This window comes from Chionomys nivalis, chromosome 6 (assembly GCF_950005125.1).
Source record: "Chionomys nivalis chromosome 6, mChiNiv1.1, whole genome shotgun sequence".
In the NCBI taxonomy this organism is placed as follows: domain Eukaryota; kingdom Metazoa; phylum Chordata; class Mammalia; order Rodentia; family Cricetidae; genus Chionomys; species Chionomys nivalis.
Window position 1 is genome coordinate 67,352,871 of NC_080091.1, and position 55,870 is coordinate 67,408,740.

General features: G+C 43.8%; 2 protein-coding genes across 2 annotated transcripts; one reads left to right on the forward strand and one right to left on the reverse strand.

Moving 5' to 3' along the window:
- Positions 1-201: 201 nt before the first annotated feature.
- On the reverse strand, positions 202-42,094 carry Smim14 (small integral membrane protein 14). The gene is made up of 5 exons (XM_057772758.1): positions 41,907-42,094; positions 18,726-18,835; positions 8,179-8,227; positions 5,708-5,850; positions 202-3,354 (listed from the first exon to the last, which is right to left on the reverse strand). Exons 2-5 carry the CDS (start codon positions 18,798-18,800, stop codon positions 3,322-3,324), a joined length of 300 nt encoding a protein of 99 aa, XP_057628741.1. The 5' UTR covers positions 18,801-18,835; positions 41,907-42,094; the 3' UTR covers positions 202-3,321.
- LOC130876350 (transcription and mRNA export factor ENY2-like) lies at positions 37,451-39,732 on the forward strand. Its single transcript, XM_057772870.1, has 2 exons — positions 37,451-37,465; positions 39,313-39,732. The coding sequence occupies exons 1-2, from the start codon at positions 37,451-37,453 to the stop codon at positions 39,631-39,633; spliced, it is 336 nt and encodes a 111-aa protein (XP_057628853.1). The 3' UTR covers positions 39,634-39,732.
- Positions 42,095-55,870: the final 13,776 nt, after the last annotated feature.

Genomic DNA, 55,870 nt, shown 5'->3' on the forward strand with positions numbered 1-55,870 from the left:
TGTGGGCGAAAAGACCCAGAGCTTCAGGCATGAAGGCTCTGACAATTGGGTTTCATACCAAGCTATTATGTAGATACTTTTTTTATTTCTTAGGAATATCTTGAGTTGAAAAGTTGTACCTAGAAATGCTAACCCAGGATGTTAACCCTTTACTAAGCAGAAGAGGCATTGTTTCCCACAGAAGCCAAACAGAAAACAAAATGTTACTAATATTGTCTATTTATTCATTAATAAAAAGTGCATAGTACAGCCCTTTACCCCAATCCAAGTACTCAGTAAAAGATTAACAGCAAATGCTAGATGGCACGAACTGATTTGTTTGGCATAATTTAAACATTTAGAAACAGCAAATTACATTTAGTACATCGCATGACCACTTTTGCTTTTAACAAATAATCATTGGACATGTAACGAATACTCAGGATTCCTCACTGAGAAATAGAAGACTGTCCCTAGTTTCTATTGCAACAACAACATTTAATCATTTGCTATTAAGCCTCCTCATGTTTCCTTCTTCAAGTTGCTGTTTTGTGATTTAAACTGAGTTGGTCAAATTTGAGCATAAAATCACTTTCAGGTAGAGTGACAGACTGGCGCAGTCTAAGGTATCAGTGAGTCTATAAACACTGTCACAGATACTAAATAGAGCCACGGGACAGCGGTACTCACGGACACTCTGGAGAACCGCTGCGCCTTGTGAAACATGCCTTCCTAAGCATGGGATAGTGTTTAGATACATGATAGAATCTTTCGCTGCAAACAGTCCTAGTGTTAACCTGTCCCATGTGGAAGAGGAGAAACCAAAACTACTAGATTTCGTATAACACAGTATGAAATGACTCAAGCTCTGGACAGCACACGGCCCAGACTGACAGGAATGTAAGATTTCTCCTTTACTTTCTCTGTTTTAAGAGAACTGCAGCTACAGAGCAAGCGAAGGTTTGCAAGCCAAATAAATAACGATATTAGGAGTGAGCTCGATTAAGACATGGAGAAGCTTCAAGAAGAGCAATTTAAATTATTAGTGAGGTTAATAATAACAATATTCTATACAGGATACCACCATTTTAGGAATACAGAAAAATTTCCACAGCAAACAAAATAACAAAGAATAAAAAATAAAAACCCAAGATCAAGTACTTCTCAAAGAAACTCAACCGTTCACAGGCATTGAAATGTCTGGATTGGATTTTTTCTATACAATTGTGCTCATATATCTGGTGAACATGTAACTAAGCTTTTTCTGTGTTGGAAAGCAAAACCTCTGAAGGGCTAAAAACCAGGGCTGTGTCACCAACTCAAGGGAGGGCTCATGTAGGGAAAGGCTCGGCTGTTTACACAGAGTGTGCATGTGACGGAAATGAGCATCTAGAATAAGAATCCACACTTCTAACACTTGTGTTCTCTATCTACAGTTAGTCCATTCTTTTTTAACCAAGGTCAAGTCTCAACTACTCGTGGAGACTGAGTGAACACACCAGCTCTCCACTGGGTCTCGCTTCAGTGGGTCAGAAAACAGACTGTTGGAACATATGTGCAGGTCTCCAAAGGGCGAGGACAGGAAAGGAAATTCTACAGGGAGTTAGTTCCCTTTGATGCCATTCCAATCTTGTTCAGCTTTAAGTCTCTCACCCCATTTTCCCTTCTGAGGCAACGTGTTCCTACGCAGCCCAACCCGACCTGAAATTTACTACTTAGTCCAGTTTGGCCTCAAGACTGTCGCCATATCTGGCTTTTGGTAACAGTGGGCCACGGCAAGAGAGAAACCCTTCTTTCACCCTGTGGTCTTCTTTTGTTCAGGATTTAACTTACCTGAGTTAAGTCACCCTTTATAAGCACAAGTACCTAAAAGATGGTTCTATTACTTCAAGTGTTGAGTCAGGAGGAATGTCGGCAGCCAAGACCACAGCACAGGCCACAGTGATGCCCTGAGTCATGCTTCTGGGTCAGAGCATACCCACCACACGGGGGAATGAGCAGTGACATGGAGCCGGGCCAGAGTCTGTCAGTGGCACAATGACAGACAAGTTTATTTAGTTTACACAAACAGTTTCTCGGATCTGCACAGTGACAGCCCAGACTGACCTCAGGGAGGAAGTCTTTACATTGATAGCAAAGTATGTTCTGGCCCCAACAGATCATCTGCAGCTACTGCCTACACAAAAACCCCAGGCCGTTCACATATGTCCAGATGTCATTTGTATTCACTGCTTTTCGAGCTGAGGAGAAAAATGCAACCTCTTACTTTTTAAATACATTCTAAAATTTCAGTTTCTGATACTCCTTTCCACTCCAATACATCCACTTCCCAGTACTAAACAGAATCCATCGAGCCGAGAGGTGAGAAATATTCTTGTTTGAGAATGAAAACATTTTCCCCCTTTTCCTGGGAACAAACCAATTTTTCTTCATGTCAGAAGGGCAATAAAAGACTAAAAATTTTTTTCTTCAAATAGAAAGGTGTGAAAATAAATGTCAACCCCACACACAGATGTAGGACGATTCCATTCTAACAGGTAAGTGTTGGAATGGGAGAGAGGCTTGCTGAGAGGCATTCGCTTCAAGAGACAGACAAACAGAGCCCATGTGAGCCTGGGGTAGAGTATCTGGCAAAGGCAGAACCGACTCCACCTTTCATGAGCCGTGTAAGGCTAGTGTACAGTGGCTTCCAACGACATGCAACGGATTCTAAACCAACCGCTGTATTAATCAATCATGTTTATTTAAAGTATTTTTAACATCAGAAATTTTTAATGTGAATTTAAAAAAAAAATCATTAAACAACCAGGTCACTTTTCCTATTCTAGCCACATGAGCCATCTGTAGCCACCGGATCGCAGCTGGAGGCTCTAAGGAAAATAGACTAAAAGCTTCACTGTCCCGAGAACTGCAGAAAACTGCCAAGGTAAAGTAAATACAGTGTGGCTCCATCATTCACACCAGATAACCCCAAATAAATACCTTATGGAAAAAATTAAAATCTATTAAAACCACTTAAAATACTTAAATGAAGAAATCTCAATTTTCCTTCAGTTGGGCAAGAAACCACCAAAGACATTATGATCACGGTTCCAGGGACAACGAGTGGAATGTTTAAGCTTAGGCCAACCAACAAAGCCCTGTGAACGTTCCAATAGATCCATTTACTCAGGTATACCGTAAATAAGAACTGAGCAACACAAGAAGCAAAAGTCAGTTTGCATGTGAAATTTCTATAAGCTCATGAAAACAATACCATCCCAATCGCAGATGGAAAAGGAAAAACAGCTAAGAGTACTCTGGTCATCTTCAGTCATTTGGTCGTGCACAGCATTGACAACATTAGTCCACAGGTGGAGCAGGCGGGTCCTGTCCCTGCCATTAAAAAAGAATGGGTTAAGAGACTTTTAACACATCTAAGAAGTAAAAAAGGGGCAGCACACCTGTCCCCAACCCCATCGTGCTAAATTCGTACTTGGAATCCTCAAGTTCTTATACAGGGAACATAAGGTTTTATACAGGGAACTGTGGTCTGGCAGTGTCTGCCCCATGCTTGCTTATGTGTGGTGAAAGGGAAGCAGCCACCATGAGGTAGTGTCAGTCTTCTCCCTGATGTGATAGACTGAGTGCAGACACTCCCAACTGGAGACTCTGACTTCTCACAGTGGGATGTGTACCAGAATGTAGCTTGGGTGCTTGTGGCAACCATCTTACCACTAGAAGGGAAGTCCACCTTGCAGTGAAGCCTGTAGTAAGAGAACAGAAACTGACCACGTATACACGAGTGCATGTATGTATATATGTGTCTAGAACAGGTCTTGCACGCTGTCTCGGGTACCTCAAATGTTGGCTTCACGCACATTGGCCAAGCACTCCCCGTTAAGCTATCCCCTCAGACCATATGAGAGCACTGCCAATTTTTGTCTCTTTTGAGACAAGGGGATTTGTTAGGATGTGCTGTGATCACAGCTGGGTAGAGCATGTTCTGCTTCAGATCGTCAAAACTTCCTCAACACTAAACTAACTGGATTTTTGGTTTGTTAACCAATAAGTCTACCTATTTACTCACCTTTATATTGGTTTTTGCTACTTGCATTAGAAAGCGTCTGAGCTAAAAGACGATGAAAGCTATGCCAAACTACATGAGCTGAGGTACAAGGATCCCAAATTTGAGGCAGCTTGAGCTATAAAGTGAGTTCAAGGCTATCTGGGTCATACAGGGAGACTTTTATCTCAGAGAGAGAGAGAGAGAGAGAGAGAGAGAGAGAGAGAGAGAGAGAAAATAACCAAATTTTAGGACTGCTGGGAAGGCATTATTTCCTTCCCTTGGCATGCTGTAAAGGGGAGCAGCATTGCGACTGCAGTTTGGTTTTTCTGTTCCTTGATGAAGACACAGAAACTACTGTTCCTAGGACCAATAAGGTCCAGGGGTGTACCATCTGTGATGACTTCTAAGTCAGTTTAAGTTGGATTGCTTTATCTCTAAACATTGGAGATATTGCTCCCTGACATAAAAAATAATAAAGGTGTGTACACACAGTGTAAGAAAAAAGGCTAAGAAAAAAATATTCCACACAGGCAAGTTCTTTATGCACATTCCCCTTTAAAAGAAAAGCCTAAAGTATGTCAAAGCTTTCTTTTCTACTTCCTTCCCTCCTTGACCTGCACCAACTCTCGCTGCCTCCCAGGTGTCAGAGTTAAAGGGTACACCATCACAGCCTGCACACAAAACCTGTGTGTGCCACTGGCGCCATTCCTAGCTGACTCAGCATGGGCATGTCTACTGCTCTACCAAAGCTCCACTGCGCAGCCCGATTCTCACTGTATGCTTGGTTTCCTTATAAGTTCTAACATTAACAACATAAGGCTGCAAAAATGCAGCAATTAAGAACCGCACTTTGTGAAGGCTGAATAACAGAATTAAGAGTAATTTGGGCCAGGCGGTGGTGGCGCACGCCTTTAATCCCAGCACTTGGGAGGCAGAGGCAGGCGGATCTCTGTGAGTTCGAGACCAGCCTGGTCTACAAGAGCTAGTTGCAGGACAGGCTCCAAAACCACAGAGAAACCCTGTCTCGAAAAAACCAAAAAAAAAAAAAAAAGAGTAATTTGGTTCCAACATGTGGCTTCAACATGAAAAAAAAAGCTATTTTGTTTGTTTTTTTGAGACGGGGTTTCCAAACTAGGCTCTAACTAGGCTCTACCTTGCTAACTAGCTCTAGCTAACTGGCTCTAACTAGCAAAGGATGACCTTGAACCTCTGAGTGCCCTACCTCCACCTCCCCAGTGCAGGGATCACAGGTGTGCCACCGTTGTGTGAGGTGCTGAGGAGCCAATGCAGGGCTTCATGCACGCTAGGGAAGCAGTCTACGAACTGAGTCATATCCCTAGCCTGAACACTTTTTTTTTTCTGGATGCTGTGTCATTTTATAGATACTATCACCTTCCTAAAATAGAACAAGGCGTCGAACAAGGTGGCCTAGAACTCACGAGGTAGTGTAGGCTAGCCTTGGGTTTGTGGGAACTCTCCTGATCTACCCTCCCAAGTGCAGGGATTACAGATGTAATCTGTTATTTTTTTATGTCCACAAAACACAACCGGGGACTGAAAATTTTATTATGACTACAATGAAAGAATTCAGTCCAAGAATTAAGTCTCCCCTGGATAATTTAGATACTTCAGTCAAAACGAACACCCCCACGCTAACCCGAAAGGATGTCTAATTCTTACACTGTGAGGACTGGAGGGCTTTCCGGGGAGGCTGGAGCCTCTCAAATGAGGAGGCCTCAGTAAGAACAGGAGCACTGCAATCACCATCCAGGCCATCAGGATCACAGTGATGCTGACACTGTTGTCACTGGAGGGTCCTGGCACTAAAGACAAACAAGAGGAACAGCTGGAGCGATACTGGAAAACTGTGAGATAAAGGTAAAATAGATTCTAATGCTAAAAATCACAGTAAGAAAAACACTAATAATTTAGAGTAAAGCTGTAAACTAAACCCCCTTTTTGAAAACAGCAGCAACAACAAAATGTTTATCCTTTTATTTTTTTCTTTCTCTTTTCTTTCCTTTCTTTCTTTATTTTTTTTGGTTTTTCGAGACAGGGTTTCTCTGTGGTTTTGGAGCCTGTCCTGGAACTAGCTCTTGTAGACCAGGCTGGTCTCGAACTCACAGAGATCCGCCTGCCTCTGCCTCCCAAGTGCTGGGATTAAAGGCGTGCGCCACCACCGCCCAGCTCTTTTTTTTTTTTTTTTTTTTTTTTTTTTGGGTTTTTTTGAGACAAGGTTTCTCTGTAGCTTTGGAGCCTGTCCTGGAACTAGCTCTTGTAGACCAGGCTGGCCTATAACTCACAGAGATCTGCCTGCCTCTGCCTCCCGAGTGCTGGGATTAAAGGCACCACCACCGCCCAGCTTTATCTTTTTCTATTTGTGTGTGGGTCAGGGGGTAACTTTTAAGATCTGGTTCTTTCTTTTCCCCATGTGAGTCCCAGGCACTGAATTCAGGATATAAGCCTTGGTGCTAAGAGTTTTTATCAGCTGAGCCATCTGACCTGACTTCACTGGAGCCTGTTCTTCTTACACAGGTCTATCCATCATTCGTTATCATCGGGTCTCCAGGGTAACCTAGGCTGGCCTCACATTCCTGATTTTCCTTTCCCTAACTCCCAAACAAGTGTGTCATCCAAAACTCCAGTAACATGAACCTCTCTGCTGACCAGCCCAGTGAGTAAACCACTGCTGATCCACTCGACTCTGAGCACACTGGTTTGACCTTTGCTGGTGTGATTTGGCCCTACTTATCTAATCTTCCCTTCTTCCAACATTATCTCTTCTAGTTACTCCACATTCTTGATCCAATGTTTCCCTCACCTGGCTGTACACCAATAAGGCCTGTGACCCACATCATAGACCATCTGATTCAGGAGCAGCATATGGGTGTGGTCTAATACTTTTTTAAACCTTCCCAAGTGAATATGATGTAATAATAGTTCAATACTACTCATAAAAACTCAGTCCTTCCAAGCACCCCATATCCTCCACCCTGTCTAGCATGTGTTCGCAACCAACTTCCATTAACTCTTTACCTCCCTTTTCTATAACAATCCCATTCCTTTAGCTACTGTCCTGCTGCCTTCCCCAAAGTATCATGGCATTTCTCAGTTGAAGAAATGGCTTCCCAGCTTCCTTAATTAGATGATCAGAGTGTTGCTGCTGATTTCCAAGGCTGGGGAATCAAACCCAGGGCCTTGGATGTGCTGAACAGCTAGACCTCTGTGAGTTCAAGGCTAGCCTGGTCCACACAAAGAAACTCTGCCTCAAAAAAAGAAGAGGAAGAAGAGGAAGAAGAAGAAAGAAGAAGAAAAAATTGCCTGAAGCGGTCACGGAGAGGTAGGTGACAAGTAATGCTTTCAAAAAATATTTTTAAGGGCTGGAGAGATGGCTCAGTGGTTAAGAGCATTCATTGCCTGCCCTTCCAAAGGTCCTGAGTTCAATTCCAGCAACCACATGGTGGCTCACAACCATCTGTAATGAGGTCTGGTGCCCTCTTCTGGCCTGCAGAGATACACACAGACAGAATATTGTATACTTAATAAATAAATAAATAAATATTTTAAAAAAATATTTTTAAGTGGTGTGTCTGCATCTGCCCGGCTCTCCAGATCTTTTTATAGATGGCTGTGAACCACCATGTGTTTGCTGGAACTTGAAATCAGGACCTCTGGAAGAGTAGCCAGTACTCTTAACTGAGTCATCTCTCTCCATGAAACTGTTTTTTAAAAAATAAAAATAAGCCGGGCGGTGGTGGTGCACGCCTTTAATCCCAGCACTCGGGAGGCAGAGGCAGGCGGATCTCTGTGAGTTCGAGACCAGCCTGGTCTACAAGAGCTAGTTCCAGGACAGGCTCCAAAACCACAGAAAAACCCTGTCTCGAAAAAACAAAATAAATAAATAAATAAATAAATAAATAAATAAAAATAAAAAATAAATATATCGGGTGATGGTATGGCATGCCTTCAATCCCAGCACTCAGAAGGTAGAGGCAGGAGGATTAGTGAGTTTGAGGCCAGCCTGGTCTAAAGAGTGAGTTCCAGAACAGCTAGGGTTGTTACACGTAGAAATTCTGTCTTGAAAAAAGAAGGGAGAATACTGTCTGCTGACTCTGGTCCCTCCCGCCCTCCAGTTTCCCACTGGTACTCACACTCCCGGAGGCACTCTGTGTCTGTGCAGTAGGACTGGGACTGCCGAAGCTGCGGTGAGAGGAAAGGACAGTTAGCTGCTGAGTCACCAGCACAGGTTTGGGGCAGGGGGAGGGGCAGAACTCAGTGTTGGCGCTAGCTCAGCCTGCATGCAGCCCTGCATGTAATTCCTAGCACCACACAATTTCAGCTTTTTGAAAGTTTAGACATATTTATTTTATGTGGGTATCCTGCCTGCATGTTTGTCTGGGCACCACGTGCATTCCTGGTGCCCAAACAAGGTCAGCACTGGGTATCAGGCTGGAGGAGGGGAGGCACAGAGGATTTAAGCTACCCTGTGAGTGCTGGGTGGGAAGTGAACCCAGGACTGACCTCTGGGAGAGGAGCTAGTTCACTTAACCTGCTGAGCCATCTCTTCAGGACCTTAACTTTCTTTGAGACAGGGTCTCATGGAGACGAGGCTAGCCTCAAACTCACCACACCGCAGAGGAACATCATAAACTCCTGATCCTCCCTGACTCTACCTCCCAAAGACTAGGATAGTCACCACATCCAAATATAACATTTGGACAAATAAAACCTTTGGTTTTGGAATTTAAAATATTTTAAAATCCATCAGTCAATTACACAAGTCAAATTATGAAGGAATTTATGCTACTGTCTTTTAGGTGGTTGAGAAATGAAAATCTCACTAGAGATGACTGGATGGGAGAGAGTGAAGAACAAGCAGCTTTTCAATTCAGTCTCATGAACGACACTCTTAGAGATTCAGTACCACCACATCTGCCGCCAGCCCAGTGTAAAGAGTCTTTTTCTATCCCACCAGGCAGCTCCCAAATAGTGACACGGAGACTTCTTATTAATTATGAAAGCTTGGTCTATAGCTTAGGCTTGTTCCTAACTAGCTCTTATAACTTAAATTAACCCATTTGTATTAATCTGCATTCTATCATGTGGCATTATCTCCCTTCCATCTTATACCCATTTTCTCTCCATGGCTCCTGGCATCTCCTGTATGCCTAGATTCCTTCTCTTTCTTTCTCTCTCCCTGGAAATCCCACCTATACCTCCTGCCTCGCTATTAGCCGGTCAGCTTTTTATTACACCAATCATATCTTCACACAGTGTACGAGGAGCCCACAACACCAAGAGTGCAACTATTTGTGTAGCAACCACCAGAACCACCGCTCCGCTGGCTAAGTATGGACTCTGCAGAATGACAGGCATTGTCTTCAAGTCAGGCTAGGCAACTTTCTAGTGTTTCAAGACTTTGGGAAGTCCTTGACATCTCTAAACATTAGTTTGTTCATATACTAAAATGGGGACAAGAAAAGTGCCCACTTATCAGGGTACCATTAGGGATTAGCACAGATGACGCCTGTGAAGTAAGTACAGTAACAACCCACTAAACCCTATTGTGATCGTGCTGCAATTAACAACAGGTCATTCTGTAGATGATCTGTCTTGCTGAGTCCAAATGGATGCAAAAGATCCTAACTAATGTAAAATTATGCTCTGTATCTTATAACCCACTCTATCTGAAATGGATCATCTAAACACACTAAGATTATTGCAAAGGAAAACAAGATTCTTTTTTTGCTGCTATTTTGTTTTTGAAACAATGTTTCTTTGTGTAACAATCCTGGCTGTCTTGGAACTCAATTTGTAGATCAGGCTGGCCTGGCCTGGAACTCACTAAAACACCCTGTCTCCCAAGTGCTGGGATTAAAAGGCATGCACCACCACCTCATAGCGACTACAAGCCTTTCAGATGACAAAACAGACTCAACAAACTTTTCCATGTGTGTGTTTTATTTCTTCTAACAAGCAATATTTACATTTACTAAAAATTTAAAAGTACAATGTAAATCTCCCAGTCTCTCAATAGCCTCCCCAAGCACTCAACTTTTTTCTTTACTCTTAGAGGTGAACATGCTCTTTCGAACATTGGGCAGGGGAGATAGCCTAGTGGGTCAAACAACTACCACATCAACAGGAAGGTCTTAGTTTAAATTCTCAGAGATCACAGGCAGGTGTAGTGTGCATCTGTAATCCTAGCACTCCTACAAGAGGATGTCTGTCTGTCTGTCTGTCTGTCTGTCTGTCTGTCTGCCTATCTGGGTTCAGACAAGAGAGTCTCTGGAAGCTCGAAAGTCAACTAGTCTTAGGTACACAGTGGGGAACAAAGAAATCCTTTTGAAATGTAGACCAGGCTGGCCTCAAACCCATTGAGATCCACCTGACTTTGCCTGCCAGGTTCTGGGATTAAAGGTGTATGTGCCACCAGGTCACTTTTATAAATATGTCTTTAGGTAATCATGCATCTTCCTAACCCTAATTTCAATCATATTTTACATTTGCTATAAATCTTTTAATGGCATGATTTATGTTTAAATTGATAAAACCAGCTGGGAAATTTCAGTTGTTCTTTGTTGGTAGCAATTTTTTTTTTTAAGTTTTTGGGCTCAATCTCAAATCTCTCAATCTCTCCAGTGTTGGGATTTCAGGCCAGTTTCACCATGCCTGGAGTAGTCAATTTCCTTCACATCATACGCGAGGACCTACAAATGTGAGCCTGTTCCACCTTGACTGGAAGTCAGAGACTATGAGCTTATTTTTTCTCTTTCAAAGTTGTTGAAAACAGGGTAGCTACACACCCTGACCTAGGGTGTGCTTACTTGGTGTTTTGGCATAAGATGGATCCACCACTCCACCCTGAGCAAAAGTTAGAGAATTCAAGTATACTCCTGTGCTCCTTCATTTAAAATGGGAGGCTTGACATAGGGAGTGGCTGCCTATAGAATAGTTGGTCTAGGGTGTATTCACTGTGTGTCCTGCCCAAGACGTCATACTTTAATCAGGAAATAATGGCTTCATGTCTCAAGTACTGAAGCAAGTAACTGTTCTGGTTATCCTTTGTGTCTTGTTAAAGCAGTCTTCTGCTTTCTTATGCCCCTTTTGTATTGGGGTATAAAAGTGTATGAAAATAAGCGTGGGTGGATTCACTATTCACCGAATGTCCCTCCTGATGCTGTTCTGTGTTTCTCTTATTTCTCTTACATCTCTGTTCCTTTTGCTTAGTAACTCTAATCCTCATGCTCCTACCCTGTTGAAGCTGGTCTTAATATTCTTCAACAGCATCACTTAGACATTGGAACAGTGGATAGCTGATGCCAGGCATGGTGGCACATGCCCTTAATTCCAGCACTTGGAAGGCAGAGGCAGGTGGATCTCTGAGTTTGAGGCCAGCCTGCTTTATAAAGTGAATTTCAGGACAGCTAGGACTACACAGAAAGACTCTGCCAAAAAAAAAAAAGTAAATAGTCCATAATTATACCCTATCTAACCACTAGAGGTTGAGACAGGATTTCTGTGAGTTCAGGTCATCTGTTTTTGTGTGAAAAAGCTAGTTAAATCCAATTTATGGGGCAAGCAAAGAGCATCCCAGATACTAGGTCTGAGATGGCAACTGTCCTCTCAGCAGACCTTACAGCATGTTGGCTACAACTTATCTAGGAAAAGAAACACCTCCTAAATTAAAGATGACCAGCAGCAGTGTGAGGTGCTCCGTGAGGCCACACTGTTTCTTCTGAGTGCTGACATCCTAGTTTGGCAATCAAGTCGTTTTCTACTGTTACTTATCAGCTGTGAGTCTTGTACTCTCCCTGGACAGGAGCTTCTGGGGGGCAAGGGAGAAGCCCTTCTTGTCTTGTTATGGGGGCTCCTGATATTGCAGGTCTAGAGGCTGGCCTGGCCAAACCAGCAGCTCAGGGTACCAAGACTCAAGACCTTCTTCTGGCTTCTGACACTAGACCTCTGCTGCAGCCACTTAGGTTGCAGCCTCTGCTCTGGGCTTTAACCACAGTTGCCCTGGTGCTTGGAAGGTACTGTAGGATTCTGGCAGCAATGAGCTGAAATGGTGAAGCAGCAAGAGGCAGCGGGCAGTGCCTCAAGTGTGACAGCTATCAACACTGGGTGCTGGGACCCCAGACCTCACAGTGTCTAGTACTGGGGCTTTCGGGCACTCTTTCCTCCTCCTCAGCTCTTCACAGTACTCTTTCCTCAGCTCAGCTCTTTGCCCTCTTCTGGCTCTCCATTCTCTCTCTTCCTGCCTCAGATACCTCTGCTCCCCATTATTTCTGCCCAGCAGGTCTTCGGACCACTTCAGCTGCGTCTCATCGCTGCTGCTCCTTCGGTCTCCCCCTGTAACATCTCATCTGCTGCTGTGTCTGCCATCCTGTCTCCCTTACCAGCTCAGCCCACTCCACTAATGATAAGGATCAAAAGAAGGCAAGAAAAATCTAGACAAGTCTTTCATGGTGCCGGGGCAAGGAGAATGTCAATCCTGGCATCACCCCTCATGTGGGTAAAGGACCACATCTGTACTAACCTGGTAAGAGTTAAGGACACTGCATGACCAGCAAGGAGTGCTCTCCCTCTGGTCTGTAGGGTGATAGCTACAGGGTTGTTAAGTTCCCAGAGGCTTGTGATGGCAAAGAAGAGTGTAGTGAGTAAAAGTGGCTGTTGCTGAGCCTGACAACCTGAGTTCAATCTGTGGAGCCACATGGTGTCGGGAGAAAACCAACTTCTCCGGGCTCTCCTCTGAGTTCACACTGTAGTATGTGTATACCTGAGCGTGCAGGAGGGAACTTGTGAAGCAAGTTTACGGTCTACAGTAGACCCCCATCTTCAGCAAAGATTTATATTTTGTCATTAGAGGGGAAAACGTGTTGATGGGGGTCTTTCTCGACAGGGTTTCTTTGTGAAGCCTTGAGTGTCCTGGAACTTGCTCTATATATCAGGCTGGCCTTGAACTCACAGAGGTCTGCCTGCCTCTGCCTCCAGAGTGCTGGAATTAAAGACATGCGGCACACACATACAATTCTCTCTCTCTCAATCTTATGTTTGAAAATATTTTTTAATCTTTAAAAAAAGATAAAGAGAATGAAGAAACATATCAAACTCCAGCCTCCACACGTGTGTGTACTCTCACACACATACACAGCTGAAATACAGACCTAAATAATTTAAAAGAATAAGGGTTTCTCTGTGTAGCCCTGGCTGATCGGAAACTCGCTTTGTAGATCAGGCTGGTTTATCTACAGCGTCAGATCTGCCTGACTCTGCCTCCCATGTGCTGGAATTAAAGGCAAGCACCATCAGTGCCCGGTTCAGCCTTCTTTTTCTTCTTTTTTTTTTTTTTTTTTGGTTTTTTCGAGACAGGGTTTCTCTGTAGCTTTGGTACCTGTCCCAGAACTAGCTCTTGTAGACCAGGCTGGCCTCGAACTCCCAGAGATCCGCCTGCCTCTGCTTCCCGAGTGCTGGGATTAAAGGCGTGCGCCACCACCACCCGGCCAGCGCCACCACCGCCCGGCCAGCCTTCTTTTTCTAAAGAATACTCTTAACAGCTTAACAGGCTGTTATGTCTAGACTGAACTTTGGTCTGGCCTCTTTCCATTTATATAGTAAATAACACTATATGTGATACAATGAAGACATACTTCAGTTGAAAGGGACTCACTATCTATTCTCATCTACTTCTTTTTAGAATTCATTTGTCATGCCATGGAGATAGCTTACACCTTTATGCAGAGCATTGACACCAGCCTGTTCTATACAACAAACTCCAGGCCTGCCAGGGCCACATAGTAAAACCCTGTCTCAAAACAAAAAGAAAAGAAAGAATTTAATAAGTGAAGCCTAAAGGACTAGCCTAGGAAAGGGAACGGGCAAACAAAGTCTACGCTCTGATGTGGTAGCTCCATTGTGAGCATCAGTATGGTGTATGGGGTTGCACGTGTTTGCCTGCCTATGCCTTTTACAACTGGGGACCAGAGGATAACACTGGTGTTTTTATTGTTCTCCAATTCATTTGGGGGGGCGGGGTCAAAACAGCGTTTTTCTGTGTAGCTTTGGAGTCTGTCCTGAAACTCACTCTGTAGACCAGGCTGGCTTCGAACTCACAGAGATCCGCCTGCCTCTGCCTCCAGAGTGCTGGGATTATAAGCGTGCACCACCACCGCCCGGCTCCCTTACTGAACTTGGAACTCTCTTTTCACTAGATTAGCTCACAGTGATGCTTCAGGGTTGGTAACGCTCTGTTCCCACAGCACAGGTGGGTGGGGGCACGGGTATGCTCCAGCACACATGATGGATACCTGGTATCTGAACACAGGTCACTCTGCTTGCCTAACTCACTGAGACAGCTCCAGCTACCATTTTAAAAAATGTTTCTACCAAAAAAAAAAAAAAATCACACACAAAAAGTTTCTAAACATTCCCCCAACTCAGAGATCCAAAAGCATGTGCCTGGTATAAAAATAAAATCTTTTTTTTTTTTTTTTAAAGATTTATTTATTATGTACACAGTGTTCAGACTCCATGTATGACTGCAGGCCAGAAGAGGGCACCAGATCTCATTACAGATGGTTGTGAGCCACCATGTGGTTGCTGGGAATTGAACTCAGGACCTCTGGAAGAGCAGCCAGTGCTCTTAACCTCTGAGCCATCTCTCCAGCCCCAAAAATAAAATCTTAAAAAGTTTAAAAGCAAAGGACTAGGGCTCAGATGCAGAACACTTGATTGGAAGGCATGGGTCCCTGGATTCAATTCCTAGCATTGCCGAAAAATTGTTGTTGAAAGGCAGAAAGTAACAGGTGAGCTAGCTCAGGCTGTAACCCAGCGTTTAGGAGTGACGGGTGAGCTAGCTCAGGCTGTAACCCAGCGTTTAGGAGTGACGGGTGAGCTAGCTCAGGCTGCAACCGGGCACTTAGGAGGCTGAGCCCCATGGTTAACAAAGGGAGTTTCAGGCCAGCACACACTACAAAGTGAGGCCTTCTCTCAGCAAAATAAAACAAAAAAGCTAAACATTGTGGGACGTTATTTCTCCTCTCAAATCTCACAACTGCATGTGAGAACACTCTTCAATGGGAATGACCTGAGACTGGTACTCAGAACCCACACGGTGAGAGAGAACTACTCCTCAAGATGTCCTCTGACCTTCACAAGTATATCACAGCACACATGTCTAAAAACACCATAAATTAAATGAATAATAAATGTAAAAATTAATAAAAACATTTCACCCCACCTTCCAATATATCTATGGCTGAGTACACTGATCCTTTTGTTTAGATATGCACATTTTGGGTTCATATTTATTACTGAAGGATTAGGTTAGTGAGCAGTTAGGCCTGGGATATACACAGCTTCCCTCCCTAACCAAGCACACAAGCAGAGCGGAGTGGCTCTCAGCGCAGAGAAGAGTTAGTCTGAGTCTATCTCACTGAGCCAAGCAGTCTTTCTTTTCGTTACTTTACAGCCACTCCGGAGTTTTGCCATCACCTTGGCTTCCTTCCTGTTCCTTAACATCCCAAGGAGGAGCCTTCCCGGTGCCTTTTCTTAGAAAGAACTTTTAATTTTAGCCTGCTGGCAGAGGTCTACCGCAATCTTTATATCTCATGGAAGGGAAGAGAAACACACGCATCTTTGTATTCACTAAAATTACAAGTTTTGGTTGGGAATTTTAAGTCTTAGATTTATTGGTTGATTTTATGCGTGTATGTACCTGCTTGCATGTATGTTTGTATGTATGTATGTATGGTGTATGCATGCAGTGCCTATATTGGATCCGCTGGAACTGAAGTGAGCTGGCATCTGGACACTTGGAACTGGGCCAAATCCTCTGGACGAGAAGCCAGTACTCTTAACTGCTGAGTCACCCCCTTCCTCTTTAAAAAGTTTTTATTTCCTTGTGTGTCTGTATGCGAGTATGCTGTGTGTGGGTGAACTGAAGGCCAGAAGAGGGCACTGGGTCCCTGCAGCTGAATACTACGTGGTTGTGAGCTGCCTGATGGGTGAGCTGGAACCAAACTCTAGATGAGTAAGCCCTCCTAACCACTGGGCCATTTCTCCAGCCCACTTCTGACGTCAATCCTGAGGCTCTGGTTACACAGGGTCCAACAATGAGCCGAAAACACCATCCTTTAAAGGTTTCCCAACACACTCCCATTTTCTCTGCATTCTTTCTTTTTCTTCATTTATGTCTGGCACTGACTTTGAAAAGTCTCGTCTTCAACCTCTCTTATTTCTTCTTTCATCGACTTTGTTGCTGAAACTCTTGCTTTCTGACTTCACGAGCTGCTCATTCTCAAGGTTTCTGTTTGGGTCTCTAACAATCCCCCCTCTTCACTGTGTATGCAGACAAGATCTCTCTCGACTGCTGTATCGTCTCTGATGTTTCTGGAATCTGTTGTGAACTTCAGGAGTTGTCTGTTTATCCTTTTCTTATATTTCCATCCTGGAGTTATCTGCTGGATGGACATCTCTTACATTTCTCCGACTCTGTGTCCTAAGGTATGAGTCTGAGGCTTGGTCCAGAGAGGGTTTCTTCCCTCGTGGTAAAATCTCCATGACTACCCTCTTCCACCACACCTTCTCATGCACCCTGACCTAGAAACTGAGCTAAAGTTAGAAACCAGGTCACATGCATACACCCAGGCAAGGGAAAGGGTGGACACCTCCCAGTTTTAATTACTTTCAAAATGTAGCCAAGTTGGAAAAACAACATTAAAAAAATACCAAATTAGCCGGGCGGTGGTGGCGCACGCCTTTAATCCCAGCACTCGGGAGGCAGAGGCAGGCGGATCTCTGTGAGTTCGAGACCAGCCTGGTCTACAAGAGCTAGTTCCAGGACAGGCTCCAAAAACCACAGAGAAACCCTGTCTCGAAAAACCAAAAAAAAAAAAAAAAAAAAAAAAAAACCAAATTAAAATATAAATTTTAAAGAGAGACAGTAATTTTTAATTAAAAATGGGAACCCTGCTTCACCACAGTTAAATTTTAGGACTATTTTCTTGCTATTATTGTCAAAGTATTTTTAAAATTATGCCTTATATTGGACTAAATTTAAGACTCAAGGGGCTGGAGCAATTCCTTACTGGTTAAGAGCACTGCCTACTCTTCCAAATAGCACTAGTTTGATCCCTAACACCCACATTGAGACTTACAACCAGGATCTGAGACACTATTTCCAAGAATACCAGGCACACATTCAAGCAAAACGCCCATACACACAAAATAAAATGCTTTTTAACAGAATAAGACTTGAGAGAGGTTGAGGAAATAGCTTAGCAGCCCTGGGTATAATCCCTAATACTTAAAAAAGTACTTTATTATTAATAATGGTCAAATTTCTCTTTCTATACACTATAATATAAATAGTATCAATTTTAAGCTTATGAACTAAGAAAGCCTTTTTTCTTTCTTCTTTTTTTTTTCTTTTTGGTTCTTTGAGACAGAATTTCTTTGTGCAGCTCTAGCTATCCTAGAACTCGCTCTAACTAGTTCAAACTCACAGAGATCCGCCTGCCTCTGTCCCCGGAGTGCTGGGATTAAAGGTGTTTGCCACAACTGTTCAGCTCAACTTATTAGATAAAGAAATGCCTTTCTGAGGATTTGTTTGTTTGTTTCTTATGCAGTGTTTCTATCTGCATTCATTCCTTCAGGCCAGAAGAGAGCATCAGATCTTATTGCAGGTGGTTGTGAGCAACCACTGGTTGCTGGGAATTGAACTCAGGACCTCTGGAAGAACAGTCAGTTCTCTTAACCACTGAGCCATCTTTCCAGTTCTAGAAATGCTTTCTACAGAGACTCTTACTGTTGGAGAAGGACTGAACTGTGTATATCAGAAAGGATATAAGGTTTCATAGTAGCTTGGCATCAAACTCCACATAACAAAAAAACAATTATCTATTCCAACATGAATACAACAGCCTCAACATGACTGTGGTTAACTAACCAGAATGTCAAACATCCTTAAAACAAACCTACAGAAGTAAAGAAAATAAATCAGTTTTCATCTCTAATAAAACATGTACTGATGGGGCTGGAGAGATGGCTCAGCGGTTAAGAGCACTGACTGCTCTTTTAGAGGACCAGGGTTCAATTCCCAGCATCCATATGGCAGCTCACACTGTCTGTAACTCCAGGATCCAGCAACCTCACACATTTATACATACAAGCTAAAACACCAATAAAATAAATATTTTAGAAAAAAAGTACTGACGTGTTTTATCATTATGTTTTAATTCACCATGAAGTTTCCATTATCAAATATTTTTAGTGACTATCCTGAGACAATCCTCTATTAACCTCTGCGCTTGTTGATGTTTTGTCTGTCACACACAAATTAGTGTACTCTGGGAGGAGGGAACCTCAACTGGGAATCCGTCTCTACCACATCAGCCTGTGGGCAAGCCTGCAGGCATATTTTCTTGATTAATGATAGATGTGGGAGGCCTTGCCCACCATGGGCGCTGCCACCCCAGGGTTGCTGATACTGTGTTGTTCAGAAAACAAGCTAAGCAAGTCAGGGGGCACAGCGATTAAGCAATGTTCCTTGTGGCCTCTCCTTCAGTTACTGCCTCCAGCCTTGAGCTCCTGGGTCATGATTCATGGCTGCAACAGAAAGGTAGCGGAGAGGAACCCTAATCCCACAGCCCAGGAAGGACACAGATCAGCTCTGAGCAGGACGCTCTGTCCATCTCACCAGGTTGATCAGTCTTCTCATCGCGTGTTCATGAGAGCAAACACATTCACAGGGATCAAATCCACCTTCAGCCATGGTCACCCAGCTTGATCTTACTCAACTATTTAAACCTAGGAAGAAAGAAAATAATAGTTAAGAGTATTGCTGAGCTTCTCTCCAGCTATGAAAAACTCATACACTGCACGATTTACAATATTTACTTAAGCTATGTATAATTCATATTTATTTGTAGTGGCATTTCATTTGTATTTTAATACATAAAGCTCGCCTGAGGATCAGAAAAGTAAAACAGCCACACTGGTCAGCCTTATAGATCTGGCAGCAATGACACACACCTTTAACCCTTAACCCCAGTAGCCACACTAGCTTGCCATAGAAACCAGGCAGTAGTGGTGGACGTACTTAATCCCAGAAGTAGAGATTATAAAATGGGAGGAGACAACTCTCAGTCTCATTCTGAGATTCCTGGAAGCAGGATCACCATTTTTGTTTGAGGTAGAGATAAGAGCCGGTGGCTGTTGTGCTTTTCTTATCTTCAAGTTGAACCCCAATTTCTGTCTCTGAGTTTTTATTAATCATGCTTCATTTACCAATGGCATATACCTTATGAAACTATTTCTCCTATATAGTAATTACAATTTTATCATATAAATTATGAACCTGCACAAGCTACTGGTCCTTCTGCCAGCAGAACAACTTCCTATAAGTATCGTTGGGTGCTCTAACTGGACTTGTCCCTGATACTATGGCCTATTTACTTAATTCCTAAACTTTATTTGCTACTAAAATAAAAATTCAAATTTTAAAGCAATCTTTATGCTAGATTTTGAGTATGGTGATGCATACCTGTAATTCCAGAACTTAGGAGGCTGCAGAAAATTCAAAACAAGCCTTAACTACACAAGTCTAAAGCTACATAGTTAGAAAAAAGGGGGTAGGGGTACAGAGAGATTGCTCAGTAGTTAGGAGTACTTGCAACTCTTCTAGAGGACCAAGCACCCACACTGAACAGCTCAGAACTGTCTGTAATTCCAGTTCCAGGGCATCCAACAGCCTCTTCTGGCCTCTGTAGGCTACTGCAGGCATGTGGTACATGTAAACTCATGCAGATACACATATACATATATAAAAAATTTAAAAACATTCTGAAAAAAAACAAGGTATCTGAAATAATATCAATGTTTATGGAATTAAAATTGAAGACAACAGGGATAGGAGAGAAGGCTCAGCACTCGCTGTTCTTGCAGAGGATCAGGGTTTGATTCTCTGCACCAACACAGTGGTCAACAAGCATCTGCAACCACAGTTCTTGGGGAGCTAATGCATGTGGTACACACGCATACACACATATGTACATACAGGCAAAACATTCATACATATAAAGAAATATATTATAATTTTTTTATTAATGACAAGTTATAGATTAACTGTTACATTCTGAAAAAACTAAAGAGATGAGATTCTGGGATGGAGTACTAGCAACCAGATTTATTTTTCTGTCTAAAACAAGTTTTAGAAATTGGACAAAATGCATAAAACAGGGGCTAGAAAGATGACTGCATGTGCAGAAGAGGTCGGTTCTAAGTACCCATTCTATTTATTCATTCATTCATTTATTTTGGTTTTTTGAGACAGGGTTTCTCTGTGTAGCTTTGGAGCCTATCATGGAACTCACTCTGTAAACCAGGCTGGCCTTGAACTCACAGAGATCCACCTGCTTCTGCCTCCCAAGGGCTAGGATTAAAGGCATAAGCACCCATTCTAGACACCTTAAACAGCCTGCCTGTCACTCCAGTTCCAGAAGGTTCTGATGCCTCTGGTTTCCACAGGCACCTGCACTCAAGTGTACATATTCACACACACTCAAGTGCACATATTCAACACAAAACAAACGCACACACTCAGGGCGTGCACACACACACACTCTTAAAATAAATCTCCTTAAAATGAATATAACAGTGGGTTTCGCCGGGCGGTGGTGGCGCACGCCTTTAATCCTTTAATCACTTGGGAGGCAGAGGCAGGCGGATCTCTGTGAGTTCGAGACCAGCCTGGTCTACAAAACCACAGAGAAACCCTGTCTCGAAAAAGCAAAAAAACAAAAACAAAAACAAAAAAACAAAACAGTGGGTTTCTACCTAAGGCATAACAGACAATTTTTTTTTTTTTTTTTTTGTTTTTTGAGACAGGGTTTCTCTGTGGTTTTGGAGCCTGTCCTGGAACTAGCTCTTGTAGACCAGGCTGGTCTCGAACTCACAGAGATATGCCTGCCTCTGCCTCCCGAGTGCTGGGATTAAAGGCGTGCGCCACCACCGCCCGGCTGACAATTTTTTTTTTTTTTTGGTTTTTTCGAGACAGGGTTTCTCTGTGGTTTTGGAGCCTGTCCTGGAACTAGCTCTTGTAGACCAGGCTGGTCTCGAACTCACAGAGATCCGCCTGCCTCTGCCTCCCAAGTGCTGGGATTAAAGGCGTGCGCCACCACCGCCCGGCACAGACAATTTTTTTAAAAACATCCCAGAGCAGTGGGAAATCAAGTGAGATTGACTCATTTTGCTACCTAGGAGCCTTAATTCAAAATCCCTGCAGGAAGGATGATTTCAAATGAAATTGTGAACAGGGAGAGGAGGGACAAAAGGAGTCAGGATGGAGGTCTTTTGGTCACATGGAGGATCAGGTCTTTACCCAAAGACCAAAAAGGTAGATTTCTCCTAATTTAGAAAAAAAAAAATTCACCTCTCCTGTACTCTGAAAAACTGGGAGAAGGGAAACCAGAATACATAGAGGAAGTCTGGCCCAGCATAGTGATGTAAGCCTGAGATCCCAGCTACTTGGGATGCAAAGCTGGTGGAACAAAGCTCAAGGCCTGTGGGTAAGGGCACAGAGAAATTTTCAGTCAGTCAGGGCAACTTAGCAAGACCCAGGGTCAAAAGAAAGGGAGTTGGTAGCCGGGCGGTGGTGGTGCACGCCTTTAATCCCAGCACTCGGGAGGCAGAGGCAGGCGGATCTCTGTGAGTTTGAGGCCAGCCTGGTCTACAAAGGGAGTTCCAGGACAGGAACCAAAGCTACAGAGAAACCCTGTTCTCGAAAAACCAAAAAAAAAAAAAGAAAAAAAAAAGAAAGGGAGTTGGAATACAGGTCACTGACAGAGCATTCCTAGCGTGCAACAGGGCCTAGACTTAATCCCCAGTACAGGAAAGAGGGATGAGGCAGAGTAGGGAGGAGAAAGAGACACCCTGGAGATGTGGTGCTCTTTGAAAAGGTCAGGGCTAAAGATGCAGCATAGAAATATGGTGTCTAGATATGTAGCATATAAGATGGGTCGATGATGAATTATTTCATAAATGGTATTACGAGAGTGGCTTCCTATCCCCAACCCTCACGGCAAAATAAAACTCTAGATGCTCAAGTGATTTAAGGTTCAAAAATATCACAAGTGTCCACAAACTGACCCATGTGTAACTAAATACCTGGGAACAAGTAGAAAGATAGAAACCAAAGAAGCCATTAAAAAAGGGAAAAAGGATGGAAGAAGGCAGGCAGGCAGACAGACAAGCAGACCATCAACAGCTTAACTATTAACAACTAACTTAATTTAGTATGAAAATAGCACCCTTAGAGCTGGGTGGTGGCGCATGCCTTTAATCCCAGCACTTGGGAGGCAGAGGCAGGCGGATCTCTCTGAGTTCGAGACCAGCCTGGTCTACAAGAGCTAGTTCCAGGACAGGTTCCAAAGCTACAGAGAAACCATATATAGATATGGGGAAGGGGACTGTGCATGTGTGAATGTCAGAGAGGAATCTGTTTGGTTCTCTCCTTCCATCACGAGGGTTCTAGAGATGGAACTCCAGTCATTAGCCTTTACCCCAATGACCCATCTCCCTGGCTGATCTGAAGATATTTCTAAGCTGTTCTGAAATTAAGCTGTGGAACGGTCTGTGTAACCTGTTTCTCAAGTATCTTTCCATCTAAACCCTGTTTGTAGGAGCCCAAGAGGATAAGGAGGTGCTTGCAGGCAAGCAGTCCTCCAAAGTCCAGGAAGCACTGTGTATAGACTCTGGCTCATTCACACTGTCTGGAGTCACTCTGGATCCACACCTTAAAACAAACAAACAAACACATACATACATACATACATAAAGCGGAGGGGGGGGGAGAAGAGTCAGCCTTCTCCTTAGTGAACTGTGTACAATGGAAATAGAAAACTCAAAGTAAATATGATCTACTTTTATAGGCAGATTAAATTTGCCCTTCAGAGTGTGACTTAGTCCGCATCTTTCCTTCCTCCCAGATGAATCTTCCTCTGCTAACACAGTGTTGTTCCAAACCAGGCTTTATGTAGCCCAGATCCATCTCCAACCTTTCTGCTTCCACCTCCCAAATCCTGGGATTACAGGTGCATTTTATACCCAGCTTCACTAAAATGTTCTGAAAATAAAATTCAAATACCAAAATGTAATCCCAGTTCCCGGGAGGCAGAGACAGACATTCTCTGTGAGTTTGAAGCCAGCCTGGAACTAGCAGAATTGGAAGAGAGACTAGCTACCGTCCCGGACAATTCATCACAAGTGCAAACACAGCTCTCCTTTAACACAAGTCTGCCTTTAAATTATTAGCAGACTTCAACTTGACCTGTCTCTCCTCCCAAAGAATCCATATCAGTCACCACCAATCTCAACACTTCCCTTACTTCTTCAAGCCACAGCATTCACTGAAAATATATTTATAGAATTCTTTTTTGGTACACCCATATCTATCACCATGTATAAAACTCAAGTCCAAATGGATCAAAGACCTCAACATAAAGACAGCCACACTGAACCTTACAGAAGAGAAAGTGGGAAGTACACTTGAACGCATTGGCACAGGGAACCACTTCCTGAATATAACCCAGCAGCACAGACGCTGAGAGAAACAATAAATGGGACCTCCTGAAACTGAGAAGCTTCTGTAAAGCAAAGGACACGGTCAACAAGACAAAACAACAGCCTACAGAATGGGAAAAGATCTTCACCAACCCCACATCAGACAGAGGTCTGATCTCCAAAATATACAAAGAACTCAAGAAATTGGACACCAGAAGATCACATAATCCAGTAAAAAAATGGAGTACAGAGAACTCTCAACAGAGGAATCTAAAATGGCTGAAAGACACTTAAGGAAATGTTCAACATCCTTAGTCACCAGAGAAATGCAAATCAAAACAACTCTGAGATTCCATCTTACACCTGTAAGAATGGCTAAGATCTAAAACACTGATGACAACTTATGCTGGAGAGATTGTGGGGAAAAGGGAACACTTCTGCACTGCTGGTAGGAATGCAAGCTGTACAACCCCTTTGGATGTCAGTGTGGCAATTTTGCAGAAAATTAGGAAACAACCTTCCTCAAGACCCAATAGTACCACTTTTGGGTATATATCCAAAGGATGCTCAATCGTGCCACAAGGACATGTGCTCAACCATGTTCATAGCAGCTTTGTTTGTCATAGTCAGAACCTGGAAACAATCTAAATGCCCCTTGATCGAAGAATGGATAAGGAAAATGTGGTACATTTACACAATGGAGTACTACACAGCAGAAAAAAAACGACAGCTTGAATTTTGCAGAAAAATGGATGGAACTAGAAAACATTATTTTGAGTGAGGTAACCCAGACACAGAAAGACAATTATCACATGTACTCACTCATAGGTGGTTTTTAAACATAAAGCAAAGAAAGCCAGCCTACAAACCACAATCCCAGAGAACTTAGACAAAAATGAGAACACTAAGACTTACATAGATCTAATCAACATGGGAAGTAGAAAGTAGAAAAAGACAAGATCTCCTGAGTAAATTGGGAGCATGGGGACCTTGGAGGAGGGTTGAAGTGGGGAGGGGAGAGGCAGGGATTGGAGCAGAGAAAAATGTAGAACTCAATAAATAGAAAAATAAAAAAAAAAAAGAATTCTTTTTTGCTAAAATTTATTTAAGTATAAGTGCTCTATCAATTTTATGCCAGAAGAGGGCAACAGATCCCATTAAAGACGGTGTGAGCCACCATGTGGTGGCTGGGAATTGAACGCAGGACCTCTGGAAGAGCGGCTATAACTGCTGAGCCATCTTTCCAGTCCTATGGAATTCTTTTTTGGTTTGTTTTTCAAGACAGGGTTTCTCTGTAGCTTTGGAGCCTGTCCTGGAACTCGCTCTGTCTATCAGGCTGGTCTCGAACTCACAGAGATCCGTCTGTCTCTGTCTCCCAAGGGCTGGGTTTAAAGGGGTGCACCACCACCGCCCAGCTGGAATTCTTGATAATGTTTATACCTTTATGTACCAGGAATGTATAGGCAGACTGGGGTCTTCATTTATGCTCATCTTGATTGCTTCTATAGATGAGAATATTTTTAAGCTAGGACACTACTTAACAGTACTATGCCTCTACAGGACTTTCTATCGGGAAACAGCTATTATGAGTTCTATTCTATCTCCACTTTACAGCTCCCATCTTAAAATAACCTTTTCTGTGGGTGTGGTGGCTCAAGCTTTTATTTTAATCCCTGCACTTGGGAGGCAGAGGCAGGTGAATCTCTGAGCTCAAGACCAGCCCGGTCTACAGAGTGAGTTTCAGGACAGCCAGGGTTGTGACACAGAGAATCCCTGTCTGAAAACAAACAAACAACAAACAAAACAAGTACTTTTTTCCTTTCAATAGAAAGGACAGAGTTGGTTAGGAAACGAGAGTGTCAACTTGCAACTGAAGCTGAACACTGCAACCAATCTCACTTTAGAGACGTTCTGAAGCTGCACTGTGCTGGGCAAGACTTAACAAGGCCATGAGTCAGAATGCTGGGAATCAGCCTCAAAGAGGCCTTTGATGGAGGCATTTAAAAGTCTGCTTTCTCACCTTTCCTGCTGGGAAGGCTGCTTGCCTCTTTAGCAGACATCCTTGAAGTTAGGCAACAATACTGTCATCAAAGGAAAGGGCCCAATCCTTGGGGACACAACCAGCTTCAAGACTTGTTTCCTAAAAATGTGCAAGCAAGGACCTAGTGCTGCAGCGCTATTGACAGCGGGCTTGCCTGGCACACAGGGTTTGATTTCCAGAACCTCAGAAACAAGGAGGACATGGTGGCACATGCCTGTAAATGCTGGCACCTTGCAGACTGCCCAGATTAGTTCCCAGCACCCACATCTACTCATAATTCCAGTTCAATGCCCTCTGACCTCCATGGGTACCCGCAGTCACATGATACACATAAATCACAAAGGAGCTTACATGCACGCGCGCACACACACACACATCAATAAATAGTTTAAAAGTTAAAAAAACACTTAAAAATTTTCCAGATTATCTAGGGAAGTTGAAGGAATTACACAAGGGCATAAGTAAGAATGGCTCTGAGCACCATGAAATCAGGTAAGGGCCTCATTTCAAAGTCCCTACTTTGAAATTTGGAAATAACTCACACTAAACATTTATCTTACAACGTCAGTACTTTCCTAATGAAGTTACTATCTGTGACAACTCTATGTAGAATCTGATACACAGTTTATGTGGTACAAAGGAAAAATTTGGTTTACACAGCAAGCTCTCAAGCCCACCTACTTCTAAACAATTTATATTAAGGAAAAGCAGCAAAATGATGCTGGCTGGCTGGCAGGAAGCCACGGCAATTCCCAATGCTACGGAGCTGGTAGTCAGCCTCTCTCAACCAAGAGTTTTCCTAGTGACATCTGACAATAGTAAGTTGGTTGAATCATGCTGCTTCTATATCCAGTGAGGAAATTTTCCAGTGTCAGTTTATAATCTACCAAATACTCAGGCCTGGTATGTGGGTTCACCTTGCCTAATTTCACCTTGGGGGCAGAGTCAAATTTAATGGCCTGCTTACTGTGGAGGTCAGGAAAGAGACATGTGATTCTACTGCAGTGTGCTTTTGAGAATGCTGCTCACAGCCGATTTGATTCCTTAAAAAAATAAAACTGAAGAGTAGTTTGTGACTCGGCCAAATCAGTTAGCAATCAGTAGCAAGAGCAGAGCAGTCATGTTCCATACTGTCTTCAGATCAACTGATTCCAGTGGCCTCAGAAGTGCAGAAATGCACCCACTCTCTCACACACACATATACACCATAAAAGCAAGATAAACCTTTTTTTAAAAAAATACTGGGCTGATGAAATGGCTGGAAAGGTAATGGTGCCTGCTGCCAAACCTGGTAACCTAAATTCAGTTCACGAGAAGCATATGGTAGAGAAGAACTGATGCCTGCAAGCTGTCCTCTGACCTCCATGATATGTGCACACAATGCACGCACACACACAATTAATGTTTAAAGGATTTCAAACAAAAGGCCCCATATAGTAAGCCGCCCTGCTATATTTTTAATAATGGAAAGGATACTTGTAATGATGTTCTGTCTCTTTAAGAAACAAGCCAGGATGGAGAGATGGCGCAGTGGTTAAGAGCATTGCCTGCTCTTCCAAAGGTCCTGAGTTCAATTCCCAGCAACCACATGGTGGCTCACAACCATCTGTAATGAGGTCTGGTGCCCTCTTCTGGCCTGCAGGCATACACACAGGCAGAATATTGTATACATAATAAATAAATAAATATTAAAAAAATAAAAAAAAAAGAAACAAGCCACACCCACTCCCTCCCCCATCCACTGAGGCAGGCAGATCTTCCTGCTTGCAGCCTGAGTCTCTTCCTTTTCTATCTCCCTCTCGAAGAGACAGCTTTTGTCTCTCCTCTCTCTCTCCCTCCCTCTCTGTTCTTCTCTCTTCTCCTTTTCCCTTCACCGCTCAGGGACCTACAGCAGCAAAGTTTCTGCCACTGTAGCTCCTCGGGGATCCGCAACTTTTATTAAACCATTACAATACTTATCTATGAAAAGATAAATACAAACAGCCCTAAACCCCACGTATTTTTGTTTGTTTTTTCTTTCTGTATGTCTTTCTTTGCTTTGATCTGTGTTGCTCCAGCTGTCCTAGAACTCTGCAGACCAAGCTGGCTTGGAACTTACATAAATCCACCAGCCTCTGCCTTCTGAGTGCGAGAACTAAAGGTGTGTGTCACCACACCCAGACCATCTTGTTATTTAAACCCATTCCATACCCTATGGGCTATGTCCAATGGGGACAGAAATAATGAGACTCCTCACTGTACAGTTTAATTTCTTGTGACGTGAAGGAGAGAACGGCATGAGGCTATAGCCCCATTATTTGAGATGAGACAAGAACAACTTGAGCCCAGTTCTGGGCTAGTCTAGACAGAACAAGATCCTGTCTCTGAAGCCTGTGTCTTCTGAACTTAATGTGTATGCTCTAAAGATTTCCAAGTTTTACTTTTGTTTAAAAACTTTCTTGTGGGGGCTGGAGAGATGGCTCAGTGGTTAAGAGCATTGCCTGCTCTTCCGAAGGTCCTGAGTTCAATCCCGGCAACCACATGGTGGCTCACAACCATCTGTAATGAGGTCTGGTGTCCTCTTCTGACCTGCAGACATACACACAGACAGAATATTGTATGCATAATAAATAAATAAATATTTAAAAAAAAAAAAACTTTCTTGTGTAAGTGTGTGTATGTGTGTGCAGAGGACACAAGAGGGTACTGGGGATCCTCTTCTGGCATCTCTGCCTAATCCACTGGAGAATCAGAATCTGGGCTGTGCTTTCTCTGCCAGGCTGGAACCCAGCAAGGGACAGCCATGGTTTTGTCTCTGCCCTCCTCAGAGTCGGGATTACAGACACACACACACAGAGGTCAGGAGGCAGAGGCAGGCGGATCTCTGTGAGTTCGAGGTCAGCCTGGTCTACAAGAGCTAGTTCCAGGACAGGAACCAAAAAGCTTCCGAGAAACCCTGTCTCAAAAAAACAAAACAAAACAAACAAAAACAAAACAAAACAAAAAAACAAAATAAAAAAAACCAAGCAAACCCACCTTATATTCTTACTTTCTGTTTTTCAAGACAGGGTTTCTCTGTGTAGTCCTGGTTATCCTAGAACTCACGCTGATGACCAGGCTGGGCTCAAACTCAAGAGACCCAGCTGCTTCAGCCACTGGAATGCTGAGATTAAAGGCATGTGCCACCATGCCTAGTAGTATATCCTAACATTTTAAAAAGACCAAAAAAATGCAGGGCAGTGTGGCACACTCCTTTAAGTCGGCCTGGTCTACAGAGTGAGTACCAAGATAGCCTGGGCTACAGAGAAACCCTGTGTATGAGGGGGGACCCCAAACTTCAAAGGTATCCTTTTCAGAACACATATTACCGAAAAGGAAGAGAGCGGACGGAAAGGACAAGAAACATCTAGCTGTACAGAAGTTGAATGGAGACACAAACAGCGGGGCATGGCGGCTGGGAAGGCGCTAAGGGACACTGGAGCAAGGTTTGGGTATACAGGCAACAAATGGCACCTTACAAGTGGTCCATCACAGCATGTCTCTCCCACTTCTGTTTTTAAGACAGGGTCTCACTATGTAGCCTTGGCTGGCTTAGAACTCATTATGTAGGCCAGGCTGATCTCACACTTACAGAGTTCCACCTGCTTCTACCTCCTGAGTGCTGGAATAAGAGCACTTATTCTGGTCCTTTACCTCTACCTGCAAAGTGCTGGGATTATTGGGATTATAGTCATGGACTACAAGGCTGAGGTTGTATTAGTGCTGGGTATCGAATCTAAGGCTCATGCGGCTAGGCAGGTACTACTGAGTTACATTCCCAGGCCCTTACCTATTTAAAGAGAGCGCTAGCTGGGCATGGTGCCTCATACCTGTAAGGTGACCAATCTGGGCTGAGCAGTGAAGTTTCAGGTCAGCCAAGGCTACACAGAAGACACTGTCTTCAGTAAAATAAATAATGGCAGGGGGAGAAGTGTAAGAGAAAAAACACTGAAGTAAAGAGGAAGGAACTAAGGTCCGAGAGTTTCAGTGGCTTGCCCAAAACCACACGGCACACAGAAGCGGGCCTCAAGTCCTCTCATTTCTCCTTTCCTAAAAACAATTTTAGTAATAAATCCTTAGGGACCCTAACAACAGGCAGAAGAGTTTACAGGAAGAACCAACGGGCACCCCCACCTCTAAGAGTTGAATTACTAAAATTACTTAACACAATGTAATTTCATTCCAGCACACAAATATCTGCCCAAATAAATATTATAAATTATTTCATCGTCCAACCTCAGCAAAAAGCTCAAAATACACACAAACACACATATCTACTAGGCTAACTTATTAAAAACATGTATTTTTTCTTTATGTGCATGTTGTGTGTCTGTGTGTGTAGACCAGCTATGTGCAGGTAAATGGCAGACTGGTGTCTGGGGAGGGCCTGCTCTCTGGACATCAATGGGACGTTCTCACTGCATTACTGAGTGGCAAGGACGGTCAAGCTCAGGGCCTCTCTCACAAGGACGCTAGCCATCTTGTGGGGCTCTCTGCCCTCACCTCCCACTCCACTTGTGACTAGACTTGCAGTGTATGAAGTAGGCGCATTAGCACCATAGCAGTTCACCCCTGCCCACTCCCAAAACTCACAAAAGTCATGTCCTTCTCAAATATAAAACACCTCATTCCATTCTAATAGCCCCTCCATCAATATTTACTCCTGTGTCAGACCAAAGTCTAAAGTCCTGTCTCAGATGGCTCAGTGGGTAACGAGGCCTGTTGCCAAGACTAACTCTCTGAGTTTGATCCTCAGACCCACATAGTGGAAGAGAACAGACTTTCTCAAACTGTCCTCTGACCTCCACACAGGCCATCATTGCACTCATGCTCACCCCTAGAGTCCTGTCACAAATGTAAACAAGTCTAGGATCTGGAGAGACTGCGTAGTAGTTAAATACACATATCTAGTTAGATTCCTAACACCCACATCAGGTGGTTCATAACTTTACTTCCATGGGAACTGACATCCTGTTCTGGACTCTGTAAGCACCTGCATTCACGTGCGCACATCAATACAGCATACATAATATATATAAAACTCCCATATATTAAAGACATCTGAGCTGGGCCGGGTGCCATGGCACATGCCTTTAATCTCAGCACTCAGGAGGATGTCTTTGAGTTTGAAGCCAGTCTGGTCTACAGAGCAAGTTCCAAGACAGTCAGGGCTACACAGAGAAACTCTTGTCTCAAACAACCAAATAATAACAACAGTAATAAATAAATATAAATAAAAAGTAAATCTGAAACCCAAAAGCTTACCTAAGTACCATCAGGCTGGGAATGCAGGTCAGGGGTACAGTACCTGCCAAGCACGAGGCTGACTACCGACTGAATGGATGTCATCTAAACAAGAGCCACAATCAGTGTACGGCTCACCCTGGCACAGAATGTTCTACAGACAGGAACCTGTGTCAGTCAGCTATCTGTGAGGGGAAGGCTTCCATAGGAAGGCCGGCTTCCACAGAACATGCAGTTCCCTGGAGCCGGGGAGCACCGCAAAGCTCCTAGGCATTCTGCCCTTCAAACTTCTGAACTCTAGGCCAGCTGACAGGAGGGCCGTCTCAGAATTTTGAAAGTGCTTTTGGGGTCGCCTATCTATGAAAGGTACCTGATCATCTGTGTCCTTATCAAAAGGCAGCCTGAGATACAGTGCTCAGTACAAAACAAAACAGTCTGGCTGGCCCTGCCCTGCACTCTCCCAACACAGGCGAGTTTCTCAGTGCTCTCCCCCTGCACGCACTGAGCACAGGACGATTCAGGAAGCACTCTCTAAGACTAAGGCTTACCAGCAGCTCTCTCCTCGGCCCTCACCAAAATCATCCTGAAAGGATGCATTTCTCAACACACAAGCTTACTGCTGTGCACTTTACAAACGCCAGTGTCTATGCATTGGATAGGTGCACAACCGCTTCCCAGCTAGGTGTTTGCTGAAGAGGCAGCCTACTCTTGCTTCCAGTTCACTCTGAGTGTGTCTGAGCTACTACAGCAAACACTTGTTCACACTCCAGAAGCTAAGTCCCCTTCACAGTGGCTATGTCCGTAAGACAGAAGCAGCAAACTTCTAAGGCTCTGTTTGGAGAAGGTGTGGGGAAGAGGTGCTAAGACAGGGTCTCAGGCGGAAGCCTTGCCTGAGCTGCTGACCTCCTGCGTCCACAGTGAAGTGCTGGGGTTCAGGCTGTGTGCCACCACACCTGGTTCTGTCACAGGAGTTCCTCCTAATAGTACCATGTGGCCAGTTAAGGTTTCAAGACACTTTTTGAAGAAATACAGACATTCTGGATAATACAATGTTTTCAACATTGCCTTTTCTTTAGTTTCTTAGGTTTTGGGGGATTTGTTTTTGTTTTCGAGATACAGTTTCTCGGTGTAGCCCTGGCTGTCCTGGATAGAGCTTGTTCTGTAGACCAGCCTGCCCTGGAATTCTCAGAGATCTGCCTGTCTCTGCTGGGATTCAAGGTACATACCACCAGTGCCTGGCAAGCCTTTTCTAAATGACTTTTTAATATCTGTAATTGACTCGTTCCAGAAATCACTTTAGACAAATTACCAAGTCATCAAGGGGTTAGCACACAAAATGTCTTAAAGAATTCAAGTTATTAGCATTACTGAGAAGAATAAATCACTTAGCCTTAGGGCCTTTAGTTTGTCTATAAAGCAGAACTGATAACAACAGAAACTATTCACTTTAAAGGAGTGTGCAAGGATCAAGTGAGAATTCTTTTTTTTTTTTTTTTTTTGGTTTTTCGAGACAGGGTTTCTCTGTAGCTTTGGAGCCTGTCCTGGAACTAGCTCTTGTAGACCAGGCTGGCCTCGAACTCACAGAGATCCGCCTGCCTCTGCCTCCCGAGTGCTGGGATTAAAGGCGTGCGCCACCACCGCCTTAGGAGTCCTTTAGAAACTGAGAGTGGCCCGGGTCTTTAACCCTTAGCTGTGTGCTGCCTTATACTGCTGACATCCTCCAGGGACTGTGGATATTATTCTCCTGCACAGGAGGGAAGGGAAGAAGAAAGTGGGCTACCTATTCTGAAGTTCTACTGATTCGTCATTTCTCAGCTATACTTGACACATGGACATTTTCCAAGAGTCTCTCTACCTGGTCAAGGCACAGGAGAAAAAAAAATCACCATAAATGACCAAATAATGTTTCAATTAAATTAACTATTTATTTGTCTTCACTATCATTAAAGTTTCAAATTTTGAAAATAGTTCCTAAAATTTCTTCTCAAGGGTGTTTACTACTCCGGGGGGGGGGGCAAAGCTATAATAGTTCAGTCTTGCTCACTGTGTAAAAAAGGCTTAGGTCCAGTCCCCAACAATACACACATACAGGGGGAGTGGGGGCTAGAAAAGCGTCATATTACAAGAAAAAAAAAATCCACACTAATGGGGTGGTGGGGTTGTACCCAGGAGGCAAAGGCAGGTGGATCTTTGTGAGTTCAAGGCCAGCTTGGTCTACAAGAGCTAGTTCCAGGACAGACTCCAAAGCCATAAAGAAATCCTGTCTCGAAAAACCACCAAAAAAAAAAAAAAAAAAAAAAGCTGGACGGTGGTGGTGCATGCCTTTAATCCCAGCACTTGGGAGGCAGGGACAGGTGGTTCTCCATGAGTTCGAGGCCAGCCTGTTCTATCAAGTGAGTTCCAGGACAGGCTCAAAAGCTACAGAGAAACCCTGTCTCAAAAACAAAAACAAATCAAAAAAAAAAAAAAAATCCGCACTAGACATCTGTAATTACTTTGGATATGTTGCATACAAAGGCTAATAAAGTAGCATTCAAGAGTTGTGTTAGAATTAGTGAGCTCTATCAAATATAATGACAGCTGATTGTGATGGTGGCAGGCACTGACAGATCTCTAAGACTTTGAGGCCAGCCTGGTCTACATAGTGAGTTCCAGACTAGCCAGGGCTGCATAGAGAGACCCTATCTAAAACAAATGAACCAAATCAATCAATCAATCAAACAAAAACCCAAATGTCATGGATGACAAAGGGCACTAGCCCTGAAGCACTGACCTCTGGAGTTCTGGAGTATACGTGGTAAAGATGCTTGCTGCACCCATACCCGGCTGAGGAGCACCCTTAGGTGGGAAAGCCCAGGAGCTCTGCCCCACAGCGAGCGCAGGCAAGCAGAAAGCAGCTCCGCTCTGCCCTAGCGCAACCCATCTGTGTTTTCAGCGCAATTGAAAAAAAGCAAAAAGGGAAATGAAAATCCAGTATGAAAATAAGTAACAGGGGAAAACTTTCTCCAAAATAAAAGCACTGTCATTAAAAATATTATTAAATACATGTGTATAAGCTCCACTATACAACTAAATGTTGGTTTAGAAAAATATGCATGTTTTCAGAGCCGATTATTTTAAAACAATACATATTTCAAATTAAAAACTTTCAAATAAGTCATCCTGCAACTCCAGGAAAAAAAACAAATGGAAAGAGCTCTCTTCAGAGGCAGTTTCTAACACAAGCTTTCTTGTGGATTTTCTAAGCACATCCCAGTATATGCATACTGCTTAGATTTTCTGAATTACAATTAATCTCATTCTGAGTCACTAAAATGTTCTAAATATGGTTTGTTTTATACTTATTTATTATTACTTTTTAAAGGATTTATTTATCTACTATGTCTAGCGCTCTGCCTGTATATGCCTGCAGGTCATAAAAGGGCACCAGATCTCATGACAGATGGTTGTGAGCCACCATGTGGGTGCCGAGAACTGAACTCAGAACCTCTGGAAGAAAAGCCAGTGCTCTTAATCTCTAAGCCATCTCTCCAACTCTCTTATCCCCCCCCGCCCCCAGCTTTACTGTGTAGCTGCCTGGGATGAAACTCACCAGGTACATCAAACTGGTTTCAAAATCAAGAGATCTGCCTTCCTCTGGCACCTGAGTGCCGAGATCAAAGGATGTGCCACCACACCCGGTGTGGTATGGCTTGTTTTATAATTAAACTGCTTGCTGCAATTCTTCAAAGTTTGAGTTAACATGGTTGCTCGTGGTATTATTTATAAGCATGGAAATTACTTTCATTCCCAGAATGAACTAAAAACTTCAAGTGATTTTATTTAAAACATTTTATGACATAAAGTCAGTTGAAACCATGTTTAGTGGATCTAACATGGAGCTTAAGGACAGTCTTTGCATAGCTTATAAGAGGCCTTCCGTTCAATTTCTAGCACTGACAGAAGAGAGAAGGAAGGAAGTTAAGAGGCTACCATGGGCTATATTGAGATTTTCTCAAAAAACAAAACAAAGCAATAAAACAAACAGAAAGTGCTGGAGAGATGGCTCAGCAGTTAAGAGCATTGGCTACTCTTCTAGAGGACCCAGTTTCAATTCCCAGCACCTACATGGTGCCTCACAGTCATCAGTAACTCCAGTTCCAGGGGATCGAATGCTTCTTTTCACCTCCTCAGGCACCAGGCACTTACACAGTGCACAGACAGACACAGCAAAACATCCATACTCATAAAATAAAAATAACAATTAAAAAACAAGAGACAAGAACTGCAGTTGGTTTTAAATGTTATTGCCCATTGTAACTTTGCAGTAACATGTGCATGAGGTAGACGGAGAAATACACAGCTACTAATAGAAGCCCAAGGTCCCTAAGTGAGGCTAGAGCTGGCCAACGGCATGTGTGACCTAAGCCTCCATGGAAAGGGCGAGGCTAACAAGACAGAAGACTTAGAACACCAGTCTCATTTGCAAAAGGTCTTGTCCTGAGAACTCTGGAGTTTATGCTTGTCCTAGGCAGCCCAAAGAGTAAGACATTCACATCAACAGATGTAGAAATAAATGACCTCATCAAGGATATCTTTTTGATGGGAAGAAGATAAAGAAATGCACAAGGAAGAAGAAAACACTCCAACCGATTTCGAGCTACCTGTACACTCGCAGAGCAAAGCAAGAGGACCTGGGAGGTTTCAGGGTCTTCTGTTGTTGTTGCTGCTGCTCCATTAGAAACAATGCCTCACTATGCTGCCCATGCTAGTCTCAAATAGTCCTCCTACCTCAGCATCCTGAGTAGCCAGAAATAGAGTTATGCTTAGAGTATTTCTCAAAATCATCTCCTAACTGCAACTTCAGGCAAATACAGCAGCAACAAAAACTTCTCAAAAAAAAAAAAAAAATCTTCCAGATAGATTGCAAATAGGACAGAAAATACTATCTGTCCTTAATGAAAACCCAGTTTAGGCCTGGAGAGATGGTTCGTCAGTTAAAAGCACTGGCTGCTTTTGCAGAGGACTGACACCCACATGGTGGACAAGTCCAATTCCAGGGGATCCAGTGCTGTCTTCTGACCTCTGTGAGTACTGCAATATACCCATATGCATACAATAAATACATCTTAACAGAAAACAACCCAGCTTAATGAAAGTTGTGTGTGCAGCTCTAAACGCTGTAGCTCAAAGCAGCGAGACAAGCAGAGGAAGCACAGAACTGGGCTTCAACCATTCACTATGTCTCAGCGTATTCATCTGTAAGATGTGGGTAGGAACACTTACACCTAGGTTGCTCTGCAGCTACATGAAAAATAAAGAGTAATACTTAGCATTGTAACCTTATCTAACATACTGTTCCCCCAAATCAGAACTAGTATAAAAGAACTATCTTCCAGAAAAAGAGACATAAAACACCAAGAAACATTCTCAAACTTGAACGTAAAATAAAATCACCCAAAGGGTTTGTTGAAAGTGCAAATTTGGAGCTGGGTGTGGTGGTTCATGTCTGTAATTACACTGGGGAAGCCTCTGGGGGAAAGAGACGGGAAGACTTCCAGTTAACCAAGGCCAGCCCTCGCTATGGATACGCCACCTCAAAAAAAAAAAAAAAAAAAAAAAAAAAGCCTAGTGGAAGAAGTAGGATCAGAAGTTTAAGACAGGTCAGGTCCCAGGTCAGCCTAGGCTACATAAAACCCCTCCAAAAAAACATAACAAAAAGTTATAGCCAAGGTCTGGGCACAAGGGCCTAGGTTAAATTTCCAACACTACAGAAAAGTGGATTGGAGGAGAATACAGATTCTGGGAACCAATCTCTCTAAGGCTCCATAGGCCTAAAATAGAATAAGGATGTTCTCTGAGTCAAACACCAAGGATTAAAAGTGTCCTATAGAAGCAGCTGAACATTAGTCTTCTGAGAAAGAACAGGCCTAAAGAAGAGCACAGATACGTACATCCACAAGTTCATCCAGCCAATAGTCAGAGCTCCAGTATACAAAACTGAAGCACTGCCATCAGCCGCAGAATTTTTCCCTTGAGACAGGGTTGCTCTGTGTAGGCCAGGCTGACCTTGAACTCACTGAGATCTGCCTGCCTCTGCCTTCTTAGTGAGAGGATGAAAGGCGTGGCCACCACCTTCCAGTTTGAAGTAGAAAAAAAAACTGAAAATTAAGGCAATCCACGTAGTAGGAAATGCTGTGAATAAAATGAAAAAAAGAATAGAGAAATGACACCATTTCTCGGGAAAGCCGACATCTGAGCTACAACCTGAAAGACAGAAATGAATTGGCTAAAGCAAACCGGGAGAACACTGAAGCCCCAGGGTACAGAAGAGCGAAGACCTTAAGGCAGCTCCAACACTAACATCACACACAACAAAAGGGATGGAAAGCGGAAATATTCTGATGCAGCCAGACTCCAGTACAGGACTAGGTGGAATACAGGCACACAAGCATGGTAAGAAAGGAAGGCAGAGGCGAGGAGGAAGTACACATGAATGGGAGACTTTCAAGTGTTTACATGTGTATATCTCTGTGTGCGCGACAATCTAACTTACATTTTAAGGAATCTCTTAGGTTGCAATGGGAAAAAGCACAGTAAGCAGCCGATGTTGAAGAGAGGCCAGGAAGTTACTTCAGTTGACCACTGAAGAGATGGTGACAGTCTAGCAAGGATGGCAGCACCAGGGCGAGGAAAGAATGCATACAGTGTGCTATAACTTCTTTCAATTAAAGGGGCTGGAGAAATGGCTCAGCCACTAAGAGCACTTGCTACTTGTCCAAAAGACCCAGACTGGTTAGGTCATAACCAAACTCACAACTGCTCCAGCACAAGGGAGTCCAATACCCTCCTCTGGCTTCCTTTGGCATAGAGATGCACACACACAGAGAGATGCCCATTTCACAAACGTAAAAATTTTGTGAAAAAAAAGACTTGTAAAAATTAATGAAAACTGAACTGAGTCAGAGTGTACTAAGCCTGTGGAATTAGTTACTCAGGAGATAATGACAATAGAGACTTATCGGTCTTAAGAAAGCTTCTAAAACATAAGCCCGAACTGGCATTAGCAGATTTAGGATACTTCATGGTACTTAGCCTTTGAAGCTGGGGTGAAGAGGGCATTCTCCTTTGGCAGCAGTGGTTAGAAAGAACAAAAACCCTGTACCAGAAAGCACTTTCCCAATACTAATGAAGTACATTAAGTGCACCGAGCAAAGTAAAATAGCTCCAGGGCCTCGGGGCTGGAGTGCTAAGAGCTACTCTGCAGTTGGAACGCTATAACTAAGGATTGCACAGAAATTTACCTGACTGGAACTACTAAATCAGACTTTTCTCAAATTCCACATTGCACTCGCTCCCTTGAGAACTTAACAAGTGAAAGCTCACATGTCATTCCATGTCTATTGATCTCCTAAATCTAACATCATCGCCAAAGAGACACGGGAGGAAAAATTTCAGCACCATGGCATTAATAGCTGTTTCCGGGTGGTGGCACAGACAATGCACACCTTTAATCCCAGCACTCGGGAGGCAGAGGCAGGCGGATCTCTGTGAGCTCGAGGCCAGCCTGATCTATAGAGCAAGTTTGCAAAACCCTGTTTAGAAAAATCAAAAAATCAAACAAACAAAAAAACTACTGTTTTTTTCAACAGTGGATTTCACCTGAAAAGGTCCACAGTCCATAGCTGCAAAAAATGAATGAATGGATAGATAGACAGACAGACAGACAGACAGACAGACAGATAGAATTATTTATTTTGGGGGGTGGCAGAGTCGGTGGTACACTTAGCACTTAGGTGGATCTCCGAGTTTGAGATTAGCCTGGTCTAGAGTGAGCTCCAAGACAGCCAGCAAGGTCTACACAGAGAAACCATGTCTCTAAAACATAAAAAAATAAAAATAAAAATTGCCAAGCAATGGTGGCACATGCCTTTAATCCCAGCACTTGGGAGGCAGAGGCAGGCGGATCTCTGTGAGTTTGAGGCCAGCCTGGTTTGAGGAGCTTGCTAGTTCCAGAACAGGCTACAAAGCTACAGTGAAACCCTGTCTTGAAAAACCAGAAAGAAGAAAGAAAGAGACAGAGAGAGTGCCAGTATAAGAAGCCCACAGAAAAAAGCAAATGCATGGTTTGGGGGAGGATGGCTCCAGAGTTAAAAGCATTAGCTGCTCTTGCAGAGAACCTGGGTTTGGTTCCCAGCACCTGTAACTCCAGTCCCATGAATTCAACACCTCATGGGCACTCAGGAACACACAAGGTGCACAGACATAATATAGGCAAAATACCCATATACATTAAATCAAAATAAAAAAATTTATTTTATAAAAATGCAGTGTGGCGCACGCCTTTAATCCCAGCACTCGGGAGGAAGAGGCAGGGGGATCTCTGTGAGTTCGAGACCAGCCTGGTCTACAAGAGCTAGTTCCAGGCTACTGAGGGTCTAAGTCCGGGCAGCCGAAGAGTGTGGTTAGCAAGAAGAACAAAGATGCGCAGATGAGAGCAGCGATTAACCAAAAGTTAATAGAAACTGGAGAAAGAGAACGCCTCAAAGAGTTGCTGCGAGCTAAATTAATCGAGTGCGGCTGGAAGGATCAGTTGAAGGCACACTGTAAAGAGGTAATTAAAGAAAAAGGACTAGAACACGTTACTGTTGATGACTTGGTGGCTGAAATCACTCCAAAAGGCAGAGCCCTGGTACCTGACAGTGTAAAGAAGGAACTCCTACAAAGAATAAGAACATTCCTTGCTCAGCATGCCAGTCTTTAAGGGTGAACTAGAATGTATTGTTCTGTGGGTTTATTTCTGAAAGTAAAACTTGCCATAAATTAGAAATTGATATCCCAAAATAAAGTCCTTTTTTGTATGATGGTAAAAAAAAAAAAAAAAAAAAAAGAGCTAGTTCCAGGACAGGCTCAAAAGCCACAGAGAAACCCTGTCTCGAAAAACCAAAAATAAAATAAAATAAAATAAAGTAAAATAAATAAATAAATAAATAAAATGCAGTGAGCCGAGCGGTGGTGGCGCACACCTTTAATCCCAGCACTTGGGAGGCAGAGGCAGGCGGATCTCTGTGAGTTCGAGACCAGCCTGGTCTACAAGAGCTAGTTCCAGGACAGGCTCCAAAACCACAGAGAAACCCTGTCTCGAAAAATCAAAACAAACAAACAAACAAAAAAAAAAACCAATGCAGTGGTGGTACTCGCCTTTAATCTCAGCACTTGGGAGGCTGAGGCAGACAGATCTTTGTGAGCTCAGGTCAGTCTGGTCCACAGAGTGAGTTCCAGAACAGCCGGGGCTACACAGAGAAACTCTGTCTCAAAAAAAACAAAAACAAAACAAAAAAGCAAATGCAGCACGATAGCATATTTTTATAAAACAAATGCAAAAGTATTTGTAAGGATATAAACTAACATCTGGGAGCCGGGCGGTGGTGGCACACGCCTTTAATCCCAGCACTCGGGAGGCAGAGGCAGGCGAATCTCTGTGAGTTCGAGACCAGCCTGGTCTACAAGAGCTAGTTCCAGGAAAGGCTCCAAAACCACAGAGAAACCCTGTCTCGAAAAACCAAAAAAATAAAAAAAATAAAAAAAAAAAACATCTGGAAAGTTGAGTGGCAGAATTATTATTTTCTCCTCATGTACATGTACTTCTAACATTTTCTCCACTCATCAAAAAAACATTTCGTACAAGCAAAAATAATGTTTTAGGATAGTACAAAGGGTTTTTTTTCTTTTACGCTAAAAAGGGGGAAGTGCAAAAACAAAACAAACAAAAAACAAAATTCCCTTTATCTGTAGCAAGAGCATTCCAAGTATGGTAAAAATAAAATTTAAAAAAGCCCACGACATACACAGAAGGAAAAGATTTGGTAACAGGTCCGTTACTGCCCTAGGACATGAACTTCAAAGAAAGAATCTAAATTCCTAAGAATTCTTCCCAGATTTGATGGAAAGCAATCAGACTTTTTTTTTCCCGTTCTTTCCTACGGCTTACCACAGAAACACTTCCACTAAAGGATCTTGGAGAGGGGAAGATGTCCCTTTTTAAACCGCGTTGGGTCACCCAAGTTTGGTTTCTGGTCTGAGTACAGAGGGCAGCAGAAGGGTGGGCGACCACACTAAAGGAATCTGCGTGAGCGTTGAGTCACCTGAAGCGCTGAAGCGCATGCAGCTGCTTTCCCTAACCTCCACATCAGACCGGGGCAGCAAGAATGCCTCCTAAGCATCTCCAGACTAAACACTTGGAAAATTGCAGCTTTTCCAAATTGTTGTACGAAAAGCTGCTAACAGTTTCTGACAAGACAGCAAAAAGATCGGGAGGGTCTCTTCTACAAATCCAGGTATAAATGCTTCCTGAGGCTCATCCGGCGCTCCAGACGCAAACCCATGGCATTCCATTAAGACCACATTCTCTGTTTTTCCAACTGGGGCAACTAAAAACATCCTGCCGCCTCTCAACGGTTAGCAAGTATCATCTTGGCTAAAATCCCAACGTTTAAACAGCTACTTCAGAAAACTTCGGCTTTAAGCAGCGACTCGGATCTCAAGCCCTTGCCAGGCTATCGCCCTGCATTCCTTCCAATAACGGTGTTGCCGCTACCTGCTCATTTTCAGCCCAGCTCCCCATACAGAGCCCACAGAAAAGGGGACTCTTTTAAATCCGCAACACAATGGAGGCTAAAAGGAGCTGTGGCTTTCAGGATGGCAGCTATCAGACACCACAACAAAGGCCCGCGTCCGGGTGACTTCATCGGACCCACCAGGCGAACGCTACCGCCCGACTTTCGGGGTTACTGTCCCCAAATCCCTGCACGCCCACGCTGCCTATCGGGCCCTGAAAGTGAGAGCGCCCGGAGTGCGGGTGCCCGTCCAGCCCAGCTGCAGGCTGCCCGGCCGGCGGCCGCGGGCTCCCCGGGTGCAGCGCCCAGCCGGAGCTGCCCTCTCTGTCGCAGCGGTCCCCGGGAGCGCGCGGGCATAGAAATAGAAGCGACGACGCGAAGACGGTCGCCGAGGAGGGTGGTGGGCCAGGGGGACACTCACCCGCCCAAACAAGCGGCGGGCGGGGAGGGTGGCAGCCGGGAGCGTTCCGGACGCCGCTGTCGCTGCCGCTGCTGCTGGCCGCCGCCGGCCTCCTCCCCTCTGTTTGGATTCCACAGACCACGTCACTCTTAGCCACGAGACCCGGATCTGCCGGCTCCCGAGGGCGGCGCAACAGATTGCAGCGCCCCGAGCCGCCCGTGACCCCGCCGAGTGAGCATGCGCGTGTCGCGCTGGCCGCCAGCGTCGGAGGGGGGCGGCTCCCGCAGCTTCGGCGCTGACGTGCGTGGGCGCGCCGAGCGCGGAGGGGGGAGTTCCGGTGGGGAGGGGTGGGGCTGCTGCACTGTGAAGGAAGGGCGCGGGGGCCGTCGGATTGTCCCACGTCGTCTCCGTGTGTTTACCGTCGTCTGACGTCTGCGTCCGCGTGCTGTGGGACTGGCTTCCGTCCTCTGCAGTGTTTAGTCACACGTAGGTGGAGGTGCGCGTGAATTGGTGTCTGCTGAGACCCGGTCTACCTGCAGAGGTGGTGACCCACGTGAACATCGGAACTCGCAGATGACAGAAGCGCGTCAACCGTGGGGGTTTGAGTGATCCCGATGACGCTCCAAACAGTGTTGGGGCGGGAAAGCAGACCTAATGAAGCTCGGCTTTAACGTTAAGGTGTCAGAAGCCAGGTGCGACGCAACAGCACTGGGGGGTGGGGCAGTGGTTCCTGGACAACCAGGGCTACACAGAGAAACTGTGTGTGTGTGTGTGTGTGTGTGTGTGTGTGTTGGGGGCAGGGGTGGGATTCGAGGTCAACCAGTGCGATATAGAATCTCAATTTTTGTAAAATATGAGAGGAACCCAAGCCAAAGGAGGGTAGGTAGCTTCCTTACTTGGGCTAGGGAGGCTAGGAAGTAGTATTTCAATAATCCAAAGACAACTTTTCACACCTTTGTAAGGAAATAAGAAAGGTCTGGAAACAGCAAATAGAAGTGTGGGGCCTGGTAAGCAAAAGCATCTCTGCAAGCGGTTGGGGAAGTCCTAATTCTGCACGTATGTCTAACGACTTAAAGGAACTGTGGACAAACTAAGAGTATTGTGATAAGTAAACAGAAGAAAAAAATTATTCTCAGAATTTAAAGTCTGGACAAAAAATGACTTTAAAAACATCTACGTGCAACTACTTCCTTTTCTTCCCTAATATGTTAAAACGGAAATAAAGAAACATGACCCTTTAAAACAGTGTTGTCCAGTCTGCATGCGGCTATGTGGTTCATAGTTTCTGGATTCTAATGAGGTAGCGTCTGCACACTTGGGTAAGGTTACAAGTTACACGAGAAAACAAACACCAAAACTCTGGCTTGGCTACACTGTAACTACAAAGAGTCATTGAAGCCGGGCGGTGGTGGCGCACTTCTTTAATCCCAGTACTCGGGAGGCAGAGGCCGGCGGATCTCCTGTGAGTTGGAGGCCAGCGTGGTCTGAAAAGCCAGTACCAGGACAGGTTCCAGCGCTACTCAGAGAAGCCCTGTCCTGAAAAATAAATAAATAAAAAACAAGCAAACAAAAAATAGAAACCCTCATTCTCAGTTACTGAGTTAAGAAAAACAAAATTGGCTGGGCAGTGGTGGTGCAGGCCTTTAATCCCAGCACTCAGGAGGCAGAGGCAGGTGGATCTCTGTGAGTTCGAGGCCAGTCTGATCTAAAGAGTGAGTTCCAGGACAGCCAGGACTGTTTTACGGAGAAACCTGTCAAAAGAAAAACCGGAAAAAAAAAAAAAAGCAGCGGTGATGCACACCTTTAATTCCAGGATTTGAGAGGAAGAAGTAGGCAGATCTCTGAGTTCGAGGCCACCCGGGTCTACGGATCAAGTTCCAGGACAGACAGGTCAACACAAAGAATTTATCTAAAAAACAAAAGCAATAACAACAAAAAAATTGGAATCCATCACTACACTTCTAACTTGCACTGAACTCGGCCAGCACGCACCCCAACAGCCAGGCTTCTGAGACTGGCATCCAACAGTGAGCCCTAGCCTAGGAGGGAAGCTGAGAGCTGAAGGCACTTGGGCAGTTTCTGCTCTTTGGTCCCCTACCCTACATGACAGTTGAGTTCTGCCAAGGGAGTGTCAGGTAGGTTTCAGAGGCACACATGGGATGGCAATGCCAGGGCTGTGGCTGACCCAGGGCCCGGTCCAGTTCTCCTGTGAAGGCCTGAGAGGCCGCTGCCCAGACAACCCTGCAATGAAGCACCCTGTCAGCCGCTAGGAAGATGTGCCTGGCGATTGTAAAGATGGTTGCAGGATTGTTCTAGGCAACTGATTGGGAACGGGAGCTCCTGACGTTGAGATATGAACATCTTCTAAATCCATCTTCAAAAGAGGAAAAATAATCAGGTTTCTTTCTGTTTTCCTTTTCTTGAGAATAAATTGCAGGTTTTGTATTTAAAAAAAGAATAGATGAGAAGCAGATGTCCACTTGACAAGCAAACAAACACGCCACTGACCCTGACCACCCAGCTGGCGATCTACTTTTTTGTTTTATTTTTACTTTATTCCGTAAACTCCTCTATTATTTTCTTTGCTATCTGCGTGAAATATTTTCAGAGATTCTACATCCACCAAGTGACACGATCCACTTCATGTAATCCTAGCATTTTATTTTATTTTTTATTTTTTTTAAAGATTTATTTATTTATTTAATATGTGTACAGTGTTCTGCCTGTGTGCATTCCTGCACCCCAGAAGAGGGCACCAGATCTCATTACAGATGGTTGTGAGCCACCATGTGGTTGCTGGGAATTGAACTCAGGACCTCCGGAAGAACAGTCCATGTTCTTAACCGCTGAGCCATCTCTCCAACCCCCAATCCTAGCATTTTATGAAAACAGCATTTCTTTTATAATTTACTTTATGTGCATTGGTGTTTTGCTTCCAGGTATGTCTGTGTGAGTGTGTCGAATCTCTTGGAACTGGAGCCACAGGCAGTTCTGAGCTGCCATGTGGCTGCTGGGAATTTAACCACCATCCTCTGGAAGAGCAGCCGGTGCTCTTAACCCCTGAGCCATCTCGCCAGCCCCCAAAGACAGCATACTTGTTCCTGTCCTGTTGGATGCTCTTGACATTTCTTTCTTTTTCACAACAGGCTTTCTCTGTGTAGTCCTGGCTGTCCTGGAACTCACTCTGTAGATCAGACTGACCTAGAACTCAGAGATCCACCTGCCTCTGCCTTCTGTGTGCTGGGATTAAAGGTGTGCATCACCACACCCTGGCTACCCAATCCATCTTTCTTGTTTTTCTTCTACATAAGTATATGCTGTCAAAAACCAATTTTAAAAGTTTTTTTTAAAAAAAAAAGTTGGAGAATAAGTATGTTAGAAGGTAGTAGAGAATAACCTTTAAGAGATTGGTCCCTAATGGCTGTAGAGATGGTTTAGCAGAGATGGCTCAGCAGTTAAGAACACTAGTTGCTCTTCCAGAGGACCCAATTCAATTCCCAGAGTGCTGGGATTAGAGAGGTGTGCCACCAGCACCAGATTTAGGCCTGCTCGCTTTTTTTTAAATATATTTTTATTTTGGTGTTTTGCTGCATGTATGTCTGTGTGAGGGTGCCAGATCCCCTGGAATGGGAGTTACGGGTAGATGTGAGCTACCATGTGGGTGCAGGGACTTGAACCTGGTGGTGTGTGCCTTTAATCCCAGCACTTGTGAGGCAGAGGGAGGTGAATCTCTGTGGGTTCAAGGCCAAAAGGGGTTTCTCTGTAGCTTTGGAGCCTGTCCCGGAACTAGATCTTGTAGACCAGTCTTTTCTTGATTATCATACAAAAGCTAGTTCTTTATTTTGTCTAATCATATAAATGAAAATTAGTATCTCTACAATAATACTCTCCATTTAAACTTACTTTACTAAAATAAATTCCTAATGGTGAAATTGGGCCAACTGATTCTTTCCATGGGTAGAATAAAATTTTTTGCTTATATTAGGGTTCGTAACAGGAACAAAATTACAGTTATGAAGTAGCCACGATGTGGTTGGAGGTCACCACAACATGAGGAAATTAAATGGTTGCGGCATCAGGAAATTTGAGAACCACAGAACTAAAGGCATGCGCACTGTGTGGGATACCTTAATGTGATTATTTTTCCTTAGAGACAAGTTTTCTCTGTGTAGCCCTGGATGTCCTAGAACTTTCTCTAGAACAGGCTTGTCTGGAACTCAGAGATCCACTGACTATTAGGATTATGCTGGCCTTCCCTGTCAGTACCCTCTCTTTTTAAGAGTCAGGCTCTGCCCACTGCCAGTTTCTCTTTGCGCCCTAAGGCAAACCTCTACCACACCCTCTCCTCTCTCTCCACTGTTCTGCAGAGGCAGCTCTCTGCCGCTCCCCTCCTCCTCTCTCTTCTCTCTCTCCCTTTCTGTTTCTCTCTCCTCTCCTCTCACCCTTCCTCCCAGCTACTCTCCCAAACCTTTCCAGTACCCTCTTGCTAAATAAAACTTCATGCTCCCCAAGCTCTCTGCATGGCGTGTTCTGTGTCCCGCACGGTCCCCGACCTGCCAAGGTCCCTCTCAGGCGGAAATCTTAGGCCTACCTTTGCACACCACTGATGGGTGTACCTGTGTCACACAGGGAGGCGCCATTCAGTTTGACTTTGTCAACCTGGATCAGATTTCGGGGAATCTAAGGCCGGGCAGTTCATTGTCGGCATATTTAAAACACTGTACCATTCGGGAAAAGGTTTGCTGGCAACAGTCAGTCCAATCCAGGTGCGTGCACAATAAAGCTTAAGGTGTAACTATGCGGAGACTTTGACAAAGTACAATTGACCTTGAGGGGGGTTCTCTGGCTACAAAGCCTAGAATCTAGTGTGATCTCCGACCAATAGCATAGAGACCAGAAAGAACACGTGCGTCTCCTAAGAATGGGTATTGCTCTACTGAGGGAAGAGTCTGGAATGAATCATTCTGGGGAATTGGGGTGAGGTCTGCCTCTATGGGTAGCAAAGAGGTCACGCGGTTGTTAAAAAATCTCCTCCCAGCCTTCTGGGCAGGAAAGCAGGTATTTTATCTCCGTGCTGAGCAGAGGCCCTGGTGTGTTTAACATTCCCGGTTTTCCTTAGGGCTTTGTGAATACAGGGCCTCTGTGCCCCCAACATGCCATCACCCCCAGCCCGGCCATGTTTCTGTGTGTTTATTTGGAAGACTGGTTTACATACATGACACATGTGCATGTAAAAGCTGAAGGAGAAGTCAGAGTTAGTTCTCACCTTTCCCACATGAGGGGGGATTGAGGTCTTTAGACTCAGACATTTTATCTGCTGAACCATTTCACCTGCAAGTTCCTTTTTGAGGTGGGGAGGGATTTTAAGATAGGGTTTCTTTATGTAGCTTTGGAGCACATCTTAGATCTCACTTTGTAGAGCCTCCGACTCACAGAGATCTGCCTGCCTTTGCCTCCTGAGATCATGTGCCATCACCATCCAGCCAAAAATTCTTAAATACAGCCCAGGTTGGTTTGGAACTCAAGATCATTCTACATACTCCATCCCTTAGCATAATGAATTTACAGGTTTAGACCACCATACTAGTTCATATGAATTTTTTTTTTTTTTAGGAAATTTGAAATATTGCCAAATTAATTGTCAAAGCATACTTCCCAGTTTACATGTCTACCAGCAGTAGTTAAGAGCATTTATACCAGATGTTCTTTTTAATACGATTTCTCTTTGGGGCTGGTCAAATGACTCAGCAGATGCCAGGTGGTTGGCGGCGCATGCCTTTAATCCTAGTACTCAGGAGGCAGAGGCAGGTGGATCTCTGTCAGTTCGAGAACAGCCTGGTCTACAAGAGCTAGTTCCAGGACAGGCTCCAAAACCACAGAGAAACCCTGTCTTGAAAAAAACAAAAAACAAAAAAATAAACCCAAAAAACCCAGATGGCAAAACAAAAAAACCCCAAAAACCCAGATGGCTCAGCAGTTAGGAGTTTTCTGCTCTTACAGAGGATTTAAGTTCGATTCCCAGCACCCACCTTGGTCAGCTCACAATCTTCTGTAACTCCAGCTTCAGGTGACCCAACACTACCTTCTGGCCTCCATAAACCTTGTAGTAACATTTACTAACATACACACATACACATGTAATTTAAAATGATTTTTAGCCGGGCGATGGTGGCGCACGCCTTTAATCCCAGCACTCGGGAGGCAGAGGCAGGCGGATCTCTGTGAGTTCGAGACCAGCCTGGTCTACAGAGCTAGTTCCAGGACAGGCTCAAAAAGCCACAGAGAAACCCTGTCTTGAAAAACCAAAAAAAAAAAAAAAAAAAAAAAAAAAAAGATTTTTAAAATTTACAATCATTTTAAAAATCTTTGACAGGCTCCAAAACCACAGAGAAACCCTGTCTCAAAAAACCAAAAAAAAAAAAAAAAAAAAAAATCTTTGAAAAATAAAGGTATTTCTCTAATGTAGTATCCAAGTAATTGGGTTTTTTTTGTTTGTTAGTTTTTTTTTGTTTTGTTTTTCAAGACAGGGTGTCTCTGTAGAACAGCCCTAGCTGCCCAATTTCACCATTAGGAATTTATTTTAGTAAAATAAGTTTAAATGGAGAGTATTATTATAGAGATACTAATTTTCATTTACATGATTAGACAAAATAAAGAACTAGCTTTTGTATGATAATCAAGAAAAGACACATACAGTGCCGGGCGGTGGTGGCACACGCCTTTAATCCCAGCACTTGGGAGGCAGAGGCAGGCAGATCTCTGTGAGTTCGAGACCAGCCTGGTCTACAAGAGCTAGTTCCAGGACAGGCTCCAAAACCACAGAGAAACCCTGTCTCGAAAAACCAAAAAAAAAAAAAAAAAAAGAAAAGACACATACATTATATCTTAGGGTCTAAAAGTATTAAAGATTAAAGATATAAAGTAATAGTCTGAGGAAATTAGCATTACATTATGTGCTCCTGGAATTGGATGGGGCAAAATGAGTGACTTCCTTATTTTCCATATCTATATATTACTTTTATTCCTTTTTTTATTTGTTTTGTTTTTTGTTTTTCAAGACAGGGTTTCTCTAGCTCTGGAGCCTGTCCTGGAACTAGCTCTTGTAGATTAGGCTGGCCCTTGAACTCATGAAAATCTACCAGCCTCTGCCTCCTGAATTCTGGTATTAAAGGCATGCGCCACCACTGCCTGGCTTGTTTTGTTTTACAAGACAGGGCAATTGTGGCACCGGCCTTTAATCCTAGCACTTGGGAGTTCAAGGCCAGCCTGGTCTACAAGAGCTAGTTCCAGGACAGCCAGGGCTGTTACACAGAGAAATCCTGTATCTGAAAAAACAAAACAAACAAACAAAAAAAAACAAAAAAGGCAGGGTTTCTCTGTGTAGCCTTGGCTGTCTTGGAACTCAATCTGTAGATCAGGCTGGCCTCAAACTCAGAGATTTACCTGCCTCTGCCTCCTGAGTACTGAGATTAAAGGGATGTGCCACCATGCTTGACTCTTTTCTTTTTATGAAGTTAGCAATCTTTTTTTTTTTTGGTTTTTGTTTTTGTTTTGTTTTGTTTTTTTGAGACTGGGTTTCTCTGTATAGTTTTGGAGCCTGGAACTTAATCTATAGACCAGGCTGGCCTCGAACTTACAGAGATCCACCTGTCTCTGCCTCCTGAGTGCTGGGATTAAAGGCATGAAGTTATCAGTCTTAAAGCAGGGTGTAGCAATGCATACTTTTTAAAATATTTATTTATTATGTATACAATATTATGTCTGTGTGTATGCCTGCAGGCCAGAAGAGGGCACCAGACCCCATTACAGATGGTTGTGAGCCACCATGTGGTTGCTGGGAATTAAACTCAGGACCTTTGGAAGAGCAGGCAATGCTCTTAACCTCTGAGCCATCTCTCCAGCCCTGCAATGCATACTTTTAATCCCCTAATTTGGGAGGCAGAGGCAGGAGGCTCTCTGTAAATTTGAGGCCAGCCCAGATTACATAGTAAATTCCAGACAGCCAGGGCTCTGTAGAGAGTCTCTGTGTCAAAAAGGGGGGGAGGGGCGGATAAAAAAATGAAGCAAAACAAAACATAATGTCTTAGCTGGTTATAATAGCGCATGACTTTAATACCAGCTCAGGTGGCAGAGACAGGTAGACCTTCCATGAATTTGAGGCTAGCCTGGTCTACATAAGGCCTCTCAAACTTGCTGTGTGGCTGAGGATAATATTGAACTCCTTGAGTCTCCTGCCTCCCCATTTCCAATGGTGGTATTACAAATCCTACCACATCCAGATTGGCATGGAAATTTTTGGCTGTCCTGAAGCTCACTTTATAGACCAGGCTGGCCTCGAACTCACAGAGATCCGCCTGCCCCTGCCTCCCGAGTGCTGGGATAAAAGGCGTGCTCCACCACCACCCGGCTTGGCATGTAAACTTTTTAAGATTTATTTTGGGGACTGGAGAGATGGCTCAGAGGTTGAGAGCACTGGCTGCTCTTCCAGAGGTCCTGAGTTCAATTCCCAGCAACCACATGGTGGCTCACAACCATCTGTACTGAGATCTGGTGCCCTCCTCTGGCATGTGGGCATACATTGAGGCAGAATGTTGTATACATAATAAATAAATAAAAAAAAAAAAGATTTATTTTGAATCACGTGTGTTTGTGAAGAACGGTATCCATGTGAGTATGGGTACCCACAGAGCCAGAGGGGCACTGGGTCCCGTGGAGAGATGTCAATCATGAAGGGTCCCTGAGCATTACAGGAGAATTTTAGATATCACTTATCGTTAGCTATTATATTATGTCTTTATCTGATTAAATCCACAGATGGTTTTGCTTCACCCATAATATAAAAGAATAAACAATTCCTACGTTAAACAGAGAAGGAAGTGGAGTTAGGGAGGAGTAAGAGACTTCTGGGAGTTTTATTAGGCCCTTTCATGAACCACCTGTTTGTTTTTCCAAGGAGGGTAAGACCGTTTCTTATCATGTACCAAAGGTAAATGAAGGCAGCTAGGTAGATGGAATGAAGGTTCTGATACGGAGTCCAGGGGGCTGAAGTGCATCAGGGGTAGAGCATTTCCAGAGCGTGTGAGGTCTTGGGTTTTAAGCTCAGCACAGGGATGGTGGGAGCACACACACACACACACACACACACACACACACACACACACACCATAATCCAAATGTCCGATTAGTGAAATTGAAACCAGAGAAGAGTTTTAATCTAGCATCAACCTTTAATCAGAGATTTTTTTTTTGTTTTGTTTTTCGAGACAGGGTTTCTCTGTGGCTTTGGAGCCTGTCCTGGAACTAGCTCTTGTAGACCAGGCTGGTCTCGAACTTACAGAGATCCGCCTGCCTCTGCCTCCCGAGTGCTGGGATTAAAGGCATGCGCCACCATCGCCCGGCAATCAGAGATCTTTTACTTTAAGAAGAAGGCTATGCACATTAAAGAGGAAAGTTCATTGGGAAGCAAGCTATTGAAAGTGTTGTAGAAGTTCTAGTATGTTCTCTGGATATGGCCATAGGCCATTGGCAGCACAGGCATCAATAACGGAGCTACGTATATGATTCCCACTCACTCATATGTATATATATATATATATATATATATATATATATATATATATATATATATTACAAATACTTATATAAAGTTTTAGAATTTGCCTTGTGAGGGCAGCTAAGACGGCACAGCTGGAAGACTGCTTGCTGCATAAGAATGAGGACCAGAGTTTCAAAATCTTCAGAATCCCTGTCTGTAAAAAGTGATGCAGTTAATAGTGAGAAATGGTTTTTCTTTTTATCAAAGATAACTACCGACCAAGGTTCAACATTCCATAAATCTCCCCCACATTTAATTTCCATGACCTTGCAAAATATTAAGGCAAATTTTAATATATGTGGCTGTGCCTGAGCCTGAGTGTATGTATGTGCTCCACATGCATGCAGGAGCCCAAAGAGGTCAGAAAAGGCACTGGAGTCCCAGGCACTGAGCTGCCACGTGGGTACCATCAACCAAATCTGGGTTCTCTGCAAGAGTAGTAGTGTCCTTAATGGCTGAGTCATCTCTCCAGCCCCTTATGCTAATTTTTAAAAAGACTTGTTTATTTATTGTGTATACAGGGTTCTGCTTGCACACCAGAGTGGGCACCAGAGCTCATTACAGATATGTGAGAGCCATCATGTGGTTGCTGGGAATTGAACTCAAGACCTCCAGAAGAACAGTCAGTGCTCTTACCTCTGAGTCATCTCTCCAGCCCCATTTTAAAAATCTTCTCCCTATAGTATAGTTTATTTTTTTTTTTAAATACCAAACACTCACACACACACCAACAGGGAGTGGACTTTTTTTTTTCTTTTTTTGGTTTTTCGAGACAGGGTTTCTCTGTAGCTTTGTAGCCTGTACTGAATCTAGCTCGTGTAGACCAGGCTGAGCTTGAACTCACAGAGATCCTCCTGCCTTTGCCTCCCGAGTGCTGGAATTAAAGGTGTGCGCCACCACAGCCCGACTTTTTTTTTTTTTTAAGATTTATTTATTATGTGTACAGCCTTCCTTCCATGTGCACCTGCACACCAGAAGGGGGCACCAGATCTCCTTATAGTTGGCTGTGAGCCACCATGTGGTTGCTTGGAACTGAACTCAGGAACTCTGGAAGAGCAGACAGTGCTCTTAACCACTGAGCCATCTCTCCAGCCCCAAGGGAGTGTACTTTAAAATATATATATATATATATATATATATATATATATATATATATATTTATTTATTTATTTATTTATTTATTATGTATACAGTGTTCTGCCTGCATGTGTGCATGTGTGCCTATACACCAGAAGAGGGCACCAGATCTCATTACAGATGGTTTTGAGCTACCGTGTGGTTGCTGAGAATTGAACTCAGGACCTCTGGAAGAGCAGGCAATGCACTTAACCTCTGAGTCATCTCTCCAGCCGCAAGGGAGTGGACTTTTTAAAGTCTGTAAATTCCTACTTCAAATTGAGGAGAAATAAGTCAATTGGACCAGTCTGCTCCTGGTCCAGCTAGAGATTGGACGATGGCAGATAACATGTTAGCAAACTTTTGAAGGAAGTGATGACATGACATGCTCATTTAAAGAAGTGGGAGAAATTGTGCGGTGCCATACACCTTTAATCCCAGGACTCCAGAGGCAGAGGCTAAGGATCTCTGTGAGTCCAAGTCAGTCTACTCTACACGTCAAGTTTGAGGTCAGCTGGAACTTTATGTCAAGACCCTGCATCCAGGAGGCAGAGGCAGGTGGATCTCTGTGAGTTCGAGACCAGCCTGGTCTACAAGAGCTAGTTCCAGGACAGGCTCCAAAACCACAGAGAAACCCTGTCTCGAAAAACCAAAAAAAAAAAAAAAAAGACCCTGCATCCAAAGATCAATTATATTGCCTCACGTATAGTGGCATATACTGCTTTCACGGCACTTGGGAGGCAGACACATGAGGATTAGGAGTACAAGTTTATCCTTAGCTATATAGTGAGTTTGAGGACAGTTTAGGCTTTTTAAAAAGTCAAATACACTGAGGGCCTTCTGTGAACAAATCATTTTCTGGAGTGTTGGTGCTGAGATATATCAAGAATCTTAAATATACATTTTGAATTTGTTAGGTTTTGAATTTATTCTTCTCTCATACCTTGCATCCTGACTGGTTTCCTCTTCCTCCACTCCTCCCAGTCCCTCCCCACACCTGCAGATCTGTTTCCCTTCAGAAAAGAGCAGGCCTCCCAGAGATGTCAACCAAAGTGGCACACGGATATACATGTAGGCAAACACCCATACACAGGAAAGAAAAGGTGGTGGGAATCTGGGGACAAATTTTCAGTATTTTGTTATAAACTAAGTAGGAGGGCAAAAAAGTTTGAGACAGTATAAAATCAACTAGGACCCAGCAGATAACAATGAAACAGATGGAAAACAAAACGTATACTGACACTATAGAAAACACCAGTATCTATAACAGTGGGGATCTCCCACCATGAAACAGATACTTCTAAAGAACATAGCTTCAGACAGCCATTTCCAGTGAGTAAATCATAAACCCACTGAAAAATATAAGGCCACAGACATATACATGGTGGTGAAGGCCTGATTGAGCATGACGTAGAAACAAAACACTCAACCCTTGGCTTTGCTAAGTAATTCTCCTCCCAAATACTGGAAATCACATTGAGCAACAACTGTTTTTAAATTATGAACGGTTCTGTCGGCCAATTACTTGCAAACAGAACGGAGAGAACGGTAGGGCCAGACAATGAAACTGAAGTTGTATCAGTCACCATCAGGTGAGCACTGTTGGGCCAAGTCTTGGCTGGTGTTGGGGACAGTATGTGATTTTTCCAACAGTGCTATCAGAAGCATTACTATTGACCCGGGTGTGCTGGTGCATGCCAATCACCCTGGCTCTGGGGAGGCAGAGACAGGAGAACTATTGCGCCTTTGAGGCTGCCTTGGTCTACACAGTGAGTTCCAGGCCAGCGAGAGCCATAGAGTAAGACCTTGTCTCAAAAACACACATTATCATTAAGGTTTACAGATGAAGAAATTGAGGAACATAAAGTTGTCTCAGTTTTCCGACTTCAAAGTCAGGTGTGTTTGTGTGTGTGAACACACGTGTCTGAGTGACGTGTAGACAGTGATTTTTCGCCGTGTGTGTGTGTGTGTGTGTGTGTGTGAATACACATGTCTGAGTGACGTGTAGACGGTGATTTTTCTCCGTGTGTGTGTAAATACACGTGTCTGAGTGACGTGTAGATGGTGATTTTTCTCCGTGTGTGTGTGAATACACGTGTCTGAGTGACGTGTAGATGGTGATTTTTCTCCATGTGGCGGTCTCACTTGATCTGCCCACCGGGTCCCCACAGCCAGTTGTGAAATAACCACTCTGAGGCTTAATATCGGTTACAATTGTTTGACCAATGGCTTGGGCTTCTTACTGGCTAGCTCTCTCTTATAAATTATTTTAAAAGGAATGTTTTAATTTCAACAGAGTAAAATTATACAGATAACAAAACAGTTATCAAGCAAGAATCATAGTAACAATATTTAGTCCGTTTGTATTTGGCAAAATTAAAGAAAATACTTTGTCATCCGGTCTATCTTTTTTTTTTTTTTTTTTGGTTTTTTTTTGGTTTTTCGAGACAGGGTTTCTCTGTAGCTTTGGAGCCTGTCCTGGAACTAGCTCTTGTAGACCAGGCTGGGCTCGAACTCACAGAGATCCGCCTGCCTCTGCCTCCCGAGTGCTGGGATTAAAGGCGTGCGCCACCGTCGCCCGGCTTCGGTCTATCTTTGTGAGTCCAGAGCTCTATGTCTAATTAATTCTTTGTTATAATTAAGGAAAACTATAATTATAACTATCTAGTCTTTAACTCCATCAAAGACTCCAGAAGGATATAATATTACCTAAGTAAACAGGAAGTACATTGTAAGCAACTTCTCAACTCTAGAATTGACAGAAACATCTTGCTGTCTGGACAGTCACCCAAAGTTGTTTTTTTTTTTTTTTTTTTTTTTTTTTTTTGTAACATTGGGGCACCCATCTTTAGCCTACAGGCCCAGAGCTTCTGGCCGACTTTTCCATGAAGCAGGAAATTTGAAGATCTCTTATGCTTTGTACTGGCAAAGTTCATCGGTTACTTTCTCTGTGTCCCGCAGAATGTCTGGCAGTTTTCTCTGTGGAGCAGAAACCCTGAAGGACCACCCATCTTATCTGGGCAAGGCCCAGCAGTCACTTTTCCTTGTACCCTGTCTGTCCAGTCTGGACAGTGTCACACTGTCAGATATTCTGGGCCCTAGCCAAACTTGGTCACACCAACGTTCATGTGAGACCTTGGGTGACTGTCCAGGTGGCCAGCTGTTTCTGTCATTTCTTACACCTTTTGGAAGTCACTTGCTTGCACTTCCTGCTTACTTAGGTAATGTTATTTCCCTTCTTAGATCTTTGATAGGGTTGAAGACTACTTTCCTC

Bases quoted from the DNA above. Each gene is read 5' to 3' on its own strand.
- Smim14 (XM_057772758.1), bottom strand. From the start codon at position 18,800: ATGGCTGAAGGTGGATTTGATCCCTGTGAATGTGTTTGCTCTCATGAA. The intron at 8,228-18,725 runs GTGAGATGGACA...CTCTCACCGCAG, and splicing joins TGAGAAGACTGATCAACCTG to CTTCGGCAGTCCCAGTCCTA. The intron at 5,851-8,178 runs GTGAGTACCAGT...GTTTGTCTTTAG, and splicing joins CACAGAGTGCCTCCGGGAGT to TGCCAGGACCCTCCAGTGAC.